Source organism: Scomber japonicus, chromosome 6 (assembly GCF_027409825.1).
Source record: "Scomber japonicus isolate fScoJap1 chromosome 6, fScoJap1.pri, whole genome shotgun sequence".
NCBI classification, from domain to species: Eukaryota; Metazoa; Chordata; class Actinopteri; order Scombriformes; family Scombridae; genus Scomber; species Scomber japonicus.
The window spans coordinates 31,043,870-31,115,958 of NC_070583.1; the positions used below are offsets into that span (position 1 = coordinate 31,043,870).

Below are 72,089 nucleotides of genomic sequence, written 5' to 3' on the forward strand. Positions count from 1 at the left end.
CCCTGTTTGTACGTTGTAACCTGTCACATGGGGCCGTACAGTAGGTTGTTTGTATGGCGCGTCGAGGGTTCATGGTTAATAGCAGCACGGTGGCATGGAGTGATGTATGGTTATGGCCAATTAGATTGGCTGGGGCCAGATTTATGGCCGAGACAGCCATTTCTCTCTCTCTCTCTCTCTCTGCCTGTCTCTGTCTCATGCAAACACACACACACACATACACACACACACACACACACACACACACACACACACACACACACACACACACACACACACACCTCTGCTTTACTGTTATTTTGCAGCCCCCCACATCATGCTGCTTCATCCTCTGAGGCTTTCATTCACTCATTCACTTTCTGCAGCTCAATTTCTTATTCTTATTATTATTATTAGGAAATGAGGGAGGAAGGAAGGAAGGGGAGGAATAAGGAAGGAAGGGAGGAAAGAAGGATGGAAGGGAGGAAAGAAGGAAGGAAGGAAGAAACAAGAAAGGAAAGGAGGGATGGCTTTATTGTATTCACTCATTCACTTTCTGCAGCTCAATTTCTTCTTATTATTAAGGAAGGGAGGGAGGAAGGAAGGTAGGTAGGAGGGAGGGAGGAAAGACGGGAGGAAAGATGGGAGGAAGGACGAAGGACGAAGGAAGGGAGGAAAGAAGGAAGGAAGGGAGAAAGGAGGGATGGCTTTATTGTATTCACTCATTCACTTTCTGCAGCTCAATTTCTTATTATTAAGGAAAGGAGGAAGGAAGGAAGGTAGGAGGGAGGGAGGAAAGACGGGAGGAAGAAGGAAGGGAGGAAGAAGGAAGGAAAGAAAGGGAAGGGAGGAAGAAGGAAGGAAGGGAGAAGGAGGGATGGCTTTATTGTATTCACTCATTCACTTTCTGCTGCTCAATTTCTTCTCTTCCTTATTTTCTCACATTCTCTTTTTTTTACTTGCTACACACAGTCATACATGCAGGAGACATGCTTGACAGACAGATGTTTTATGTGTTACACACTTGCCACGGGCACACACACACACACACACACATACACACACACACACACACACACACACACACACACACACACACACACAGGAGTGCTAAAAGACCTGAAGCTACAACGAGTACCCAACAATAAACATTGTAGACTGAAGGTAAGATAGTGTTACTATGTGTTTGAGTGTGTCAGCTTATCTCCTGGGAGAAGGCACCTGGTTTTGACTCACTGGTGTGTATCACTGGTGTGTATCACTGGTGTGTATCACTGGTGTGTATCACGGGGCTGAACCTTTTCTTATCTTCCTACATTCCACAGTTACACATATTTCACATTTTACTGGCTTTAACCTCACTCTGTGTGTCTGTTCCTGGGTGGTTTTGTCTATATATGGATTTTTTGTCGCTTTATGCATGCATTTACTTTACATTTCTATGATTGTGTGTGTGTGTGTGTGTGTGTGTGTGTGTGTGTGTGTGTGTTCTTCATGGATTATCCAGCCTTTTAGACTCCACTTAAACATGACACTGTAAATCTGTCTGCGAAACATGCTAGTTATTCCCTCCCTCTCCTCTCCTCTCATGTATTTATGCTTCTATTTACTGCAATAGTGTAAAATTTATAGCCTGGTGTTTTACAGTCTACTCTAAATGATCGATACATCTGGCTTAAAGTAAACTACGAGGCTATTGGATCATGACTGTGGAAGAGTTATTATGATAGCGGATAATTTAATAATTTGAGAATATTTACACATTGGCTATATTTAAATAAATGTTATGAAATATTACTCATTCTCTCTATGGACAGCATGAATGGACACCCAATGTTTCCATCAATGCAGTTCAATTCTAAAAAAAAAAAAAAAGATGTCAGATACTCAGAGGATGCTTCATACTTTACTTACATGATATATCTGTTAGTAAAAATGTGATGTCATCCATGTTAGATGTGTGTACTGTGTACTGAGTGAGACTAACATTCCCAGAGGTGCTCTTTCTATCTATTCCTCTTAATTCCATGATAGCACAGAGCTATTGCCCTGTCTGCACTCAGCTGTCGATGGCTGGCTGCCAGCTTGAGGCAGTCCCTCAGCTGCTGAGCTTATCTTCTCTGGAACATTATTTATTCCATTGTAGTGTTGGCTTTATTAAATGCCCACATTATTACTGATGGATGGCAGACTGATTGCTAAGTGCAATCGACCAGATAAGGAAAGAGAAAGAAGCAGAGACTGTGTGAGTGTGTTAAGAGTGTGTTAGAGTGTGTCAGTGCGGCTCATGGGTGTGTGTGTGAGAGAGAGAGAGTTAGAGAGAGTTAGAGAGAGAGAGAGAGAGAGAGAGAGAGAGAGAGAGAGAGGGTGTGTGTTAAGAGAGAGAGAGAGAGAGTTAGAGAGAGAGAGAGAGAGAGAGAGAGAGAGAGAAAGAAATTGTATGCAATGAATTGGGGTCATGCTGCTCCAGAAAGTCAAATGAATTAGTATGCACCTCCAGGAAATTACACTGTGATTGTGTGTGTGTGTGTGTGTGTGTGTGTGTGTGTGTGTGTGTGTGTGTGTGTGTGTGTGTGTGTGTGTGTGTGTGTGTGTGTGTGTGTGTGTGTGTGTGTATGTGCATTTACATGATGCATCATGCCTGTTTTAGTGTCTCTTTGCTGCTTGTCCCTTTGGGGCCATTAATGAACAGACATGCTCTGCCAATCGAGGTCAAGGTTATAGCTGTGTGATTAGCGGCAGACATGAGCATCATCCTGTTCTCTGATGGGAGGCAACAAGCGTGCACCACTGCTGCCAGCTCCATTATCTGCCTGTGGAGCCATATTTGTCCTTGTGTACCCATGTTGAACACATCTGGCACGTTGCCACAAACTTGTCTTATTGGCCATGACTGCTTGATTATGATCAGATGTTGCTTGATTGCCACTTCCGGTTATTCAATTTGGGGGAACAATCACCTGTTTGTCGCCTGCCAGGATGTCACTGCTGCACTGACCTGTAAATGACACTACGTGGGAATAAAAGGGACATTTACCAAAACAGCTATAATTTAGATTTGTTACGCAGAGACCAACCAGTTCCTATGACTGAACGATCCTAGATCAAGGGCCATTTGATTTGAGAGCCTTTTCCCTGAGCTTTTAACCATATTTCATGGACTTCAACAGCAGATCGGATTTGCTCAGTTGTCATGGAGATGATCTGTTCACATGTGAGGCTCTATAGCTGTTATGAGTTCATCCATAGCACTTTTAGGATGTATTATCCATGTTGGTTTCAATTTATGCGTGATCATTTAGTTTTAACTTTAGAAATAGTCACTCAAGGTTCACTTATTAGCTTTTTGGTTCAACTTTTAACCATCACAGAGTTTTAATATGATGGAATAATATTGCCAGGCTCCAAGGTTTTATCAGGTGGTTTGTGGTAATTTGGCTTTATTTAGCCATATATTTTGGAATAAACTAAAATATTAAAGGTTTACAGCCGGATTGTAAAAGTAAAGCAGTGATAAAGATAAATAAGATGTTGTAGGCTAATGTATTTTAGCATATCATAGTTGCTTTGTTCTTTAATGGTGCCAAATTATAATGCAATTCCCCAACAAATATGAAATTAATTAAACTTTCAAAACAAACTGACATGGGAACATAGTCAATATTGTGCCTACTATTAAGGATATCAATTTCCACCAGTTCTTTTTTTTTGGTTGTTTAAAAAAATAAAATAAATAATTAGGATATTTTAACAACCTGGGTCTGGGGAGGAGTTTACATTATATAATTACACACAGTGTTATTTAATGGCTGATTATATTTTAGACTTAATATCTTTAAATTTGACCCTTAGGGCAAGAACATTAGGTTATAATAGCATAGATGAAAATACCTGCCAGAAGGCTTAGAATCTGCATTTTTACCATCAAAGCAGGATTATAAACATATAAATAAAATGAGTAGCCCAACAAAGTTAAAATATTGGGGTAGTTAAATAATGACCTTTTAATATTTCTAGCATGTCTTTAAATCCTGCTTATGGTTCTGGCTGGCTGAGCTTCCTGCGCAGTTGTCCTCTGCATCCAGCGCTGCCTATAGCCTACAGTTTTACGAAAATGTCCTATATAGCCTATAATAAAACATCCCAGCTATTTAACCAATATCACAACTATAAGCACATAACTTCATGTGTAATGTTGAATTTTTTTTATGCTGTCTACTCTCTGATTGGTCGTGGTTGCCCAACTAAAACAGAGCGTCGAGCTGATGCGTCCTGCTGCTCTGCACTGAACATCACCAGCTCTTACTGCTGCTGAGCTCGCGCGCTCTCTCTCTCGCGCTCTCTCTCTCTCTCTGGCTTTCTCTCTCTCTCTCTGGCTTTCTCTCTCTCTCTCTCTCTCTCTCTCTCTCTCTCTCTCTCTCTCTCTCTCTCTCTCTCTCTCTCTCTCTCTCTGCTCCACATCTTGCACGTCCCCACTTTTCCAGCCACCTCCGAGCGACGACCAACACATACACACACATACACATACACACACACACACAAAGAAGAAGAAGACAAGACGACAGAAGACGAGGGCGCTGCAAACGGTGAGGGAGTTACAAGCGGAGCATGGATGAATGATGAGAGGACGGTCAGCTGGCAGACAGACAGCAGAAGCAGCGTCGCAGAGGACAAGGAGGAGGAGGAGGTGGTGGTGGAGAAGGGTCGGAGGAGAGAAGCAGAGAGACAAACATCTGCTGTGACTTTGGGGATCTGGCTCTGCTGGAGACGACACATTCTTCGGATGCCCAAATTCACCGTGTGTGTGTGCGTGAAACAGAGAGAGAGGAATAATTAACATGTGTCGGAATTACAGAGGTGGGCCAGCTTGTTGTCGCGCAGCAGCTAAAAAGGCTTTTTAAAGATTATAAATTACTGTGGCAAGAGGGTCTTCTATTTTTATTTTTTATTTTTTTTTCATTTTTTGGAGGATATTTTTCATCTGAAGCATCCTCTGGCGCGTGTTTGGCTTCCCATGGAGCAGAGAGGATTTGTTTTGGGGGTAAAGGAGGACGTTTTTTAAGAAGGCGATGACCCCCTCTTCCTCCTCATCTCCCCCCCTCATCCTCATCCTCATCCTCCTCCTCTTCCCCCTTACATAAATGTTTGCGTGCCGTTAGTGCTCTCGTTCTCGGTCGACCCCCCCCCCACCACCCCATCACCCCTCCTCCTCTTCCTCTGAATAGGTTGCTGAGTCTCACACGCAGACAGACGCATCTCATATGCACACATAGACACACCTGGACATTATCTTACACACACACACACAACACACAACACACACACTTACACACACTTCATATGCATACACAATTGCACAGACAGACCTCACACACTCCTCCACCAAATCCTCTCACCCCCCACCCCCCACCACTATCTGATGAGTCCCCGGCGTAAAGGTGGACGTGGTACGGAACCGGCTGTAGCATCATCATCATCATCAACATCATCATCATCATCATCTTCCTCAACACAACCACTGCCATCACCACCACCACCACCACCACTACCACCACCATCATCCTCCTCTTCCTCTTCCTCTCCACCACCACCACCACCACCATCACCATCACCATGTCCTCCTCATCGCGCAAGATCTCCTCCGAGTCGTTCAGCAGCTCGGTGGGCTCCGACTGCGGGCTCGAAAGCCCCGGTGGAGACGGAGGGGACGGCGGAGGGTTGGAGCCGGCGGAGGAGAGCCGAGGCTGCCCTTTCTCCTCCTTCTCCTCCTTCTCTTCCACCTCCTCCTCCTCCCACCACCACAGAGCGCTCCTCTGGAACGGCCGCAGCCCCGCCGAGAGGCCGGTGTGTCCCGGGGGCGAGGAGCAGCAGCAGCATGGACCCGGTGTACCGCACAAGAGGGTGACCAGGAGGAGAAGGGTGAACCTGGACTCACTGGGAGAAAGCCTGAAGCGCCTGACCTCACCCACGGTAGGCCTTCAAGCTCATCCATAAATAGTTACTTTAGTGCAGTGTGAGGACGTATGCCATCATAAGCAGCCCTAAACTGAATCCCAGCACCCATAAAAACAAATAAATCAATATTGTTACCCCCACCCACCCCTAAAAAATAATGTAGGCCTATACAAATGTAGAGATGGGATAAACACTTAGGCTACAGGTTCAAATGGTTTTATTTTAACAGCTTTAATGTACTTTGTATAGTTCTGTTATTAATATTGTTTTCCCCTCATGGGTTCATTAACTATCTCAGGCTCCTCTCTGTCTGTGATTGTTTATTCTGAACTATTATTATTATTATTATTATTATTATTATTATACATTATAGTAGACCACTCTACTATGTATTAATATTCATTGTTGGAATTTACATTATCCAGTGAAATGAGTAGGGTTTGAACACTTGCAGGGTATTGCTGAGCCCCCTCGCCCCTGACTATATATCTAACTTAATCTATAGTTTTAGGGGTAAATTGGTGGGTGGGTTATATCTTCTAAAAAAATCTATTACAAATGTACTAGGACTAGTAGCCTAATTTGTTTGTCATTAGATGTGCAATTAGGGCTGGGCTTTATTGACCAAATCAATGAGTGTTAGTCCTTTTTTTTTTTTTCAAAGTCAATATGATGAGGAAACAACCAGAGGCATTTATTCCATGTCACTCAGCTGTCTCCAAAAGTTCAAAAACAACACAGCCTTTAAGGAAAAGACAACATGGAAGCTATTTCCACTACATCACAATTCCCCAAATCCCAAGCAAAGTATTTTCTCACATCATGATACTATGCGTGCTATGCTGTCTATGAAAAAAAAAAAAAAAACAAGCCTCTTTTTATCCTTTAAAATCTGATAGCTTGAATCATCTGGCAGATTATGTAATAAATGAGTTTGCCCTGTCTGTGTATATGTTATGATGTGACGATTGAGCGTGTGTCTGTCTGTCTGTCTGTGTGTCTCTGTCCTATATGTGTGTCTCAGTTGTATTACAGGCTGTAATGTAATAAAGCAGCTATTAGGACAGAGTGCAATTGTGATGGATGGCGTGTGATTAGGGACATTTGCTATTCCTTAGTCATGGGATTGAGGATGTGATTGCATCTCCTGTATTGTGGCATTGTGACTGTTATATAGTGTATAGATAAAGAGGGACAGATGGTGGACACAACTGAAATGCCATACAAGACAGGAGTTTGACTCAATAAATCAAAGGCAGCTACAAACCCAGTCAGGTGGCTAATATTAAGTTGAATGTATGTGGAGCTGCACCAGTGATTGTTGCATTTGGATGGATTCAAATTAGGAAAACCCAGCTGAGAAGATTAAATATAATTAATGTAAATTGACTGACTGAGCAAACTAATGTTTTCCAATCCCGAAGTTATGACCAATGTGACCTTTTCTGGCCAGAGAAGAGATTTCCTGTCATTATCTATAGACACCAACATTCAGTCAAATCTCATAACTACACCCTACTTCTGTGCAATTGATGGCTTCTGGGAAATGTTCAGGTCCCCATCTTCTATACAGCATGTGATGTCTGAACAGTTAAAGCTGTTCTAAGCTAAATTTGACCACTAGGGGACAAACACACACACACACACACACACACACACACACACACACACACACACACACACACACACACACACACACACACACACACACACACACACACACACACACACACACATACACACACATATACACACACACTACCCTGAAAGTTTCCTTATAACCCTTTTATGGTAACAAAAATAAACTAGCATGAGCGTTACTATGGAAACAACTTGTCAATTAATCAGTTAGCTGTCAATATTTATACTCCAAACTACTATTTATACTCATTTTGTTTCATTTTTTTTGGCCTTCTTTACCAGAAAACCTGAATATCTTTGGGTTGTTGACTGATGTGAACAAAATAAGACATTTGAAGATGTCATTTTAGACTCTGGGAAAAACAGTAATCAGCATTTTTCATTAATTCGTAATATGTAGTTTCCTTGCTTACACACAAACGTTTGACATACATTTGATTTAATGTTAACATTTAAAATATTGAACAAGAAAGCTCATTCTTGACCTAGAAAAAAGCAGTTCAAGTTAAAAAAAAATCCTTATTCAAGATTAATTGTCTGAAGTTCCATACTAGACATTATGGACAACTCCAGAAAAAGCTTCAAACTGAACCTTAGAGAAATATGTTTTGGGGATATGTTTGTTTTCCTGACAGATGTCTCAGTTTCTTGACCCTCGCTTATCTCACCTCACCTCAGTTTAACCAAAGGTGAAAAGACAGCCAACATGGTGACAAGTGGATAACAGCTCAGCACACAGGACGTCTATGTATTCCTCAAAGAAAAGTCACAATATGATCCATCTCCACATACTAAGAGCACTGCAGTGTTTTTATCTGACTGCAGGAGAAGTTGTAAGAATAGGTTTCTTGGTGGTCCAGCTCCTGAGAGAAATAGATGTAGGAGAGAAAACAAACAAACACAAACTCTGAAAATAATGAAATTCAACAGCACAGCTAAAAAAAACCTGACATTGGTGTGTTTGAGAGCACTGGTTAAACTGGCCTTGATCTTTAATAGGTTTGTAAAAGAAAACACTTAAAGACAGGTTTGTGTAACACTCAATGGTGCTAATATCCAGCATTTACGTGTGTGTGTGTGTGTGTGTGTGTGTGTGTGTGTGTGTGTGTGTGTCACTCTGTGTGCATTTACATGATTTGATGCAAAAATGTGAACCAGTGGAGCCTTTATTATGTAAATATGTAAGGTTCATTATGTGAGATTATGTGGTCACAGGGACAAAAAAAGATAAACATCATAATAATATAGGTCTTCTTTTCAGTGTGTGAAGTGTGTGAAGTGTGTACAGTATGTGTTAATATCACAGAAGAACTTCCACTGTCTAAATATATTAATAGCAAAGGTGCAAATAAACCGTTTCATTGCTTCCTAAAGGCACATACAGTAGAAATGGCATGATGACTTATTCCTTGTTGCTTATAGTCATAAACACACAGAACATTATAACATCAGCTTTTACTGGTGAGTTTCACTGTCACTGAGCTCGTTGGGTCGCTTCAACTACAGACAGACAAAGTTCGTGACCAGCTCGTGGACAGTTTAGTAGCTGAAGAGACAAAGAGGAGTACATTTCCCTCTGGAGACCAAAAACAGCATCAGTACTGGACTTCATACATACAGTAGAATTATTTTCAATTAGTGATGTAGTATACAGTATTACAGTATTATAGTGATGTAGTATGCAGTAGTATAGTGATGTAGTATGCAGTATTACAGTAGTATAGTGATGTAGTATGCAGTATTGTTGTATTATAGTGATGTAGTATGCAGTAGTATAGTGATGTAGTATGCAGTATTATTGTATTATAGTGATGTAGTATGCAGTATTACAGTAGTATAGTGATGTAGTATGCAGTATTATTGTATTATAGTGATGTAGTATGCAATATTATTGTAGTATAGTGATGTAGTATGCAGTATTGTTGTATTATAGTGATGTAGTATGCAGTATTACAGTAGTATAGTGATGTAGTATGCAGTATTACAATAGTATAGTGATGTAGTATGCAGTATTATTGTATTATAGTGATGTGGTATGCAGTATTGCAGTAGTATAGTGATGTAGTATGCAGTATTACAGTAGTATAGTGGTGTAGTATGCAGTATTACAGTAGTATAGTGATGTAGTATGCAGTATTACAGTATTATAGTGATGTAGTATGCAGTAGTATAGTGATGTAGTATGCAGTATTACAGTAGTACAGTGATGTAGTATGCAGTATGATTGTATTATAGTGATGTAGTATGCAGTATTACAGTAGTATAGTGATGTAGTATGCAGTATTACAGTAGTATAGTGATGTAGTATGCAGTATTATTGTATTATAGTGATGTAGTATGCAGTATTATTGTATTATAGTGATGTAGTATGCAGTATTATTGTATTATAGTGATGTAGTATGCAGTATTACAGTAGTATAGTGATGTAGTATGCAGTATTGCAGTAGTATAGTGATGTAGTATTCGTGACTAGCTTATGGACAGTTTAGTAGCTGAAGACCAAAAACAGCGTCAGTACTGGACTCAGACTGAAATCATACATACAGTAGAATTAGTTTATTAATTGTAGGTTTCATTAAGAGGGCACAAAAATCCAAATTATTGTAAATAAATAACGACAGAGGGAAGGGGCAGGATTGAGTCTAGTTGACCTCAGGTTAGACTCCACATTTTTTTGTTGTGGTTTGTTAAAAGCAAGAATAAATCAGTGGCTGCAGCGTTAAGATTTGGACTATTTTACGTGGGAGTCAAGACATAGCGCCCCGTCCCGTCACGGTGGCGCAGTTTTGAAAGGAGTTTAAAAAAAAAACCAGGCCAACACAATACACATACTGTAACAAATAAGCCCTTAAACACACCCTGGCACATTTGTTCCCTCCCTCACTCACAATACACTGTTTATCATCTTGTTTGTTCTCTCTATCTCTCTCTCTCTCTCCCACACACACACACACACACACACACACACACACAGTGACTGCGTGCAGCGGCAGTGTCTGTTATTGACTGCAATGAACCGTGACAGAGGAGAACAGAGCATGCTCTCTGTGGTTGTCTTCACCCTGATCACACTGACCCAGAAGCAACACACACACACACACACACACACACACACACACACACACACACACACAAATTTACATGTGAGCAAACATTCATTTTTTCTCTCCAGTGTATATACATGGTAGGTGGCCATTAGCTTAGTGACCCATGACGCTGAACAAAAGGGAGAGCTGGCCACAAAATATGAGTGTGTGAGTGTGCATTTGTGTATATTTTGTTAAGTCCTAAATCAGTAGTCACATCTTTTCCTAACAGGAAATTGTTTTAGCAAGAAGTGGGAAGTGGGTCTACATTGCTTTTAGCTGAATACTTAGTTGGTCATTTTGCTTTGAGTGAACAGATAGTTGGTATTTTAATTTGAAATCTCTGTGATTAGTCTTCCTCTTACACGCTCCTTGAATGAGGCAAGGCAAGGCAGTTTTATTTATATAGCGCATTTCATACACAATGGCAACTCAATGTGCTTTACATGAAACAGAAAAACGTGTAATTTGACCCCCCCCCCATAATAAAAACAAAGTACAGAAAAATAGAAAGACAGAAATAAAAGGCTTAAAATCATTAAAAGGACATAGAGTGCAAATGAAAGATTAAAATGTAAAGTGCTTTAAAAGAGCTCAATCATAAGCACAGGAGAAGAGAAGTGAGGCTTGTGTCTAAAAAAAAATCTGAGGAAACAGGGAGACAAATAATCGATCTATACACTTTTTTAGTAATTTCAATACAACCAGAGAAGAAAATACATTCATATCACTATTGGCTGCTATTGTTACAGACTTCAGTAGACTATATTGATGCAATCTGCTCATGGGATGATTGTGAGGAACCAAATAGTTAATCATCAATCTAGGACTGCAACTAACAATCATTTTCATTTGATAATTTCTTTTATAATTTCCCACAACTCAGGGTGATTTGAACTGAGGGCATTGCAGTTATATTATAAACATAGGCCGGTATGATGATGCTCCAAATAGCTCATATAAATGTTTGGCTGGTGCATCTATTTTTCTTAGTGAGGCCAAAATATCCTCCTGAGACATGTCCGATGCAATAGCGGCATAATCACACTACCACCACTCCTTCATATGGCTTTACTGTTGAACTATGCTCAGATACAACCTTTAAAACCTTCTGACACAAAGCAGATTGCTTTTCTTCTTGTTTTCTTTGTACCTGCTCTATTACTAGCCTCGTCCCTGACAGAGAGGCCTGATGTGTCTCATGCTGTGATTTATCTTGCGGGGTCTCATCTGGCTTATGAGTCTCTATTTTCTGTAGTAGTGGTGGCAGCTTCCCAACTGTGCTGGAGAACAAGTACCCACTGCTCTGTGACCGTAGACCGTAGACTGCACCAGCTCATGCTAATGGAAATTTTGGAGGAGGAAGATGAGATAAGAGGAGTAAAAGGAGGAGCTGGTGCATTGGGTGTGTGTGTGTGTGTGTGTGTGAGAGAGAGAGTGTGAGAGAGAGAATCAGTCAAACAGACAGGCAGGAAAAGCTGATTCACATAGTGGAGAAGAGTGTGAGTGAGAAACACAGAGGCAGAGAAAGCAGTGAGCAAAGCAACAAAGCAAGAGGAATGAGTGTGTGTTGGTGAGATTCTGCTCCCGTCCCAATGTAAAGAGACAGAGCAAACAAAAGAGACAGAGCGGTGGGGATAAAGAAGAAGATGGGAACTACAGAAAGACAGGAGAGAAATAATAAAAGGAGAAGAAGGGTGTGTGTGTGTGTGTGTGTGTGTGTGTGTGTGTGTGTGTGTGTGTGTGTGTGTGTCCTAAAAGACAGGAGAGAAATAATAAAAGGAGAAGAAGGGGTGCGTGTGTGTGTGTGTGTGTGTGTGTGTGTGTGTGTGTGTGTGTGTGTGTGTGTCCTAAAAGACAGGAGAGAAATAATAAAAGGAGAAGAAGGGGTGCGTGTGTGTGTGTGTGTGTGTGTGTGTGTGTGTGTGTGTGTGTGTGTCCTAAAAGACATCGCCTAAGCCACTCATTCATTTTAATGGAAGATCTTCTCACTCCAACATTTCCATGATTAAATGATGAAAAATGCAAAAAATATTTATTCAGTTTAAACACATTCAATGCTTCTGTTACTGTGTGTGAGTCTTGATCCCTACTATCCGACTATCCATGCACATTTACGTGTGTGTGACCAAGTGAGATTAATGTGTGATGGGCTATCCAGTTGTGTGTACAGTAAACATGCCAGTGATCGTGACAATGCCGACTAATGATGATGTATGTGTACAGTGTGTTTACACATGCATGTGTGTCTGGCTGATAACAGTTTGAGCCTGTGTGTTTGAATCCTGTGTGTACACATATACGCTATATTGTGCATGCTTGATGGTAAATGAGTAGCTGAATGAAGGACGGAGTAACGGGAGATTGACATGAGGGAAGCCTATGTCTGTTTACACACACACACACACACACCATTCACACAAACATGTAAGTGGGAACAGGGTTATTATAGTTAATGAAAACTAAGACTAAAACTAAAACTAAATAAAAACTACAATGAACAATGTAAAACTAACTCAAACTAAACTGAATTGCAGATAAATTCAGCTTTGTTTTCTCCCTCGATTACTTCCTGTCCTGCAGCAGCCGCTATGCTTCGTGGTTAAAGAATGAAATTAAAAAGGACTTGATGATAAACCATATTTGGTGTCACACATTCTTTCATCCTTTTCAGCTTCTACAAGTCAAGGCTTTCTCTTAATACCTGAAAAACTAAAACTAAATAAAAACTTAACTGAAACTAGTCAATTCCTTCAAAATAAAACTAAACATAATACTAAACTAAAACTAGTCAATTCCTTCAAAATAAAACTAAACTAAAAACTAGTCAATTCCTTCAAAATAAAACCAAACTAAAAACTAGTCAATTCCTTCAAAATAAAATCAAACTAAAAACTAGTCAATTCCTTCAAAATAAAACTAAACTAAAACTAGTCAATTCCTTCAAAATAAAACCTAAACTAAAACTAGTCAATTCCTTCAAAATAAAACCAAAACTAAAAACTAGTCAATTCCTTCAAAATAAAACCAAAACTAAAACTACTAAATCTCTTGTTAAACTCACTAAAACTAAACTGAAATAAAAAAAGCAAACTGAAAAACTAAAGAAAAATAAAAACTAAAGAAAATTTCAAAACTATAATAACCTTGGTGGGGAATCGAGTGGTGAGAGAGAGAAAAAGGGAGTTTTTCTCACAAATAGTCTGTGAAGATATGGATCACTGGTTTTTTAGCTATCAGGTTTTAACAGTTGCTCGTATCAAGAGTCTCTGAACATGTTTTGTATCAGCAGCCAGTGGTTTGAAGTGGCTCTGAGTGCTACAATATTCACAGTTGTTAATTCTGTTGTGAATATGGACGTAAGCCTTCGTCCAACTGGTCAGGTGCAACGAATCAAGAGAATGAAAGTGCTATATTTTTATTTAAAAACACCTGCTGACTGACACATATGTAGATATTTGTTCTCAGTCTGTACGCACAATGTCTCTGTTAGTTCTCACTGCTCTTTCTCTCTTGCTCCCTCTGTTTCTCTTTACACACGCACACATATACACACACACACACACACACAAAATCATTCCTGTATCTGTCCGGAGTGAGCGGAGGCCTCAGCGTGACCCCTCCAGCTGGCACACTGTGTTCTAGTATTGTCACTACAGCCTTGCATTTGAGCCGTATTTCAGATAATCACATCGGACCCTCTCTCAGGCTTAGGATGTCAGATACGCAAAATACACCAGCTACACACACACACACACACACACACACACACACACACACACACACACACACACACACACACACACACACACACGTAATTATCTATCTATCTATCTATCTATCTATCTATCTATCTATCTATCTATCTATCTATCTATCTATCTATCTACCTACTGATAAAGCACACAGATTGAGGTAACTGGATGGTCGAGGGGGAAATGCACTCTGCCATTACTGCAGAGATTTTGCATGGTTGTGTTGATGGGTGGGAAGCTGGTGAGGGATCATGTCCTTGTTGCATCACTAACAGCTCCTCCATAAGCCACAATAGTGGAGAGAAAAATACTATCTATCTATCTATCCATCTATCCATCTATCCATCCATCTATCTATCTATCTATCTATCTATCTATCTATCTATCTATCTATCTATCTATCTATCTATCTATCTATCTATCTATCTATCTATCTATCTATCTATCTATCTATCTATCTATCTATCTATCTATCTATCTATCTATCCATCTATATATCTATCTATCTATCTAAAAATCTGTCTATACATTTTATATACCAGTAATAATTCTCAAGTCTTTTAGAGCATCACCCAAAATGTTCTCCCTCTCATCACTCCCTCCCACTTTTATCTCTATCTCTAACCCTTTAATGACTTTTACTATAGTGCGTGAATGAATATACAGTGTTGAAGCTTTGAAGTGCAATAAATGCAGTCACACATGGATGCATAAATAAATGCATGCACACACTCAAAATGCAAACTTGCTTGTGTAACATTTTTCACCTCTTTTTGCAGACTCAGACTGTTCAGGAGGCTCTACAGCGAACTCTGCAATTCTACAGACAACAAGAGATCAGGTAGGATTGTCTCTCTTGCTTTGTCTGCTTTTTTCTTTCTAATTCCCGTCTCTAGACTCTATCTCTCACTTGCTGTCCACCTGCTGTCTTGTCCTGCCGTCCCCATCACTCATTTTCCACCCTTTGCTTCTATTTCTCTCACTCCTCTGTCCGTCCGCCTGCCATACATAACTGTTAGCCTCTCACTGTCTCTGCTACCCCTCATCCTCCCATTCACAGACCCTTCTTTCTTCTTCCTCTCTTTTTTGACCAAACAGATAATCACACAATCACACCAAGTCCATCAGCTCTCGTCTCCCTCTCACTGTCCCTCTGTCAAAATAATAAGAAATCAGTAGAGAGGATTCAATCTGAGACAATATGTGAAAACATTGTCTATGAACACATACTGTATACAAATATAAACACAGAATTGGAACAACTATGACTTTCTATTTCTCTCTGGTGCCTCCTTTTGTCTTTTTCTTCCTTTTTTCATGCACAGTGTAACCGGTCCCTTGTTTACTTTCAGCTAATGGTTAAAAATGCAGTGAAGCTTGTGACCGGAAAGTCTCATTGTCCAGCTAACAAAATAAATCTAAGTTGGGAAGCGAGAGCGCGTTGCATGCCCCTCCCTTACTTCCATTATTGAGATGACCTTGTGCACTCTGCCCTATCTTTGTATTTTCCAACCGCTTCAGCGGATCTGCTCAGAGACTAACAAATATGAATCTGCTCGGGATAATTGAAGGGTGAGGTCACTCAGATCACAAAAAAATAAAGAAATTGTCACTAAACCCAAGTATTATCTATCCATGCAATTATATATCTGTGAGATTTGTACAGTTTGTACAGCCAGATAAATTGGGTTTCTAGCTACAAACCTTAGGGAGAGTTTATCCTGGTATTAGCTTAGTAGTGCTTTCTAATCTAATCATACTTCTTCTGTATGTGTTTGTTTTGTTGCTTTCACAGGTGCCAAGATGTTGGTAGTGAGGAGAGGCGAAAGGAGAAGAGAGAGGAGAAGTGTCCATTCCTAGAAAATTCTGGTTCAGAGGAGGACGTCCTACAAATCCTGCAGTACATGGCCACCATACTGGGTAAGAATGTGAAGTTTGTGAAGTGTGACGAAGAGGCAAATGGTGCAATATAGATGAGGTCTATTTATTGTGGTTATTTATTTACTGTATAGTGTGTAATTACTTTTTATGTTGTAGCAGTTGGGTTAGCTGTACTGTGTTATTTCGATTACATAGGAGGACACCCATAGGCACTGCATCTCTCTTTGCTCCCATGCATGTCCTCAGCACTAGTATATGTGTGTGTGTGTGTGTGTGGGGACGATAACACACATAAAGCCTTCCCCTAGAGACTCGACCTCTAAAACACACTGTAGACACATTTAATGAAAAAGGAAGATACAGGATCATGACCTAGCCAGCATGCATGCTAATTTACACATGGAAACTCAGACACACACACACACACACACACACACACACACACACACACACACACACACACACACACACACACACACACACACACTGTATGACTCAGTCCCAAGGCTTCTACTGTCTCTGTGGTCCAACACTGACACACACACACACACACACACACACACACACACACATACACAGGCACAGACCATTTCTCGGTGAGTCACTCAGCACATCTTCGTCCTCCTTCTGTACCATCTAATATCTCTTCCTGCTTGTACGTACAGTCCTTTTCCTCCTTCTGGTCCTCCTTCTATGTCCTAGCTCTCTGTTTAGCATTAACTGCACATTACTATTAGTCAACTTATCCTTTTTCCTTTAGTCATCTTCTTATTTCCATTTCTTCTTACCCTCACTCACCTTTTCAACTTACTCCATGTTCTATCTCCTTTCACTTTTTGCCTTCTTCTCTCATTGCCTTCAAATCCTCTTCTTTCCATCCGCTTTTACCTTACCTATTTTTTCTCTGAAACTCTCTCGTTGAATTGTGAGGAAAAAGTCTTAAATCCACATTAACCCATATAAAAAATAAGCAGAGTTTGTGCTATGCTACCCTTTCAATTTTATGTTTGCAACTTATGTGTAATTATCACCAGCAACTGAATTTACTATGGCAGCAGCTCATTTCCCAATTAACACCCATGACTGCCTTCCATATACATTCTGAGAGTAAAGCAGAGCTAGGAGCAGTTTAGTTTACATACATCCCTCTATATTTGATGCCACTTATCTGGGTGCAAGTCATGGCAGCGGCAGGCTAAGTAAAGCTAAGCCGTTGGAAACCCTCTTCTAGCTCTTCCTGGGCATTTCGAGGCTGTTTCCTTGCCAGATGGGACATAAAATCTGGAGGCTTTACTACTACTTCTGGACTTTGCACCCTCTGTGCCACACAGTAGTCCAGTTAAACGCCAGCATCAATGCTAACGCTACACCAGTCTGAGTCTGCATCTCATGGTCCCATCTTACCGCTCTCCCCTGTGTGTTTGTGTGTAATTTGTGTAGCTCTTTGTAGCTACATGGGTGTGGTTTCCCCTTCGTTTACCTGTTCACTTGGGTGGCGGCTGGAGTTTTGGACAAAGGGAAGTTAGTAGAGCTCCGATATTTTCTGTTGACCGTCACCATCGTCATCATCATCACCATCGTCTTTCATCACTTTATTCTCACAGTCAGATCACATCAGGGTTTTTATATGTTTGTGGAACAGCTGCTTGTCAGTCCTTTTTGATTTTTTTCATTCGATTAAACTGCAGTAAAAACGTCATCTGGACTTCTTTATGATTTTGTGGACGTGTCACACAGATAAGAGCCGACTAAGTCTCTCAGCGGCCTTTCAGAAAAGTAGTCGCTACACTCTTATTGATGAGAGCACAGGAGAACTTTCATGGTGGGTAAACTACAATTTTCGTAGTCAAGGCCAACTGTATTTATGGATCAGGTAAAAGACAGAAGGGATAGGTGTCACATTAATGATTTTCCATCACCTGAAGTCCTGATCATTAAAAAGAGACATGCTCCTTTGCCTGACTAACAAAATATGTCCAAGAAAATATGAAAACATTAACAAATAGTCACAATAACGTTTTAAGTCATTTTTAGACCATTAATATTGATAATTAGGTCTGTTATGTGTATCTGTAACTTAAATCACTTGTATTGTTTGCACTTATCGCTCTAGTTTGTTCAGTTATCTGAATCTTTCAATACTGACCACATTTTGTGTATTTTCTTGCACATTTTTTTTTTTTTAGATTTTAGGTTACAGGTTTATTTATATTAGTGTCAGTTTTAATTTAGCTATAATCCTTTAATCCTATGTTATATTATCAGTTATTACACAGTCAGTAGGAATGTGACATGATTATTTTGTCTCATCAATATTCATTATTTTAGCAAGGCTTTGATGTTTGATTGGTTTGAACACTGATTTTCTGTGGTTGATATGCTTAAAGTTATTTTTTGCTGATTTTTTAAGTTTAGGTCAAACTATATCATGGATCAGGGTTAACGTTAGACTCCATGTAAAAGAAGACAGCTGAAACAGGAAGTGATTATCTTATTATCTCAAGGGACTTAATGTTCATGTGCAGAATACAGTAATGGAAATTTAAAAACATTGAACCAAGATGAAAGCTTGCAGAATGCTTAACCCTCCTGTCCTCCTCCCGGTTCAAATTGACCCCGTCTGTTTTGACTGTTGTTCCTTCTTTCCTTCCTTCTTCCCTCTTTCTTTGCTCCCTCCTCCTTCCATCTTTGCTTCCTTTCTTCCTTCCTTCCTCCCTCCTTCCTTTCCTTCTTTCCTTCCTCCCTCCCTCCTTACTCCTTTCTTTCCTTCCTTCCTTCTTTCCTCCTTTCCTTCCTCCCTTCTTTCTCTCTTAAATTCCTTCCTTCCACCTTTCCTTCCTCCCTTCCTTCTCTCCTAAATTCCTTCCTCTTTTCGTCCTTACTCCTTTCTTTCTTTCTTTCTTTCTTTCTTTCCTTCCTTCCTTCCTTCTCTCCTTACTTCCTTCCTCTTTTCCTCCTTCCTCCTGTCCTTCCCTGACTTGAGGACAACAGGAGGGTTAATAACATGCCTCTTCAATCATATTGCTAATACCATCTGTAACATAGTTAATCTATATGTAACCTCAGTAGAGTGTAATGTCCAGTTGCTGACCCTTGTGTCCGCCTGTTTTGTGCCTCCTTTCTTCCAGGAGTACCCTTCTGTGAGCTGCGAGAGCATTTTGGAGAAGAGTTCTTTGGCCTTTGCTTTGAAGAAAACGAACGAGTGCTTCGGGCCGTCGGCGGCAACCTCCAGGACTTTTTCAATGGCTTTGATGCCATTTTGGAACACATTCGCACCTCTACAGGGCGCCGTGCCTCGTCTGAGAGCCCCTCCTTCCAGTGCAAGGATCCTTACGATGAGGAGACAGGGAGAAGAAAATTGGTCAAAGTTGGAGAGCGAGGAGAAGGAGATGAAAGAGGGAAGGTGTTGCTTCTTCATTGTTTCAACCCTGCCCCTGTTGTAGGATTGGTCATGCCAGGTTTGATCAGAGCTGTTGCCAGGCGGATCTTTCACTCACAAGTTGAAGTGGAAGAGGTGCCACCTCTGACTCCATTATTGCCCAATGAAGATACAGAACACACGGACGGTGACTCTGTAACTCCAACTCCGACGGCGTCTCCCTCTGCATCACCCTCCTCATCCCCATCCCCTCCCTCTCTTTTCCCAACCACCGTTCCTACAGTTTGCCTATCCTTCCAAATCCAAGAGACATCCCCTTCCTCCTTCTCTTCTCTCCCAAACTCTGCCTCAGTGTGCTCCAAGAGGCCCCCCCTCTCACTTTCCACCAACCCCAGTGATCTACGCATCGGCCTGGCCACGTTTTGCCGTGCCTTCCCATTTCACCTTGTTCTGGGACCTCGCATGGAGCTATTGCAGCTTGGAGAGGGACTGAGGAGACAGGCTCGCATTGAGCCTCACCGGAGTCTCTCATTCAGGGACTGTTTTGAGATTGTCTCACCGAAGATGGAGCCTTCGTTCCGGGGAATCCTGCTGAGGCTTGCATCTCCATTTACCATTCGTACCAGGCCGGACAACACACAGACTGGCACCAAGGAAAAGGTAAAGATCTCATACCTTACACATGATGCTGTTGCTTAAATCCTACATTTTACCACATGTTATAAAGAACAGTTGTAGACAGCAATCCAGGTCCAAACTTTACAGGGTTATTGGCACTGTTATTTGATTTTTTTACTTAAACCTACAAATTTCCTGTAGAGCAAAACTCTGTAATGAATTTAATCAAGAAACAGCATTGTCTTTGTAGCCAAGGACTGGTAGACAGTAGCTTAAAGTCCGTGTAAAGTAAGAATAAATATGTGTTCTGAGTACCATACCACAGAAAAGTGTGTTGTTAACCACCCTGCCAAATTTGAATGATTAAAAAAATCGCCAAATATATGAAATTAGGCTTCAAAGTTGTGTAAAACTCATAGCCTCCTTCTTTGCTCCCAAATGATGTGGGAGTGCCCGCCGAGTTCGCTGAAACCCCGCCCCCTACCAAGTGTCACCTGTCAATCAAAGTCACCACCTCTACCAGAAACATGGACGCTACTTCTGAGAGTTTTCTGCTGCTAACTCGGTGGCTAGCTCAGCGGCTAACTCAGCGGCTAGCTCGGCGGTTAACTCAGCTAACTGGCTAACTGTAGCCTGTAGTAGTAGTGTGCGCTGAATGTATTTATACCTCTACAGGGCGGGTTTATGCCTATAGTTTTTGCTAACGCGGCGGTGATTTTCAGACCCGTCCACTAAATCCTGAACACAGAAATCAGAAACACAAGAAATGTCTGAATTCACTTTACATGGTCTTTAAGCTTCCACACTGAGCTTCACTGTCACTGAAACGATTAAAACACATGAAACAGTTCTATTGTTGCCGTGGGTGACACATTCCCAGTGATGGAAAGACACTACATTTACTCAAGTACTGCAAATAAGTACAATTTAGAGATACTTAACTTAGTCTATTATGTCCCACTGTATACTTACACTCCATTACATTTATTTGACTTTTCAAAACCAGTGGTATCAAGCCTTTTTGTCCTTTGATGTTTTACAAAAGGTAGTGTGTACACTGTAAACCCAGATTTTGTTTCTAATTAAACATCTGAGTGATCATTACTTATTCTTTTATGTTTTGTAAAAACCTGCTATCATTACTAAACAACATTAGTTGTTTGGACTATTTAGCTGAAAGATTCATTGCACTAATCATGTTTAGTAGAGATAACTTGGTATGTTAACTTTCATAAGAAAAGGGAGGGGCCTAATTCAAAAACCTGCCGGTTCGATCTGGTACGAGTTCACCGGTCGGAAGTTACGAGTGGCCGTTATAGTGACTTTCACCGGTAAAACAGGTCGGAAAAACACGAGTGGGTTGCCTGGAACGCTACAAAGTCAGCTTTTTTTTTCTGTGTAAAGTTACTGTTCGAACCTGTGCATGGTGTAAATAGGCTAACACTGTCCACTCAAAATTGTGTTGGCTAAATGTTAAAGTTAGCTTAGTGTTAACAGTCTGAGGACAGCTCACACACGGCAGGGTTGCTCGACTGTATCATATTACCGTCATTTTACGCGGTAGAAAAGCCGTTCAATCGCTGTCGGGGTGACTTGTTGACGCAGCTTTTTTTTCTGTGTAAGGTTACTTTCCTGTGCATGGTGTAAATAGGCTAACACTAGCTAATGTCCACTCAAAATTGTGTCGGCTAAATGTTAAAGTTAGCTCAGTGTTAACAGTCTTGACATATTTAGTTTTAGCTTGTGTAAAAAGTTAGAGTAACATGTTAAAACAACTCGACTTGTTTAGTTTTAGCTTGTGTAAAAAGTTAGAGTTCCATGTTAATACAACTTGACATATTTAGTTTTAGCTTGTGTAAAAAGTTAGAGTAACATGTTAAAACAACTCGACTTGTTTAGTTTTAGCTTGTGAAAAAACTAAAGTGGTATAGGGCAACGGGTTTCCACGCGATTTGCGAGTAAAGTCAACTAATTCGGGTTAAGAGTGTAGTCTGGGTCATATTTCAGATGTCTATGAGTTGTAAACAGCTCCATCAACTAGTGATTTTTCCCTCTGAACTTCTCACATGTTTTCCAATAATTTCCATCAAAAGTCAAAGATCAGAGAAAAACACCAAAACCTTAAAACAGATTTGTGTGTGAGAAATATGTTTCTTCTCCCATTACTCATCTCATGACCCCTCAGATTTATCTGGTGACCCTTTGGAGGGGCCCCACCCTTAGCTTTGGAACCATTCAACTGAACTAGCTAGCTGTATATAAAGTTACAACAGTAACATGCTGCTTTAACACTGATGCTTCATTATCAATAATCCAGTCATGTCATATATAATAATATATCAGTCAGAGAGACAAAACAGGTACTTTTACTTGAATGCTTTAAGTATATTTTACAGCTTATACTTAAATAGGATTTTTCTTGCAGGGCTTTTTTCTTGTAATGGAGTATTTTTACATTGCTATATTGGTACTTTTAGTTAAGCAAATGATCTGAAACATGTCGCCCACCACTGTATATTCCCTTTTTTCAATGAACAAGGTAGTTTATTCAAAAAATGCCACTATATTTCTGATCACTAGAGTGTCGCTCCATGTCAGGTAAATGTGCTAAACATAATAAAACCCACACAGTTTCATAACTGCAGTTGGTTTGACAATGCATTCACCCTTTGTCATGGTCAAGCACTGCACCTACTGGGAAAAAAAGTAAAAAAACAAAGGGGGGGAGTGGGGGGGCGGTAAAGCATTTCAGCATCTATTTGGCCTTTAGCTCCCAAATCAGAGTTTCCAGTGTTTCATTTGAAATATGTGGAGTTCAACACAGCCGTGGAATAATTTTCCAGATTGTTACAAATGTCAGGGGATAAAAAAAACAGTGTTCCCCCCATGAGGATACATTTCAGGACAGAGTGTAATGTCTGAGTTTAGTATGGATGAATAATTTAATTATTTGTCAGAATGCTCAGTCTTGTTTGGAGAGTAGCCATGTTATTCTCTACTATGAAAGTCATAAGTAAGTGAGTGAGACTCTATCTCCGAACCCTGCATCATCTTTAGCAGGGCTCGGAGGTAGTGTAGCACTGTCTACTATCTCACAGTAAACCCCGTAGGCCTGTAATGTTTTTGCATGGGAGGGGTGGTGAGGTTTGAATTGGAAACAATTAATCAAACTGAGTTGCATGCTGTATCCAGTTCTTTATTGATTGGATGATTGATTGGATGGTCACCACAGGCTGTCAGTGACAACACCAAACATCCTGATGCTGAACAGAACTGACAGAGAGGAGACTGATCAGTTCAGCCGCAGTGCTGTGCTGTGCTCTGTGTGTATTTGTGTACGAGTGGGTGAGTTCGGTGAGTCGGGTGTATCTTAAGGTCATGTTCCACACTCAAATAGATGAATATATTCGGACTGAAAATACTGTTTTTTACAGACACAGGTGCACATGAAAGAGCATGATGCGTATCCTTTGGTTCACCACAAAGGTCTACAATAATTTCTGGTAGATTTGGTTATAAATTTGTACCAACTCATCCTGATCTAAAGGTTCTAAAGCTAAAGGTAGCATTGTATTATTTATTGTTGTGCAAATGTGCAACTCTACCTTCACTTTTATTTTATTTGTTCTTTTTAACTATGGTAGGAAAAATACAATAAGCAAAACAAATTTTCTCTCAATATTGTTTAAAGGTACTAAATTGTTACTTGGGGTACATACAGTACAAAGCTGGACCATGAAAGGATACGTTGATGTACTTGTAAGAGCTCTCAGCGATTAGTTCAACGCAGGTCTCCCTGGTTGTTTTTATTGTTTTGTTGAGGGATTTAGAGATTTGTGTTTGCATTATGATTGTTCTTTAAGGGTCTTCTCGTTCTTGTGATGTGCTTCTTAGTCGTCCTCCATCTAGCTTGGGGCTAACTATGTAAATACACCAGACGAGATGACCAAAGCACAGGGATAGCTCTTGCTTGCATGGATGTGCACAGCAGCAGTATGTGTAAAAGGGTTGGGTGAATTTAAATGAAATATAAAAAAAGACTAAGAAAAATAAAAAGAGAGCTAGAAACACAGATTAACATAGCTAACACTGAGCACTGAGACGTGGCTGCTCGTTACAGAAAGGAGGAAAATATATAACATGTACTAATATAAATGATCAGCTCCACTCAGAAACATGATGACATACTCAGCATATTGTTGTCACACTGAATTTTGCAGGATAACAGAATAACAGGATTTTATTTTAATTAAAAAGACACCTCAGAAAAGGGACACTTTCTCTCTAGGAAGACAAAAGGGCAGCTGCTTGAGGCCCCTTTGAGATCTATCTACGCAAGTGCCTAAATTAGAGGGTGTGGCAGTCCCATAATTATCCGCTCAACGAGTTACATTATGTGTCTCTGAGCTTTGAAACAGCTGTTACAATGGTGCATGACAAAAAATGGATTACCAACTGGAGAAAGCTTCGGCAAACAGGAAATTAATATTGTTTTTTTGGATCATATACTGAGTGGCAAGGCACAAATACACAGCACCATAAATCTGCAGCTAAAGGCAGATGGTGCGGTTAAAAGTCCTGACATGTCATGTTCTTTGTCATAGTGATGTTTGTCTTTGCAAAAAAACCAGTAGAGCCCACACACAGCGAGCATACTCAATCAAACCAGTTAAAAGACATTTCCAAACAAACCTGATACAATAAGTGCTGGATCTGAAGATGGTTTCAAGTAATCTGCTGCAATATGTACGACCCTCTTTTAACCCTCCTGTTGTCCTTGAGTCAAGGAAGGAAGGAAGGAAGGAAGGAAGAAGGAAGGAATGGATGGAAGGAAGGAAGGAAGGAGGGAAGGAAGGAGGGAAGGAAGGAAGGAAGTGAGGGTGGAAGGAAGAAGGAAGGAAAGGAGGGAGGAAGGAAGAAGGAAAGAAAGGAGGTAGGGTGGAAGGAAGAGAGGAAGTAAGAAGGAGGGAGTGAGGAAGGAGGGAAGATCTAAGGAAGGAAGGGGGAAGGAAGGAAGGAGGGAGGAAGGAAGGAAGGAAGGGAGGAGAGGAAAGAAGGAAGGAAGGAAAGGAGGGAGGGTGGAAGGAAGAGAAGAAGGAGGGAGGGAGGAAGGAGGGAAGGGAGGGTGGAAGGAGGGAAGGACAGAAGGAAAGAAGGAAGGGAGGACGACAGGAAGGTTAAATACTGTAGGGAACAGTCAGAGGATTATGAAATGCAAGGAAGGAGCGAGGGAGGAAGGAAGGGAGGAGAGGAAAGAAGGAAGGAAGGTAGAAGGGAGGGAGGAAAGAAGGAAGGAGGAAGGGGAGAAGGAAGGAAGGAAGGAAGGAAAGGAGGGAGGAAGGAAGGAAGGGAGGAAAGGAAAGGAAAGAAGGAAGGACAGAAGGAATGAAGGAAGGGAGGAAAGAAGGAACAGTTAAAACAAACGGGGTCAATTTGACCCGGGAGGACAACAGGAAGGTTAAATACTGTAGGGAACATTTAACAGTCAGATGATTATGAAGTGCATTACATCATTATTAACATATGGTATTTAAGCATATGCTGTAACAGACCACTAAGGTATGAATGTATTTGATTATAATATAATTAGTCACAGTAGTCAGTATGTCACAACTTAGGAATGTAGCTATGAGACATTTTCTGTTCTGATTTAGTGCATTAATCTACCATGACTATGAAACATAACTAGATAAGTTCACAGCTCCTCCGTAGATGCATGCAGATTCAAACAATAACACACAAAGCTGACATTTTGACATGCCTTCAAGGGTCACAGCAGGATTTCTCTCTTCACAGTCAGACCTTGAGTACCACTACAGTACCTGTCCGTTTGAGCTTTCATCTTCTCTCCGTCAAGTCTCTCTCACAAATGCACTCATTCTCTCTGCCCCCCCCCCCCCCCTTTAAACAATTTCTCTCTTTTGCCTGACATATCTTTCCTGTTTCCTCTCTCATATCTCCCGAGCTTTTTCATTTTCTCTCCCTCATGTATTCAGACAGTGAATTAATTTAAAATGTTTATAGCTGTCAAAATGGAGAAGAAACAACAGATGTTCGGCAAATGATTTCATTTTCTTATGTCGTTCCTTCTCTCAGTTTACCCCTTCGCTATTAAGTCTTTTACCCTGCCTTTTCTCATTTCAACATGTGAGCTTGGGTGGAAGTCGGATCATGAACGCAATACATGATTAGTAGTCTCAAAATTTCAGTTTATGTCAATTTTACTTATTTTTTTATTATGTCTGTGCTTTTGGGGTTTTCAGGGATCAGTGCAATAAAATAGAAACGTCAGTGTAATTCTCACATATGTCATATAAATATTAGGGCTGTCAAACGATTATTTTTTTAAATTAAGATTAATCGCAGAATTTCCATAGTTAATCGTGATTAATCGCGTTTTGAATTGCATGTTTAAAATCCTGTTATTTTACATTTCAAGGGAGTTTTAAGCCCATAATGAAAAGCATTTCTTACCAGAGTGTCTTAACTGGGAATCGATCACGGCTCTGCTGCGACTCCCACACTCCAAAATGGTACTTTGGTGGAGCTGAGGCTCGCTTGGCTGCACCTGGGTGTTTAGCGTGGAGGTGCTAACTCAAACTCGATGCACTCCGTTTGACACAGGTTGCATTTTACTTTTGACTTGTCAACTGAACCGTCATGAAGTTTTTTTAAAGTTAAACAAGCCGTTCAAAAGTCCAGTAGCTCTCTTACTTTCCATCAGCGCGGTAGGTTTACTGCAGGAGGCCACTTCAAAGCATAGCGCTACAGCTAGAGGAGCCGTCTACAGGTGAGTAGAAGGGACAAAAAGGTTTGCAAAATTAAAATGCGATAAAAAAAATTACGCGTTATGGATTGCATTAATCTACGCATTAATCGCGTGATTAACGCGTTAACGCTGACAGCCCTAATAAATATATGTTTTTGATTTTGGGAAGCAGCCTTACAGAACAATAATCTGTCTTCTTTACCTTTCCCATCCAAAGACCACCAACACATTCACTCTGGTCTCACTGAGTTACTGTGCTTGTCTCTTCACCACTGATCAGACCTGGCATGACTGAAGTTTTAGTAAGACACTACCTTCAAGCCCAAAGCATCAATCACTAGCTAGACACTTGAAACATTTGCAGTATGCCTTGTGGAGCAGGGTGGGCGGCCATTGTTTTTTCTTTATTTTTGCCCATATGAATCTTGTGTCACCTGGGCAGAGACGCAGAAAAAAAAGAGAGAAAGAGAAGAAGGATGGGTTGACATTTTCACTAGAAAGGGCAGTGAGAGAAGGCGACAGGCCAAGTTAAAGAGTCCACACTCCCCCTGTGTGTGTATTTGAGTGGCCTGTAGTGGCTTTTCAGTTTGACTTCTTTCCTCTCTTCACCCGAGGACATTGGCTGTGCAAGAGACATCCAAAGACCAACTGAAAAGGTCAAATCTCATCTCTCTCTGTCTCTGCTTGGTGTGTGCACTGTGGTCGGCACACGGGGGTGGGGCTGGAGGGGGGCGGGGGGTGGTGGGTACGCGCAGGGTGCTCTGTCAAAAGCTCTTTTCTAACCAGTGTATCATCTCAAGCATCATCCCATCATATAGTTTCCTATATATCCTTTATACAAATCTGCCTTCCTACCTTGAAGCAGGAGTTCCTTCCCTTCCTTCCTTCCTCCCTTCCCCCCTTCTTTCCCCCCTTCCTTCTCTCCTTCCTTCCTTCCTTGACCTGAGGACAACAGGAGGGTTAATCATGACATGTTTAAGTGAACAGTTGCTTATGAAATATGATGCAAAGTTGAGGAATGGACACCCACTTGGTCTGAGTTTGTTTTATAGGTTGTCAAACATGTTATATAAGGCCACATCCTTACTTTCTGACAAATATGCAACACTGTTTGATTTGGGCATTCACATGGACATTTGTCTTTTTTGCCTAACCTTTTCCTCTGACATTTGTACTCCATTCAATAGGCTTGTTAAAAGAGGAAGATTGAGGACAAGGAACATTGGAATAAGGGTTTAACCCTTTATAGGTCTGCTCAGCTGTTTGGTAGAGGTCACTTTGTGTCATGATATCTGGTCAAAAACTAAATCTATTGAACCCATTTAACTTTTTGAGCAATCTTTACCACTTTTATGAGGTATGTAATGCACAGACAGACCATCAGATTGTTCTATGGTTGCTATAGATACAGGTTGTTCTATAGTCGCTATAGATACAGGTTGTTCTATGGTTGCTATAGATACAGGTTGTTCTATGGTTGTTATAGATACAGGTTGTTCTATGGTTGCTATAGATACAGGTTGTTCTATGGTTGTTATAGATACAGGTTGTTCTATGGTTGCTATAGATACAAGTTGTGCTAGTTTATAAACGAAGAACAACACATCACTGCTGACATAAGAGATCCTGATGGAGACATTATTGAAGTTGAGTTTTATTTTTTCATCTTGTCCCCTAACAGAAAGAGTCTCTAACAAGTTTATACATATTTTTTGAACAAATGAGGTTTGAAAGAGGTTTGTAAAATATAAAATTTAGCGTCAATGAGAAAGAAAATCCATATTTTATGTTGTCATGGCCTCAAAAGTAGGAAAAGCAAAAAAAAAAAGATTAAAAAAAGCACTTTCTTGGTGTGGCCTACAAAGGATAAAGCTGAAGGACTTGCTTAGATAGATAGATAGATAGATAGATACAGTAGATAGATAGATAGATAGATAGATAGATAGATGGATAGATGGATAGAAAGAAAAAATAGTAAAAGTAAAATTGCACATTTGCACAACAATAAATGATATATATATATATATATATATATATATATAATAAGTACACATATTGCACATTCCCACAAATTTCTGTACGAGGTAAAAGTAAGCTGATTACACCAATCCTTAAGGGTCGATCAGTCATCTCCACAATGGGTCACACTTATTAATTGATGCAACAAATGCAACTGTATTGCTTTTTGTGAGGGCTGTTGACCGAGGTTTGCTTGTGTCCACGCGTGTGCACCTGCATGTCTGACAACAAAGAGAATTTTGACATTAGCACCACCTTTGATCTGTTTCTAGATAAATCTCTGACGTGGTGGTTCGTTTGTTCAGTGGAGAGCGCTTTGAAAATCACCAATGCCCCCTCTGTCTCGGTCTCGGGTCTACTATTGATAGATTTACTGAGAAGAGAGAATGATAAAAACAAAATGAACATGAGATATATATTTTCAGTTTAATTATTGAATCAAAGACACACTTACCACTTCAGTTGGATTAATAAGTGATCATAAAAATAAAAGAAAGAAATGAGAACTTTCCATTTGAATCCTGCATAATTAAACATCGGGCCTCGAGACAATGAAAACAAGCCATTTAGCTAACACTGGAACATTTACAGTGATGCTGATCAGTGTGTTCCTTTTCTGACAAACTGAGTCCTAGATGTCCTAAAATGGCCACCATACTAATAGCTGCCACTTTGTGAGGGTAATAATGTCCTAATTAAATAAATGTATCGACCTCTTTATCACCCGACACCACACACAAGCGTCTGCAGTAGTTGGAGGAACAGTAGTTGGAATAATTGGAAGAATCATTGGCTCATTGATCAATGTAAACAAGTCTTCCAGCTTGGGATGAGACGATTATGGAGATAACAGCTCACTTTTTCATATAGTCTCATACAGAGCTGGAGAGAGAGGAGTTCAAACCCTGCTTATAGTCTGTCTTTTAACCCTTGTGTCGTCCTCCCGGGTCAAATTGACCCCATCTCTCTTTTGACTGTTCCTTCTTTCCTTCCTTCCTCTTCCTTTAATTTTTCCTTTGTTCTTCCCATCCTTCCCTCTTTTCCCCTTTCCCCCCTCCCTCCTCCTTCCATCCTTCTTTCCTCACTTCCTTCCATCCATCCTTCCTTGCTTCCTTCCTTCCTCCCTCCCTCCCTTCTTATTCCTTCCTTTCTGTCCTTCCTTCCTTCCTTCCTTCCTTTCCCTCCTCTTTTACTTCCTCCCTCCCTTCTTACTCCTTCCCTTCCTTCCTTCCTTCCTTCCTTCCTTCCCTCCTTCCTTCCTTCCTCTTTTCCTCCCTCCCTCCCTCCCTCCTTACTCCCTTCCTTCCTTCCTTCCTTCCTTCTCTCCTTACTTCCTTCCTCTTTTCCTCCCTCCTTCCTCCCACCCGCCCTCCCTCCTTCCTTCTTTCCTTCCTTCTTTCCTTCCTTCCTTGACCTGAGGACAACAGGAGGGTTAACACAGCCCCTCTGAGTCTAATACAGGAAAGGTGTGGAGGGAGGAGGTTTCCAAAGCTGTTCAACCATGAGACAAGCACTTCTGATGGAGCATGCTGGCACCTTAAGTGTAAGCAAAGCAATGAGTGTTTCCAGTAAACTTCTCTGGAAAGCTCTCCAACAGCGTCATGGAAAGCGTATAGCTCATAGGGTGAGCATGTGGTGACTGAACACGGCCTGCATGAGCACTGGTGAGATGATGCAATATGATGCACAACGACCAGTTTGAGTTGCACTGCCTGTGACAGTGATGTAGTGATGTAGGCTACACATGATGCTATACTGTGTGGTGGTAACAGTTAACCCTCCTGTTGTCCTCAGGTTAAGGAAGGACAGGAGGAGGAGAGAAGGAAGGGAGGAAGGAAAGGAGGAAGGAAGGAAGGAAGGAATGAAAGGAGTAAGGATGAAAAGAGGGAGGAATTTAGGAGAGAAGGAAGGGAGGAAGGAAAGGAGGAAGGAAGGAAGGAAGGAAGGAAGGAAGGAAGGAAGGAAGGAAGGAAGGAAGGAAAGGAGTAAGGATGAAAAGAGGGAGGAATTTAGAAGAGAAGGAAGGGAAGAAGGAAGGAAAGAAGGAAGGAAAGAAGGAAGGAAAGGAAGGAAGGAAGGAAGGATTTCTTTCTTCCTCTCTTCCATCCTTCCTTCCTTCCTTCCTTCCTTCCTACCTCCTTCTCTCTTTCGTTCCTTCCTCTCTCTTTCCTCCCTTCCTCCACCCCTCCTTCTTTCCTTCCTTCCTCCCTTATTCTTTTCTTGTCTCCCTCCCTCCCTCCTTCCTTGTTTCCTCCCTCCCTCCTTTCATTCCTTCTTCCTCCCTTCCTTCCTTGACTCGAGGACAACAGGAGGGTTAAATAAGAATCATTAAACCAAATGACATAATTTCTCCTTGGAGGAAGGATGCAGTTACATTCTCCAGAGCTGTCTGATACATTTTCTCATTTATGTGGACAGAATCTTTTCCATTAAGTGAGTTTTCAAAAGCCTCATCTGTTTGTTGTCTAGATAAAGATGTATATTTGGTGGAGGCTGGTTGTGATCCTGTATTTTGACTTAAGTGTTTTATTTAATTGCAACTCAAACAGTCCTATAAACTGTTTACCTCCCCATGTTCATTTAAATAAAGATTATCAGTGGTGTTTTTCCCCGAGCAATGTGACACTTGCTTATTTCACAATGGCTCACAGTGAGTATAAATTCATCTACCTCACAGGTGTGACTTTAAAAGCTTCTGCTGACTCTTTCATCGGAAACAGCAAGTTACCGGGACAGTCTATGCAAATGTGTTTTTTTGTTCATGTAGTGTTTATCTTTCCTACATGCTGTGAGTGTGTGTTACTGTGAAAGTGGGATGTAAGAGTACTGCACAATATAGCTAGGGTCTGACAAGATAAGAGCATTGCAGCAGTGTGCGTGTGTGTGTGTGTGTGTGTGTGTGTGTGTGTGTGTGTGTGTGTGTGTGTGTGTGTGTGTGTGTGTGTGTGTGTGTGTGTGTGTGTGTGTGTGTGTGTGTGTGTGTGTGTGTGTGTGTGAGGGGAGAGAGAGGGATGAGAAGAGAGGCTGACTCATTGACTCTTTGCTGCTCAGTGCTTGTTCATGCAAATGAGTCTGTTGACATGCCTGAGTCTGCTCACAAAAGACTATCCATTAGCTGTCCGTTCCACCTCCTGTTATCCCTCACTTCATCCCTCTCACTCGTTCCTTTTTTCCATTTTTCAAGTCCAGTGCGACTCATTTTCCCTGTGTCTGTCCCCCTCTTCCTCTTCCTCTTCCTCTTCCTTTTCCTTTCTCCTTCCTTTCATCCTTTCCATTTCCATTTCTGGCCATTTCAGCTGCCCGATCACCCCCCCTCCTCCTTTTCTCCTACCTGCACCTCCCTGTTGCCTATGGCGATAGCAACCTGAATCGGTACAGTTTGATAATCTGTATGTGTTAAATGTGCACATGCAGTGTTTACTACAGTACACAGGCCTTACAAGGTACAACAACATTTACTTTGACTCGTACTCACACATTAACACAAAATACACAAATATGCCCACACTCAGGTACTGCCACTATCAGTTGAGAGTCAATTCTCAGCGGACAGCAGTCAATAATAAACTGGTTTGGTGAGAGTATAAATTTGTTACAGTATAATCGATTAAAAAATGAAAAGGTTTGGCCTTGAATTGCTGACAAATCAAAGAAATGTGGTTCCCTGCTGATCTGTCAAGGTTTGGAGGAGCCTGCTAATGTTGTCAGTCATTGTAGCTTCATGCTAACAGCTTTAGCATCCCATTGTAGGTGGAGATGATTTATAACTGTAGAGTCCTTATAGATACAGTATTTGTGTGGACATATTTTATTTGGTTTGGTTTTTATTTAATTCATTTATTTATTCATTTGATCTAAAACACTTGATGTTAGGTAAAAAAGAAGCCAAATAGCAATTTTGTCTCAGTAATACTTTGTAAAAAATAAAGTATATCAGTTGGGAAGCATAATCCTGCTTCAGAGTAGGTTGCTAGTCAAGATCAGCATGAATAACATGTCAACTTTCTTTTCACTGCACAAGCTTCTTTCCTCTGTCCTTCTTTCCTTCCTTCCTCCCTTATTCTTTTCCTTTCTCCCTCCCTCCTTCCTTGTTTCCTCTCTCCCTCCTTTCCTTCCGTCTTTCTTCCTCCCTCCCTCCCGTCCTTCCTTCTTTCCTTCCTTCTTTCTTCTTCCCTCCTTCCCTCCTTCTTTCTTCCTCCCTCCCTCCCTCCCTCCTTTCCTTCCTTCTTCCTCCCTCCTTCTCTCTTTCGTTCCTTCCTCTCTCTTTCCTCCCTTCCTCCCTCCCCCTCCTTCTTTCCTCTGTCCTTCTTTCCTTCCTTCCTCCCTTATTCTTTTCCTTTCTCCCTCCCTCCTTCCTTGTTTCCTCCCTCGCTCCTTTCCTCCCTCCTTTCTTCCTCCCTCCCTCCCTCCTTTCCTTCTTTCTTTCTTCCTCCCTTCCTCCCTCCTTTCCTTCCTTCTTCCTCCCTTCCTTCCTTGACTCGAGGACAACAGGAGGGTTAAATAAGAATCATTAAACCAGATGATCTAAAACACTTGATGTTAGTTAAAACCGTCCTACCCTTATTTTTTTTCCTTTCTCCTTCCCTCCTTCCTTGTTTCCTCCCTCCCTCTCTCCTTGCCTTCCATCTTCCTTCCTTCCCTCCTTCCTTCCTTCCTCCCTTCCTTCCTCCCTCCTTTCCTCCTTCCTTCCTCCTTTCCTCCTTCCTTCCTCCTTTCCTTCCTTCTTTTCACTGCACTAGCTCTCCACACAAGCTTCTTTCATGCCCTTATTAAAAAACATTCTGTCAAACACTTATCTGTGAAGCTTTCTCAGTGTTGCTTGTGGATAATTCTCTTGGATGAAATGTATTTTCTCATGGTGACAGTGTGGTGACCTTGAACAAAGTCTCAGTGTACCTATTTACTGTAACAAGACGCTTACAAAAAAAAAAAAAGACTCATTGTTACACACTCGACTAGAACACAACATGCTTACGCTTTGTTGTCTTTTTATCTGCTTTTGTAAAAAATACATTTTACATCTCTAAGTTCAGTCGAGGTCTATTGTTGTATTGTTGAGGAAATTCATTTCATTTCATTCAAGGTAATTATGCACCTGTAATGTTTATCATAGTTTTATCCTTTTCTTTCTTTTTTTCTTGTTCATCCTCCCACCCTCACTTTCTCTGTCTCCCATCCCTCTAACCCAGAGGTGTCAAACTCATTTTCATTCAAGGGCCACATTCAGCCCAATTTGATTTTATGTGGGCCAGATCATTAAAAAGAAGGAGGGAAAGAAGGAAGAAAGGAAGGAAATAAGAAGGGAAGGAAGGAAAGGAAGGCAAAAGGAAGGAGGGAAGAAAGGTAGGAAAGACAGATGGAAGGACAGAAGGAAGAAAGGGAGGAAAGAAGAAAGGGAAGAAGGACAGATGGAAGGAAAGAAGGAAGGACGAAACGGAGGAAGGACAGATGGAAGGAAAGAAGGAAGGACGAAACGGAGGAAGGACAGATGGAAGGAAAGAAGGAAGGACAGATAGAAGGAAGGACAGAAGGAAGAAAGAGAGGAAGGACAGATGGAAGGAAAGAAGGAAGGAAGAAAGGGAGGAAGGACAGATGGAAGGAAAGAAGGAAGGAAGGAAGAAAAGGAGGAAGGACAGATGGGAGGAAGGACAGAAGGAAGAAAGGGAGGAAGGACAGATGGAAGGAAGGACAGAAGGAAGAAAGGGAGGAAGGTCAGATGGAAGGAAGGAAAAGAACACAGGAAGGAAAGTGGGCCGGACGGCACCCCTCGGCGGGCCGGTTCTGGCCCACGGGCCGCATGTTTGACACCCCTGCTCTAACCCTCCCCCCTTCTTTCTTTTACTAACCACTATCTTCTGTTTCACCCCTTTGCTTCGCTCCTCCGTTCACTCTTCTCTTTCTGTGCTGCGATAACAGAAACGCAGGCAGAAGGAGAGGAGAGCGCCGAGTTAAACAGAGACGCACAACTAGGCCAACACAACTGCCTCTAGGGGCGTGTGTGTGTGTGTGTGTGTGTGTCCATGTATGTGCGTTTCTGTCTGTGTGTGCATCAGTATGTGTGTGTGTGTGTGTGTGTGTGTGTGTGTGTGTGCGTGTGCGTGTGAAAGACAGAGAATGAGAGTGACAGAGAAAAACAGAGGCGGACACTAAGAGTAAGGAGGTTAGGGTTACAGACAGTGGTATAATTATACATACACATATATGTGATTTGCAGAAAGATAACAACTATAGTTAGATGTGGACATTTTAACCTGCGTTGTGTAACAGTAGCACAAAAACAACCATTGTATAACAGTAAGAGGAGAAACAAAGACACGTGAACATTAACAGCAGTCACCTTGCAGTTGTTTGCTTTGAGGGCTCGATGAAGGTGCTGGGCGCTGGCAGTGAGGTAACATCTCACATTTAAGGCGTTACATGGTGCACTGACTAACCCTGGCCTAACGTAAACCTGAGGCTGACATTATGAGACAGACTGTGGTTCCAGCAGGACCTTGCCAGGTACAGGGTGAGAGAGGCAAGTACAATAATCGGCATCGTTGGTCATAGTGCTCGAAACAAACCACCTGGAAGGTCTAACTCAGGGGGGTCAAACTCACTTTCATCCAAGGGCCACATACAGCCCAATTTGATCTCATGTGGGCCAGATCATTAAAAAGATGGAAGGAAGGAAGGAAGGAAGAAGGGAAGGAAAAGAAGACAGGAAGGAAAGATGGAAGGAACAAAGGAAAAAAGAAAGAATGAAAGGGAGGAAAGACAGAAGGAAGGACAGATGGAAGGAAGGAAAAGAAGACAGGAAGGAAAGATGGAAGGAATGAAGGAAGGAAAGAATGAAAGAAAGAAAGAAAGAAAGGGAAGAAGGACAGATGGAAGGAAGGGAGGGAGGAAGGAAGGAAGGAAGGAAGGAAAGTGGGCCGGATTGCACCCCTCGGTGGGCCGGTTCTGGCCCACGGGCCACAGGTTTGATACCCCTGGTCTAACTGCTTTCTCAGTCAACAAAATGTGGAAAAAACCACCTGGTAACATTTTGCTGAGTTCTTAAAAAAACACGTTTCTGCACTTGGCTTTCATCATCGTGATTTACAGTAAACACCTTCATATTATACTCCACATAATGACTGGATCCTGACACACACAATACCATTATTAAAATAAATGTATCATTTAAAACCATTAGTAAATGTTTCAAACTGTTAATAAAATGAAGAATAAAACACCTTTATTGTAAAAGCTTTCCAATACTAAAGACTTTCACATGTTAGCTTCTGAGATGGTAAATCCAGAGAGCCTCTTTCTGCTTCCTGAGAAAGTTAATGTCACCCCCTCTCGGTCCTGTATTTATCTAAACAATAACTATAAATGAAAAGCCCAACAATGAATGTTTGGATTTCTGGCTACTGGTTGTTTCTGATGGAATTCCTGTATTCAGTGATTCTGTCTTTTTTTCTTATTCAATAAAAAGTCAAATTTATTTTTCCATCAGATTCACATTGAATGTTAAAACTATGAGGGACATCCTCTTGATGCAGAGCAGAACCCATTTTACACAATCCACATGTCAATTTTACTTCCTTCCTTCCTTCCTTCCTTCCTCCCTCCTTTCCTTCCTTCTTTCCTCCCTCCCTCCTTCTCTTTTTCTTTCCTCTGTCCTTCTTTCCTATACCTTCCTTCTCTCTTTCCTTTCCTCCCTCCTTCCTTCCCTCCTTCCTTCCTCCCTCCTTTCCTTCCTTCTTCCTTATTTACTTTCCTCCCTTCCTTCCTTCCTCCCTCCTTCCTTCCTTCCTTCCTTCCTTCCTCCCTTCCTTCCTTCCTTCCTCCCTCCTTTCCTTCCTTCCTCCCTCCTTTCCTTCCTTCTTTCCTTGCCTTTCCTTTCCTTTCCTCCCTTCCTCCCTCCTTTCCTTCTTCCTTCCTTCCTCCCTTCCTTCCTTCCTTGACTCGAAGACAACAGGAGGGCTAAAGAAACAATAGAGACAGATGAGGCAGAATAGTACATTTGTACAAGCAGTATAAGAGTACGTTATTCATTTTGTATCTGGCTTTCCTGATTTTACAGTCTCCATGGAGATGGCTGTTAGTATGTCAGGCATGTAGGCCCTCTCCGCCTCAGCCAGACACAACCTCAGGAAACAGCAGCTCACGTTCTACCAGTGCTGACATATGTCTATAAATGTCTATGTGTGTGTTTATGCAGTTGAGAGTGTACAGCTGCATGTTTGAGTGGGTGTGCACACATTAATGTTTCCTAAACTCCCATATGACACCATGACTATTTCTGTATTTATGTGGCAGCATATGCAGATGTTAGGCATACAGAAGGTGAATGTGCATTTACTGTACAAAAACCCACGTCTGCTAAATTACTGCATTATAATGTGTGTTTTTGATTTGTGTGTATAAAAGTGCATGTTTCAGGGGGAGGGGTGTGTTTTGAACTCTGACCATGTCATCTGTAGGTTGCATATGTGCATATATGTTTGCATGTTTGTGCATGTTTGTGTTTCTGAGGAAGGAAACAGTATGTGTGTCTCCCTGTTGGATGTGTTTCTGTGTAGAGAAATACTCTGTGTGTGGATGTATGTGTGTGTGTGTGGATGTAGACTGTATGTATTATGCAGACCTAGGAGGGCCTTGTGCTATAAATAAAACAGGGCTGCAGTGTGCTCACTGGCGGAATAATCTATCTGACACTATGGAGAAAGAGCGAGAGACAGGGAGCGGAGGAGACAGAAAGAAGAAGAGCATAGAGAGAGTGGGGGGAGACTGAAAGACAGCCAGGAATCAAAGACAGGTGAAGATGAAGAGATTGGATGGAGGAAGTAAAGAATAGGAATAAACAAGCATGGGCTGAAATAAGAAGAGAGAGAAATGTTGCAGAGGGAGAAGGAGACAGCGGCTAATCCGTAGGGCCTCCAGCAGAGGTTGTTAGCACTGTGAAACAGCTCAGAGTCATATTCAAAAGGGCAGTAAAGTCTTTTCCTCAACATCTTCTTGGGTAATCTACAACCCATGTCCATTTCAACCTATCTCTTCTATATCTGCAAGGAATACGATGTGGTCTGCTTTGTTAATGCTCAACATAATACATAATACATAATACATATTGAGGATGTCCAGCAGGCCCTGAACAATATTTAATATAAGCTAGTAAAAAAATAATGCAGATACAGTCAGCTATAATACTCTACATATTTATGCATCATCAACCATCTAAGTGTCTGTATTTGATTGACGATGATGATGTCGGTTCAAAGACACTCGTATGGACTCTGGCTGATGTTAGAGAGTCAAATCTATGATATTAAGATGATGACAGGTCACAGGATTGTCTTTCAGATAACCAGGCCACCAGTTTACTCTGCTTTTAAAGGCTTTTTCTATACAGGTCAGCATGCATTATACATCAAGGCTAGCTTTGACTAAACGAAAACCACAGTTTCAACTTAATCCCAGTAATCTGCAGTTGTATGTGCAATATTGTGTTTGCATAGACACAGTATGTACATAGTTAGTGTTTATGTGTGGAGGCATGTAAACATAGAACATTTACACTTGTATTCATGCAGTAAGTTGATTATTTGTATGCATCCATAGTTGTTTTTGTATTATATGAATCAATATGTAGTGATGGGACAATTTTATTATTTTGAACTGACAAATATATAAGATGACAGACCACAGCTGCTTCAGTGCAAAATGTTAATGTTGAACTATTGCTCCTAAATCTCAAAGGAGTCTATCTCAATGTGAATTATTGGGGTTTTATAGCAGTTTGTTCATGAAAGATCTAATATGGGTAGCATCAGTACATGGGATATCATACTGTACATTTCTTTGTCTGTGTATTATGTTTTTCATCAAACAAAATAAATATAAATGTGTTCATAAATATCCCATAAAAAATATACAACATGAAATATTTTGTGTAATAACTTTATGTCTATTTCTATATTCTGTCTCCATCATCAAATGTGCAAACCCAAAACCATTTGTGTCCACTTCAGCACTTCTCTATATAGCAATGTTGCATTTATTATTATTATTATGATTATTGTCATTGTTGTTACACATACAGCAGTGTGATGCCAAGCAATAAAGATGTAAAGCCAAAAAAGAAAAGCCATCTGTCATCCCCTGAGTATTGTTAACAGCAATTGATTATGTACCTAATATTATTGCTGTTGGTAATGCATTTTCACCAGCAAACAACCCAATGTGTAATAACTTGAGATGTTTCCAGAGAGCTAGTTGTGTAGTGGAGTAGTAATTAGATATTTTGAAAAAAAACATCAAGGTTTCATCAGGTTTTCTCTCATTCAGAATCAATGAGCAAATGTTTCAATCTTGATTCACTATTTTACTTTACATTGATTTTCACATAAAGGGAAATCACATATCAGACGGTCACCAGAGTAGAAGCACTACAGCAGGGGTGTCAAACATGCGGCCCGTGGGCCAGAACCGGCCCGCCTAGAGGTCCAATCCATCCCAGTTTCCTTCTTCCTCTTTTCCTTCCTTCCTTTCTCCCTTCCTTGAGTTCTTTTCCTTCCTTCTTTCCTTCCATCTGTCTTCCCTTCCTTCCTTCTTATCTTCTCTTCTCTTCCTTCCATCTGTCCTTGCTCCCTTCCTTCCTTCCTTCCATCTGTCTTCCCTTCCTTCTTGTCTTCTCTTCTCTTCCTTCCATCTGTCCTTGCTCCCTTTCTTCCTTCCTTCCTTTCATCTGTCTTCCATTCATTCCTTCCTTCCTACCTTCCTACCTTCCTACCTTCCTTTCCTTCCTTCTTGTCTTGTCTTCTCTTCCTTCCATCTGTCCTTGCTCCCTTTCTTCCTTCCTTCCAGCTTTCCTTCCTTCCTTCCTTCCTTCCTTCTTGTCTTCTCTTCTCTTCCTTCCTTCTTGTCTTCTCTTCTCTTCCTTCCATCTGTCCTTGCTCCCTTCCTTGCTCCCTTCCTTCCTTCCTTCCTTCCTTCTTGTCTTCTCTTCTCTTCCTTCCATCTGTCCTTGCTCCCTTCCTTGCTCCCTTCCTTCCTTCCTTCCTTCCTACCTTCCTTCCTTCCTACCTTCCTTTCCTTCCTTCTTGTCTTCTCTTCTCTTCCTTCCATCTGTCCTTGCTCCCTTTCTTCCTTCCTTCCAGCTTTCCTTCCTGTATTCTCTTTCTTCTCCTCCTTCTTTTCCTTTCTTCCTCCCTTCCTCCCTTCCTTCCTTCCTTTTAATGATCCGGCCCACATGAGATCAAATTGTTCTGTATGTGACCCTTGAATGAAAATGAGTTTGACACCTCTGCACTACAGGGTTTATCTGCATTCATGTCCTAATTCACCTCTTCACTCAAATTGAATTTCTCTTTCTTCCAGGTCATGGAGTTAAAGGGTCAGATGATCCATGTGCCTGAGTCCTGCTCTCTGATGTTTTTGGGCTCACCACGTGTTGATAAGTTGGAGGAGCTGATGGGCCGAGGCCTTCACCTGTCAGATATCCCCATCCATGATGCTACGCGGGACGTTATCCTGGTGGGGGAGCAGGCCAAGGCTCAGGACGGCCTCAAGAAGAGAATGGACAAACTAAAGGTAATATATTTATGTTTCACCTTTGTGTTGTCCTCACGGGTCAAATTGTCCTTCCTTCCTTCATTCCTCCCTCCCTCCTTTCCTTTCCTTCCTTCTTCCTCCCTTCCTTCATTCCTTTCCTTTTTCCTCCCTTCCTTCCTTCCTTCCTTCCTTCCTTCCTCCTCCCTTCCTTCCTTGTTCCTCCTCCCTTCCTTCCTTCTTCCCCCCTTCCTTCTTTCCTTCCTTCTTCCCTGTCCTTCTTTCCCTCCTTCCTTCCTTCCTCCTTTCCTTCCTTCTTCTTTCCTTCCTTCCTTCTTCCCTCCCTCTTTTCCTTCCATCTTCCTCCCTTCCTTCATTCCTTTTCTTCTTCCTCCCTCTTTTTCTTCTGTCTTCCTCCCTTCTTCCTCCCTCCCTCCCTTCCTTCCTTCCTTCCTTCTTTCCTTCTTCCTTCCTTCCTTTTTCCTCCCTTCCTTCCTTCCTTCCTTCCTTTTTCCTCCCTTCCTTCCTTGACCCGAGGACAACAGGAGGGATAATGCAAGCAGAGTATTGAAATAGCAACATTTATCAGCAGTGTTCAGTAACTGTATGTTTTGCAGTTGATTTCCTATCATTTATGACACATCTCACTGTTACATCAGCTGCACTGACAAGTTCAATCTCACTGTTGCCTCTTTTAAATCCACACTAGCTCAAAGAACGTTGCTCCTGGGACTCGCTCTTATAATTTGCTTTCAAAGTGGCCACGAGCAAGTCACAGAGTCTTGACCCAGTCCTATGCATCTGCTCACTGCATCGTTCTCTAACTGCTACTAATCCCCCAGGCCACTGTTATAAATAGCTGCGTTTTAGTCGACTTTTCTGCTTCAACAATGGTATAGCAGTGGATCAGACAGACTTGGCGTAGAGAAGCCCGCCCACTGACAAAAATAAACATATGCAGATACACACACAATCCAAAATAAATGAAATTAATACAGCAGCAGTTTTAATTTGGTGCAGTACTCCCACATCACACAGCATCGGTACATCATCAGTCTTCATCAAAGCAAAGCACGCAGAACAACATTACTTAACCCTACTGTTGTCCTCAAGTCAAGGAACAAAGGAAGGGAGGGAGGAAGGAAAGGAGGAAAAGAAAGGAAAGGAAGGGATGAAGGAAAGAAGGAAGGAAGGAAAGATGGAGGAAAGGAAATAAGGAAGGAAGGAAGATAGGAGGGAAGGTAGGAGGGAGGGAGGGAGGAAAGAAGGAAGGAGGGAGGGAGGGAGGGAGGGAGGAAGGAAGGAAGGAAGGATGGAGGAAAGGAAAGAAGGAAGGAAGGTAGGAAGAATGGAGGAAAGGAAGGAAGGAAGGAAGGTAGAAGGGAGGGAGGGAGAAAGGAAAAGAGGAAGGGAGGAAGGAAGGAAAAAAGAGCAGAGGAAAGAAGGAATGGAGGAAGGAAGGGGGGAGGAAAGAAAGAGAGAAGGAGGGAGGGAGGAAGGAAAGGAAGGAGGGAAGGAAAGAAGGAGGGAGAGAGGAAAGAAGGACAGAAGGAAGGGAGGAAAGAGAGAGGAAGGAAAGAAAAAGAGAAGGACAGAAGGAAGGAAGGAAAGAAAGAAGGAACAGTCAAAACAGACGGGGTCAACTTGGCCCTGGAAGACGACACAAAGTTAATCTCTCTTCTTTTCTTCTTTTCCTCTTTTTTTCTCTCTGTCCTCTTCCTCTCTCAGGCCACATTAGAGCGGACTCACCAGGCGCTGGAAGAGGAAAAGAGGAGAACTGTCGATCTCCTTTATTCCATATTTCCGGGTGATGTGGCCCAAAAACTGTGGCAGGGTCAGCCGGTGCCCGCTCGTAAATTTGATGACGTCACCATGCTGTTCTCAGACATCGTGGGCTTCACGGCTGTGTGCGCTCAGTGTACACCCATGCAGGTCATCTCCATGCTGAATGAGTTGTACACGCGCTTCGACTACCAGTGTGGGATCCTGGATGTTTACAAGGTCAGTAGACAAAGAGAGGGGTTATTTTCCCCCATGTGCAGAATGAGGTCAACATATGAAGATGTTTGTCAGGAAGTGTTTTTTTTTTTTTTTTTTTTACTTTATTTCTCATCAAATAGTATGAACAATTGAAAAAGTAATAAAAAAACCAAAGTGACAGACATTCCAAGACAAAGGCACACATCGAAATTAACATTATCAAAACTAACTAAAACTAACCTCTGATCTGGATGATGTCATTTCAGATGATGTCAGATTTCTTCCCTCCTTTCCTTCCTTCTTCCTTCTTTCCTTTCCTCCTTTCCTTCCTTCTTTCCTCCTTTCCTTCCTTTCCTTCCTTATTCCTTCCTCTCTTCCTTCTTTCCTCCCTCCCTCTTTCTCTCTTTCTTTCCTCTGTCCTTCCTTCCTTCTTTCCTTTCCTTCCTTCTTCCTTCTTTCCTTTCCTCTCTTCCTTTCTTCCTTCCTTCCTTCCTTCCTTAATAGGTAAACCTATAGACCCCGGATGTTGATAACATGCCACGGAGGGGAATAGCACTAACGTATCATAACTAAATATTGGTGAAATGAACTAGTTTGGCGGCAGGTAATGTGTTATATAGAGGCTGCGCTTCGGTGCCCCGTGTACTCCCATTATACGGATATACGTGGCGCAACACTGGAGCTAATTTGGTCTGATAGAGTCCAAATGACACCAAAGTTGTCTGGGTGAGGAAATGATCGTATTTTATGCTAGAAATAAGGTCCAGGTTGTAAAAAAGGGTAATTATCCTTTAAATAAATAATATATAGTAGATAAATAATATAAGAAATATAGAAATGACAAAATAAATAAGTGAATAAATTCAATAAATAAATAGGTCTAATAAAATTAATTAATTATAAAAAGGAAATTAAAATAAATAGATAAAAATAAAAAAATACATAGGGCAAGTTAAAATGGCAGACAAGTTCACTGAAGGTAATCTGAATAAAATTCAAAATTCAATAACTGTTGGATTCAACATATGACAGAGACTCAAAATATATGTTTAATTCAATTTTCAGGAAGTGTTAGTTTCCCAGGAAGTTAAAAATCTTCCATTTCTAGGAAATCTTTAGGGTGTGCCACTGTGTGCATACAGGATATAGAGTGTGTGTGTGTGTGTGTGTGTGTGTGTGTGTGTGTGTGTGTGTGTGTGTGTGTGTGTGTGTGTGTGTGTGTGCATGTGTTGTGGAAAAAGTAACTGATTAATGGCTTGTCTGTGGGAGCTTAACAAAGATGTGTCAATATTGTCCATCTGACAGAGGGGCTTTGGGCCGAGGCACAGTCATCGCTGGTGTCTGCTGTCTTTCCATCCTGTCTTTCCGTCATCATCTGTCTTTTTTTCTTCATCTTTACTCATTTGTCTTCTCTCTTTCATCATCATCTTTCCTTTATTGCATCTCATAACCGTAGTCAACCTGGGACAACAGCATCTATTTGCCACTTCCTCATTAAAACATCCTTTTTCCTGTTTGTGTAAGAAATGTCACTCATCAGATGTTTGGGAAGGAGAAAGAAGAGAGGAAAGGAAAGGAGAGAGAGTGTGTGTGTGTGTTAGGAGAGGAAGAGTGAGCGCGTGTGTGTAAAAAGAAACAGGAGGAGATGGTGAGGAGATTGAGGCACCCATATGTCGCATCGTCATGGTTACTGTCTAAATGACTTAGCTGGTGGAAGGCCTAAATGAGAGCAGTTTGTCTCTTCGTTTTCCTTTTTTTCTTTTTTTTTTACTCTTCTTCTCACTTCTTTTTTACTTCTTGTGATCTGTCTCTTTTTTTCTTCACAACGGCTGTGTCAACTATCATAACCCCAACAGAAAACAGAAGCCCCCCTCACTCCCTCCACTGGAAATATGGCAACGTGTATCCATGGAGGTGGCACTCCTGTTTGCTTTATTCACATGTGCTCATTTTAAATTTGGCTTTGGGGATTAATACTGAAACCATATCTGGCAGACTGGGATGAGAAATGAGCCAGAATGACAGTTAATCTGTGTATGCAGATGTTGTCAAGGGTTACTATCTTAATGTTAATGAATTGCATTGTGTTTACCAGTTGGCAGGTGTAAATTATCTTTAACCTTTGGGTCGCCCTCCCGGGTCAAATTGACCCCGTCTGTTTTGACAGTTCTTCCTTCCTTCCTTCCTTCTTTTCTTCCTTCCTTCCTTCCTTCCTTCCTTCCTTCCTTCCTTCCTTCCTTTGTTCCTTCCGTCTGTCCTTCCTTCCTCCTTCCTTCACTCTTTCTCTCTCTTTCCTCCTTCCTTCTGTCCTTCCTTCCTCCATCCCTCCCTCTTTCCTCCCTCCTTCCTTCCTCCCTCCCTCCTTCTCTCTTTCTTTTCTCCCCCTACCTCCCTCCCTTCCTTCTTTCCTCTGTCCTGCTTTCCTTCCTTCCTCCCTTCCTCTTTTCCTTTCTCCCTTCTTCCCTCCCTCCCTCCCTCGCTCCCTCCCCCTACCTTCCTTCCTTCCTTCCTTCCTTCCTTCCTTCCTTCCTCCTTTCCTTCCTTCTTCCTCCCTTCCCTCCTTCCTCTCCTTCCTTCCTTCTTCCTTCCTCCCTCCTTCCTTCTGCCCTCCTTTCCTTCCTACTTCCATCCTTCCTTCCTTCCTCCCTCCTTTCCTTCCTTCCAACCTTCCTTCCTTGACTCGAGGACAACAGGAGGGTTAAGCTAACTGTGGTGCACTAGATTAAACATTTTTGTTAATATTGTTCAATATAGATCTTAAATAAAATACATAATCTTCCTTTTCTTCTCTTTGATAAAGATTGTAACTGTAAAATTGTTGCTAAATAAGATTCGGGCCTTTATGATTATGAGACCTTTTTAAGTGACAATACAAAGTTGAAGTTTGGCATGTTGGTGGCTTTCAGTGAACTTCAGGATGGTAAGTACTGTTGACGACGTATAAGTAATGATGTCATCCACATTGTGGTGATGGATTCAAGCTGGTGTCAAGGATTTGTGGGAATGCTTGTACGTTTTATTCGAGCAAAAGCAGTGTCAAGTACAGTAAGTGGCTTTATTGTGAATGATGAAGGCCAAAAGAGAGGAACAGGCAGGTACTTTCTACAATTAAGGAGTGATTTTAAGTCCTACTATTTAGTGGAGAGGGTGAGTTGTTGAATGCCTCTGTGATTTAATGCACTTATAAATTTCCTCTCTGTATTTCCATTTCGTGCACAGATCGAGACAATAGGTGATGCTTACTGTGTGGCGGGAGGACTTCACAAGAAGGTTGATAGTCACGCAAAGCCAATTGCACACATGGCTCTGAAGATGATGGAACTTTCTGAAGAAGTGCTGACACCCGATGGAAGACCTATCAAGGTGAGTTTTAATTCATTCTCCACCACGCAAGTGTCCTGAAGTAAGGCTGATTGGGGGGGAGGTAGTGGGGCGGCTGTGGCTCAGGAGGTAGAGTGGTCGTCCTCCAACTGAAAGATTGGCGATTCGATTCCTCCTCCAGACACCTAACCCCAAATTGCTCCCATTGCAGTGCGAATGAGATAGAATGGTTAAATTACATGGTAGCCCCTGCTGTCAGTGTATGAATGTGTGTGAATGGGTTGTGATGTAAAGTGCTTTGAATAGGCGTAAAGACTAGAAAGGTGCTATATAAGTACAGTCCATTTAGTTCTGTGTTATATGTTTTATATACATAGCTATATAGAGCTCCTTGCCTACTATGTTATTTCCTCTTCATTTCCTTCAATAAGACCTTTTTTTTCTTTGGATAAGGGAGTGTGGAGCTGATTGTGAGCCAGCAACACAAACTTGCCCTTTTTCATGTTCCTGATCTTTGTTGATGCTAACTGAGAAGCTCCTCATTTTTGTTATGGTGAGGAATCCTTGCTAGGAAGACCCTCTGACTCCTATTTGTCCCGACTGCAATCTCACACTCAATTACTTTGTCCATCATCTGCACCACCTCCGTCTCGGTGGCATTTTTTGAGAGTCTGGTCACGACCTGTTTGCAGGTTCCTAAGCAGCGTGATTGGTGCTCCTACTTTCATTTTCATTTCATGGTCAGGTGCTCCAGAGAGTGTCAATGAGTTTAGGAAGTTGACAGGCAGTGCATCCTTGTGATTGTCCTCCAGAACTGAGTCAGCTGAAAAGTAGGCTCTCTCTCCTCTCTCCAGGGAACACAGCCAAACATATGGCATTGATGGCTCTGATATCCTTGTTCAGAAGAGAAGAGAAGAGAGTACAGTGCAGTTTGACAAGGTTGTCTTTGTCATCACATTCATTCTGGAGGACAGGGAAGATCTCAGAAATCAGTCTTTAGATCCTTCCCCACGTACCGATGAGGAGTCTAGACAGCATGCATGGAAGGGTTATGCTTTACATGCATAATCACATTGTGAACTATGAGGGAGTTGCTAATGGAAACACAAAAATCACACAAACTGCTCTCCTATTATAGCTGTAATATCAGCCCTAAAAAGCCTGATCCTTATTTCTGTAACAAAAATGCAGACATGAAAAAAAGAGGAAGGAAAGGAAGGAAGGAAGGTAGGAGGGAGGACAGACGGAAAGAAGGAAAGGAAGGTAGGAGGGTGGACAGACGGAAAGAAGGATGGAGGGAGAAAGGAAAAAGGCAGGAAAGGAAGGTAGGAGGGAAGGAAAGAAGGAGGGAGGGAGGACAGACGGGAAGAAAGGAAAGGAAAGGAAAGGAAAGGAGGAAGGAAGGAAGGAAGGAAGAAGGAAGGGCGGAAGGAAACACTGAAACACTGGCGTAATGCTCCTTTTGGCTCCTTTCGGCTTCCCTTATACTGTAGATGTTTATTCCAGTCCTTCCCTTTTGTATGAAGGCACTGCTGTAACACATTTAGATTATGTGGATGTTTGACTTGTTCACAGTATATATTTAGTTTTTTTCATCCATTTATGCTTTTTCCTCTTCTGTTACCACCACTACTTTACTTCCCCTGTTTATTCTGTTCTATTTTAATTTTTCTATCTACTGAATGTCATTTTATCTACCTTTCATTTCTTTAAAATATTTTATACACACTCTCCTCCTGAATGTGCCATGCGGGTCGTGTTTCTTAATGTGCAGTAGGAGATGGCTATATGTGCCTGTGTGTGCCGCGTGGGCGGACTTATGTGATGTTTGGTTCTATTTATGTACTTTATGTATCTTGAGTGTATGTGTGTGTTTGTGTGCGTTGGCTAACTGTTAGTCTCTCTCTTCATCTCTCCCTTCCTCTTTCTGCTTCATTAGTGTTCAATGTTCTTAACCCTCCTGTTGTCCTCGAGTCAAGGAAGGAAGGGAGGAAGGAAGGAAAAGAGGAAGGAAGGAAAGAAGGACGGAAGAAAGAAGGAAGGGAGGGAGAAAAGAAGGGTGGACAGAAGGAAGGAAGAAAGGGGGTGGAGGAAGGAAAGAAGGAAGGGAGGAAAGAGGGAGGAAGGAAAGAAAGAAAGAAAGAAAGAAAGAAGGAGGGAGGAAGGACAGATGGAAGGAAGGAAGGAAGGGAGGAAAGAAAGAAGCAAAGAAAGAGAGAAGGAGGAAGGAAGGAAGGAAGGAAGGAAGGAAGGAAGGAAGGAAGGAAGGAACAGTCAAAACAGACTGGGTCAATTTGACAACACAAAGGTATCAACGTGAAGGTTTAAGGCGTTAACTCCATGTCCGTACTTTATAAATTCATCCCCATTACCATTTACCATCAGTTTCTATCTGCTGATGTCTCATTTTTCTAGAAAGACTCACTCTGTATTCAGTGTTTTGTCAGAGTGATTGTTATTTGAGGTACTTATATGTGCTCTCCCTCATGCCTCTCAGCGCATGGAGAGTGGTTTTCTCTCCTACTCTGCTCTCTGTTGCACTGTTGTAAGTGTGTAACCAGCTGTTTTATTTGAGGGAGAGAGATATATAGCTTATAATGAAGCAAATGACACTCAGTAATAGTAAATGGTAGAGTTTATTAATTATTCGATATGCTACTACTTCTAAAGTTGTGTAATAATGGCCGGGGTACCCTCTGCAGTTCACTGTAATGAAGGCTACGGCCATTGGTTGTGTGTTTATGGTAGTTAATAATTTGTCACTATGCAATTTAACCCTTGTGTCGTCCTCCCGGGTCAAATTGACCCTGTCTGTTTTGACTGTTCCTTCTTTTCTTCCCTCCTTCCTTCCTTCCTTCCTTCCTTCTTTCCTTTTCCTTTATTTCCTTCCTCCCTTCCTTCTGTCCTTCCCTCCTTCCTTCCTTTATTTCCTTCCTCCTTTCCTTCTGTCCTTCCCTCCTTCCTTTCCTTCATTTCCTTCCTCCCTTCCCTCATTCCTCCCTTCCTTCCTTTCCTCCCTCCCTCCTTCTCTCTTTCCTTCCTTCTCTCCCTCCCTCCCTCCTTCCTTCCTTCCTCCTATCCTTCCTTCTTCCTCCCTTCCTTCCTCCTTTCCTTCCTTCTTCCTCCCTCCTTTCCTTCCTTATTCCTCCCTCCCTTCTTTCCTCCTTCCCATCCTTCTTTCCCCCTTCCTAACTTCCTCCCTTGACTCGAGGACAACAGGAGGGTTAAGTTAATGCAGTCTCGCTGAAATTACAAGAGTTTTAAGTCATGTAGCAATAAATGAACTTCAATCGCCCCCCCCCCCCCTTACACACAGTAAGTTGCATTTTAACTTCTATTTTTGTCTGCTGACCTTTCTATGGTTTCTCACATACCCCTTTTCCACCGAGCTGGAGCCAGTGCTGGTTCGGAGCTAGTGCTAGAGCCAGTGATCAGTTGGTGCTAATCCAAGCAGCTCTTACGAACCTGTTGCACTTCCATGATTCACCAGTGAGAGGCAGCAACAAGGCGCAAGGCATCTAGCCTGCTGGAAACTAAGAAGAAGAAGCAGCAGCAGCAGAAGAAGAAGACGACAGCTCTGGCAAAAAAAAAGATGAAAATAGTACTTTTAATCAACAAATTAAAAGTACTATTGGCGTGGCATTTACAACCCTCTGTAAATGCCACGCTAGTCTGCTAATAAACGTTAGCCCCACTAGCCGGCTAATAAACGTTAACCCCCGCTAGCCAGCTAATAAACGTTAGCCCCACTAGCTGGCTAATGTTAGCCCCGCCCCCAGTCCGCTGACGTAATCGGCTCTTGCTTTAGACCTTGCTCTGGCACCCATTCTGAGGCTCGGGGCTGGAGCTTTGGCGGTGGAAAAGCAAAGAACCGGTGCTTAGTCTGGCTCCAGCTCCAGCTCAGTGGAAAAGGGGTAACAGATCATCAGTGAAGGAGGACCTACAAATGTAGCATGAGCAAGAAGTTGATACAAATGCTTGTTTAGGATAGATTTTTTAATCCTAACTAAATTAAGTCACATTACAGGATAAGACTGGTGATATTTTATATATTTATCACCCCAACAGTCACTAACATTGTCTGTATTACAAAAAGACTGATGTAGCTTTTTCCTCTGTTGTCCAAAAAATCAATTAAAACACATCAGTCAGCTACACTGTTGAGCCCAGCAACATGTTCCTTTATTAACATGAACATAGTGAACAAAGCCACTGTACTTTAATATCGAGTCAATCCCGCACACACACTGTCCTACTCCTGTAAATATTTACTAGAGCAGCAAATGTGTATTAATCCGTGGCTGAAAATAGTCTCCAGTCCCATCCCTCTATTTACTATTGATTAAATAATGTTTGCTAAAATGGGAAAGTGCTCAGCTAGGGAAATACTTTTGCCTTTTTCTTTAACTTAAAAACTCAGTAGTGACAAAAGGGGCTGAAAGCATGATGGGAAGTTAGAAAGTACTGAGAGACGGACTAACTATTTTTTAGTTTTTCTTTGGATAATACGAAAAAAATTTGAATAATGGCAGCTTTATGCTTTTTATTGCTTGCTTGAAGATGACACAGATAAAAACTCAACGTGTATGTATGAGGAGGAAGCAAAGACATAGCTGCCGATTAACAGACAGGACACTGTTCTGTGTACTGCTGTGCTCCTAACATTGTCCATTTATCTCAAAATAGAAAGGCCTTGCCAAGCATTTTTGGCCTGTTCTCTTGCTCTTCCACTTTCTCTCTCTCTCTCTCTCTCTCTTTCTCTCTCTCTCTCTCTCTCTCTCTCTCTCTCTCTCTCACTCTCTTTCCTCTTCCCCTCCTCTCTTTCCCTCTCTCTCTCTCTCTCTCTCTCTCTCTCTCTCTCTCTCCCTCTTTAACTCTCTTTCCTCTCCCTCTCCTCTCTTTCCCTCTCTCTTTCTCTCTCTCTCTCTCTCTCTAACCCTCTTTCCTCTTCCTTTCCTCTCTTTCCCTCTCTCTCTCTCTCTCTCTCTCTCTCTCTCTCTCTCTCTCTCTCTCTCTTTCTCTAACCCTCTTTCCTCTTCCTTTCCTCTCTTTCCCTCTCTCTGCTCTCTCCCCCTCTCCCTCTTTCTCCCCCCCAACTCTCTTTCCTCTTCCCCTCCTCTCTTTCCCTCTCTCTTTCTCTCTCTCTCTCTCTCTCTCTCTCTCTAACCCTCTTTCCTCTTCCTTTCCTCTCTTTCCCTCTCTCTGTCTCTCTCTCTCTCTCCCCCTCTCCCTCTTTCTCCCCCCCAACTCTCTTTCCTCTTCCCCTCCTCTCTTTCCCTCTCTCTCTCTCGCTCCCTCTTTCTCTCTTTCTCTCTCTCCCCCCTCCTCTCTTTCCCTCTGTCTCTATCTCTCTCCACTGCGCTTTTCTCTATCTTACGCCTTTCATTTTCCTCTTAAGTTGCCTTTTCTCTCTGTTCTTATTCTTCCCCTTTTTTTTTTTTTTTTTTTTGCTCTTCTGTGTGTGTGTGTTTTTTTTTTTTTTGCTCCCTCGTTTATGCTGTCCTCTTTCTTATCTCTGTTCCCCTCATGTTGGTATAAAAAGGGAGTTATTGAGATATTCAACACTTCAGTTTGATAAATGCTGTTCAGTAAGTGCACTCAACTCCAGCCAATGTTGCACTGTTATGCAAACTAGTACGAGAGCTGTGAGGGAGAAAAAAGGGTTAGTGAGAACGAGATGGTGAGAGCAATGCAGAGACATAGAGAGGAATATAAAACAGGGGAAGACATATAGCAACAATGGCATATCGTAAACCTAACAACATTTAATCTACTCTATAATGATGCTTTATGTTTACCTGTAGCATTTCATAGTGTGTGTGTGTGTGTGTGTGTGTGTGTGTGTGTGTGTGTGTGTGTGTGTGTGTGTGTGTGTGTGTGTGTGTGGGTGTATGAGTAGGTGAGTGGGTGTGGATACCAGGAAGGGCTTATCTCATCATTGCTCATATAAATTATACCTAAACTCCCACAGTTTTCTAACCATAAACATTGTACTGTAGGAGTAATCATATCTACTCTAAGTGCTCACTTCTTATATTCACATGAGAGTGTTACTATCAAAACAACTGACTCGAGTGAATTTAGTTGTTCCTCTGTGTTTATGTAGGCTTATTTCTAACAGAACATACATCAACATCAACGGTATCTGAGAATTTTGGATTCAGAAATAATCAGGAAGTTGTCTTGGCAACCAAAAAGTTGTCGCCACGGGATTAAATACACTTTATTAACACTGATAAGAGCAACACAGGTACAATTAGTGTAAATACATGAAAACATGTCACTATCACAAAACCTTTTCTCTTTCATATCTAAAACCAATTTTAAAATCGCCATATTCTTTGCATGATGATATGAAAGTATCACAGAATCTGGTTTTGCAGCCAGGAGGTTGCTCAATAAATAACAAACTATAATTACATCATTGATAGTGGATTAACCCTAACCCTGTTGTCCTTGAGTCAAGGAAGGAAGGAAGGAAGGAATGGAAGGAAGGAAGAAGGAAGGAAGGATGGAATGGAGGAAGATGGAATGACAGAGGGGAGGAAGGAAGGAAAGAAATGAGGGAGGACGGAAGGAAAGAAGGAAGGGAGGAAGGAAAGGAAGGAAGGGAGGAAAAAGGAAGGAAGATGGAAGGAAAGGAGGACGGAAAGAGGGAAGGAAGGAAGGAAGAAGGAAGGAAAGAAGGAAGTATGGATGGAAGGGAGGAAGATGGAAGGAAAGGATGAAGGAAAGAGGGAAGGATGGAAGGGAGGAAGAAGGACGGAAGGAAGTAAGGATGGAAGGGAGGATGATGGATGGAAAGAAGGAAGTATGGATGGAAGGGAGGAAGATGGAAGGAAAGGATGAAGGAAAGAGGGAAGGATGGAAGGGAGGAAGAAGGACGGAAGGAAGTAAGGATGGAAGGGAGGATGATGGATGGAAAGAAGGAAGGATGGATGGAAGGGAGGAAGAAGGACGGAAGGAAGTAAGGATGGAAGGGAGGATGATGGAAGGAAAGGAGGAAGGAAAGAAGGAAGGAAAGGAGGGACGAATGAAGGAAAGAAGGAAGGGAGGAAGGAAAGGAAGGGAGGAAGGAAGGAAGGAAGGAAGGAAAGAAGGAAGGAACAGTTAAAACAGACAGGGTCAATTTGACCCGGGAGGACGACACAAGGGTTAAATGTGTAATTGCCACAAAGCAATAATTTCCCTTTTTGTTATTATTTAAAAAGTACCATTGTTTATATGAATCTTAAGCTTTATTTACAACAGCTCTAGTTGAATATGAAACAACATTGACTCCATAACACGTCTTTCCTCTCTCTCCGTCTCCATTTCTGTATCCCTTCTGTTAGCTTGGCCAGAGGGTAGCTTGTGATTGGTTGCGTGTGCTGCTGCGCCATTTGCTCATTGGTTCACTGAGGGCCATGTGCTGTGGATGCTGACTCATATTGAAACAGAGGGCAGGAGTGCATGAGTGTTTCTGTGTCTATGATTTGAGACTAAGAAATAAAGAGGAGAGAGTGGGCGCTGGATGGAGATTTGTTTGCGTGTGTGTGTGTGTGTGTGTGTGTGTGTGTGTGTGTGTCTGTGTGTGTGTGTGTGTGTGTGTGTGTGTGTGTGTGTGTGTGTGTACGTGAACGCTTGTCTGTTATAGAGACAGACAGAAAAGTGTATGGCCATCTGTGAGCAGTTTAGCTGAAAAATAGGTCACTCCAGTGCACATGCCAACCCTTTTTTCCCCTCTTGCTTTCTGTCTCTCTTGTTTTCTTTATCTCTCCTCCTGTGCTTTCAAGGTTTTGCCATCTAATTATAGGGTTATCTCTCTCTCTCTCTCTCTCTCTCTCTCTCTCTCTCTCTCTCTATTGTCTTTCTTTATGTCTTTCTGTCTGTCTGTCTGTGGTCTCTTTACCTCACTACCCCCATCGCCTGTTGTTGCCATGACTACCTTGCAGTGTGCTGGCATGCACACAGTGGCGTTGGTTACCAAAGTGATGAGATGCTCAGAGTAGATCATTAGAAATCTACTGGGTTCCACCGGCTTATGTGTGTGTGTGTGTGTGTGTGTGTACTGTATGTGCCCCCCCCCCCCCCCCCCCCCCCAGGAGGATGAAATCAATAATTTTGTGGAGAAGCCATGAAGTGAAATGGTCAAACTGGGAATGACGCCTGGTTAGCTTTTCACATTGCCTCCAGCCATTTATAGATTCATACTTTAACCAGATTATATTATGAGCACCATGTTGCTGCCCTATATCTGTCATCTATCAGGAAGAGGAGATGGCAGCAATTATTTTTTCTTAATTCATTTCCCTCTCTCTCTCTCTCTCTCTCTCTCTCTCTCTCTCTCTCTCTCTCTCTCTCTCTCTCTCTCTGCTATTTTAAGATTTTCATCCATCTATAAGTCAGCTGCTAAAGAAACTCAGATTAGATAATAACAGCTAATATGGCAGCGTGATTTTTACAGTACAATTCCCATTCAGCGGGATGAATGTTGCACACAGCACTTCTTGTTCAAAACGAGACAGGCTTTGATTCACAGGATGGGCAGCACATGAATGAATGGCATCAGTTCAGTCTTTATGATGTTGTAGTGCAGCAGCAGCAGCAGCAGCTCAGGATGTGACGAGTTACACAAGCACAAATGTAAAAAGTGTCCTGTTAAGCTTTTTTTTTTTTTTTTTTTTAACAAAGCAGTTATTTAAGTCTAAGCCACGTGTTTAATGCATTTCCCTCCTCATAAAACATTTGTACATTTGGATTGAATATTTTAAATCATGCTTTGGTTACGTATGTGTTTCCTGGCTTGCAGTCTTTTTTATTCCCTTCCTTTGTTTCTTTGTGTATAACCTGATAATGTGAAACTCGCCCATGACATATTCAAATTACTTCTTTTATCCAACCACCAGCTGAAAATTCAGAAATCTTCAGTTTTGTATCATATATGACAGAGAAATGCATAAAATCCTCACATTCGAGATGCTAGAATCACATTTTCTTCTTGATAAGTGACTTTGATTATTGATTAATTATCAACAAGGTTGTTCACCCTCCTGTTGTCCTTGAGTCAAGGAAGGAAGGGAGGAAGAAGGAAGGAAAGGAGGAAGGGAGGAAGGAAAGAAGGTATTTAGGGGGAGGAAAGAAAGAGAGAAGGAGGCAGGGAGGAAAGAAGGAAGGAAGGAAAGGAAGGAAGGAAAGTAGGAGGGAGGAAGGAAAAGAAGGAAGGAAGGACGGAGGAAAGGAGGGAGGGAGGAAGGAAAGAAGGTAGGTAGGGGGGAGGAAAGAAAGTGAGAAGGAGGAAGGGAGGGGGGAAGAAAAGGAAGGAAGGAGGGAGGGAGGAAAGAAGGGTGGGAGGGGGAGGGAGGAAGGAAGGACAGAAGGAAGGAAGAAAGGGGGATGGAGGAAGGAAAGAAGGAAGGGAGTAAAGAAAGAAAGAAAGAAAGAGAGAAGTAGGGAGGGAGGAAGAAAGGACAGATGGAAGGAAGGAAGGGAGGAAAGAAGGAACAGTCAAAACAGACGGGGTCAATTTGACCCGGGAGGACGACACAAAGATCAGACTTTAGTGACAAGCTCCACATTAATTGTGTAAAGGAATAAAAAGGAAGTGAAGAGTATCGTAGCCACAGACTTCAGAGAAGACACAGTAACAATATCAGGTGCAGAACTTCCATTTTTAGGCCAAGTGTGGGCATGTGAATTATTAAGGAATATGTGACACACTATTTGAACTGATTTCTCTCTCTCTCTGCCTCTGCTCCTTTTTTTTCTCGACAATCCCTCCACCTTCTTCCTTCTTGTCTCCTTCAGCTAAGAATAGGCATCCACACAGGCTCGGTGCTGGCAGGTGTGGTCGGGGTTAAAATGCCACGTTATTGCCTGTTTGGGAACAACGTGACACTTGCCAGCAAGTTCGAATCAGGGAGCCATCCAAGATGTATCAACGTTAGTCCTACAACTTACCAGTAAGTAACACATACTGTCCACATACAGTATATATACATGAACACCCAAAGCATGAAATGTCATTCTAATTATCTCTTCTCTTCTCTTCTCCTCTCAACAGGTTGCTGAAAGACGACCGCTCTTTTTCGTTTGTCCCTCGTTCACGACTGGAGCTCCCAGAGAATTTTCCCAAAGAGATCCCGGGAACGTGTTACTTCCTGGAGGCGGGGACATCTCACAGCCATGCATCACTGACCAGCTCTCGCTCTGCTCCCCCAGCCTCTATGAGGAAAGTCTCCTACAGCATCGGGACCATGTTTCTAAGAGAAACAAGTCTGTAGGTCCCATAACACAGACAAGGAGACATGAATATTCATGATGTGAAAGGCTGGATTTGAACCTGCAGAGCACGCAGGACATCAATCACACGGATCTATGGATATGCAAATGCATTATGTGAAAACTTGGGAGTCAGACCTGTGGGATGGCCTGTATGAAGGAAACATAAAAAAGGCTTCTTATGAAAGGTGAAAAAGAACAACATGCCCTCCTGAGCAATGGGAGATATGGTTCAAAAGACTCGACGAACGGCAACTGTGCTAGTCCCACATGGACCCTTCCCCCAAGGAGGTTCAGCGATGGGGTTAATTAGTGGAGAAACCTTAATATAAAACTTTTTTCTAGCTGGATTCCTCAGCTCCAGACCTGGTATCTAGCTCTCTTCATCAGTCCTCTGTGTCAGACTGATTACCTAACTTGCTTGGACAAAACCTGTAGGGGCTCATTTAAATAACCAGTGTTGCACTCATTTGCAATGGAATTTGCGCAAATTGAACAAATCCATCCATCCATCCATTAACATGATGGGTGCTGAGGAATGACACTGTATGAATTACTGTTGGTAGATGGCAACATTGCCGTTTCCACCCCCTTCCAACTGTCCTTCAATCATGTCTTGCTTTACTAAACATACCCCTAACATCTGCTGCTCCTTACATCAACACTTCAACGTAGGACCAGAGGAGAGGCAGATGAGAGGCGTTAACAAGGAGGTACAGTAGGTTTGAAAAAGGGTTCATTAAAGGACAGATGCCAAAAATGCTAGAAATGAGCTGATCTTAGAGCCCTTTTTCTGCTTTTAACCCACAGCAAACTATAATCGACAAAAAAATCCAGCCATTTTCATTGCAGGTAATATGTTTAGGACTGAAAATTATTCTCAGCTCAGTGCCTTTTTACTGCTCAAATCAGGACAAAATACAGGTTTCATTTCAAATATTTGACAAATGAAGGGAGCACCTCATTCATCTTATTTCATATGCAATGTTTCCACTTGATACTTTTTGTGACATTTCTGTATCGTACACTGCTGAGTGAACAATTCAAAAAGAGGGGGAATGACAAAGTGCCAAAGGTTATGAGCCACATTAAAAACCTGTGAGGTTGAAAGACGCAGTGGGCAACTAATCCCACCGAGCTCCTGATTAGCCCTGATTAGTGGTGCATTTCATTGTGAGACTGAGTCATGATTGGTTGGCGGGAAAAGAAATAAAAATAAAAAACGCACTTCAGAAAGTTCAAATATTTGAAATTATTTTCATCTATTTTGTCCAGATCAACCAATAATACACACACAATATAGTGCATACTAACATGTACACATAGTCACAGTATGCACACTTGACACAGTTCACATTTACATACGTAATCTTTTTTAATTGCATTGTTTTTGTACCACACACTAATATATATATTAGCCCCATGTAAATGTAACAGGATTCAAAATTTAAGTCTACTTGTTTGCTGGTAGACTCAAGTATGCTTTGCTCAGTGGAAATCTCAGGCCTTCCAAATATTTCAGTGTAGCTCAATAAACCCAAATGTGGGGGAAGTATTTGTCAGAATCTTCATAAACTGTCATCATAAAGTCCAGGAAGTGAATAGTTGGCTTTGTTTTGTTGGATAGTCATCTAGGAACTTATTTATTGTCGCTAATAGCCTGGGGGATCCTGCCGTTATTCATTATGGTTGTTTACATCTCATATATACAACAGCAGTGAACTCCAAATATATCAGATTTCTATCAGATAGCTGAACCGTGACCCACAAATAAAATAAAACACTCTGTCAGCAGGTTGAGTTTCCGTGAAGTATTTCTGTTTTTCTTTAACATCACATCCTAATCCTTTGACTGATTATTGACAACTCATAACTTCTGAAATAATATGATTCATTATTAATAATTTGCAGACATGTGCTTGCTTTACTTGCTATGAAAAAGGTTTAAAGTTTTTCCAATTGGCTTATGATACTGACTACTGCTGTTCAGAGGTGCAATATGTTTAAATTCACTGTTAATCACAAAAATCACACAAACTAAAATCACCATAGGTTACATGAGAGACTGTTGCCAAATTATATATATATTGGTATATATATATATATTTAACCTCTAGAAAGCTCTGAGGGACATAAGATGTGCCAATAAATATTTTAGGTTTAAATGTGTTGTTGGGACTTATTCCTACCGCTTCAATACCAGCGTTGGCTAATTCTGCATAAAGGTATACTATGCAGAATTCAACCCCCCCCCCCCCCCTCCAAAAACAACTGGCCGAGCTACACACATGCAGAGCAGAGGTCTTCCTACAGTTGTGTGGAGATGTGGGCGACTTTATTATTATTTTTTTTAAGTATATTTTTTGGGGCTTTTTGCCTTTAATGTGCAGGTTGGTATAGAGAAACAGGAAACTGGAGGCAGAGAGGGGGCAATGGCACGCAGTATAAGACCTGCAGTGAGGACTGTAGCCTCAACACAGGGGGTGGGTGCTCTACCCACTGAGGTAAACACTGCTACGGACGACTTTATTTTTGCTTTAGACGTAGCTGTCATTAAATTATCACAAAATAACTTTTTTATTTATTCACGGCTTTTCTTTTTGCCATCGCTGCTTGCTCTCTTCATTCACTCTCTCGCTCTCTCTCTCTCTCTCTCTCTCTCTCGCTCTCTCTCTCTGGTTGAGCTGTGGCAGAGAGGGAAACTTTCAATACTGTGTTTAAAAACCCCAAACCGACAAATCCTGCATAATATACCTTTAACATTTGAAGTAAAAGTTTGACTCACGCTGACTGTTTCGACTATGACACATTTTGTCACATGAATTGGATTCAACAGAATAGAGAAAGTGTCACTCAGTCACTTAGGACACACAATCAAGCTATTATCTAGCCAAAAGCTTCACCCACTGAGACGCATCAATCCCTCTAACTGAGATTGACACCAGCATAACAAAATGATGTGCCATATTAGAGGAACGGTGGAGAGGAAGAGGAGGAAATAGAAACAGGAAGAAGAAAATGAAGAGGAAGAATGATCTCATTATTGCCATAATAAATGCCAACAGCTGTCATCAAAGTTTATGTTCTGTATAGGTTCTGATTAATTTTACCGATGAAAATAGAAAATTGAATTGTTATTTAATAATAACAAAGAAATTGCAAATATATTTTTTGAAAATATTTCTTTACATATGCCCCATAATATAAACCATATTTATATCTTAAATAATCTATTTTCAAAGTATGTATGCAGAACAGAACAAATAAACAGACCAGTATAACATCAAAATCAGTCAAACACATGACATCATAGTTTTTGTCTAAAAATTGCCAGAAGAAAAATATGTGTATTATTTTCAAACTAGGTTATTGCTTAGTGGGCCAACTGTGTAATCTTAAACCTAGAGATCTTAGATACAAAATATAAAGTGACCTAAATACTGTAGTGTCAAATCATGATTTAAGTCAAAAGGGGATTTTTTTTCATAGGGGGTGGGAGGGGGGGCTGCTTCATCTCTTATACCCCTTTTCCACCGAGCTGGAGCTGGTGCTGGTTCGAACCCAGAGCCTGACTAAGCACCGGTTCTTTGCTTTCCCACCACCAAAGCTCCAGCCCCGAGCCTCAGTACGGGAGCCAGAGCAAGCACCAACTCTTTGCTGGTCTAAAGCAAGAACCGATTACGTCAGCGGACTGGGCTGACGTAATCGGTAACGTTTATTAGCCGGCTAGCAGGGCTAACGTTTATAAGCTGACTAGCGGGGTTAGCATATATTAGCCGGTTAGCGGGGCTAACGTTTATTAGCAGACTAGCGGCGTTAACGTTCATTAGCTGACTAGCGTGGCATTTACAGAGGGTTAAAGATTTGTTGATTGAAAGTACTATTTTTATCTTTTTTTTTTTGCCAGAGCTGTCTTCTTCTTCTTCTTCGTTTCTGGCAGGCTAGCTGCCTTGCGTCTTGTTGCTGCCTCTCACTGGTGAATCATGGAAGTGCGCGCTGGCTACGTTATACAGTGACATAATCGCATGGCTCCTTGCCGGTGGAAAAGCAACAGGTTCATAAGAGGTGCTTGGATTAGCACCAATTGAGCACTGGCTCTAGCACTAGGTCCGAACCAGCACTGGCTCCAGCTCGGTTGAAAAGGGGTATTAGATAGACACATTTGTAACTTGGACAAAAATATGTTAGGACAGTTTGACTGTTGCAAAAAAAGCCAAAACATCTCATTAGACTAAAATATATATATCATTATTTCTTTTTGATATTTTAGAGAACAAGAATCTGCAACATCCACGACGCTTGTATTCATTACTGGTTCACATGATCATCACTTTGACATTTCCTTTATGTTAACAAGCCTGCCTTGTATATGAAGAGTAATTTCTGGTTCAGTACAAATTGTTAAATACACCAGAGAATGGTTCAGCAAGCTTTGTGACAGCCCGAGGAATGTTTCCCATGTCTTTAAGGCCTGAGAAAATTGACATTGGTTCGCCTCAATTTTTTTGCCTGAAGTGTCCTCAGCTCTATTTTAGTTTAATCAAACATCTCATGTGGACAAATGACACCATAAGCACCAGAGGGTTAAAGCAGAAACACAAGCATGTAGCAGTTTTATGCATCTGTAATAATAGCTCATGGTATGGAAAGATGGAAAGCAGCTTTATAGAGGATGTTGAGTCAGTGTAGGAAAATAGTCTTGGTTTCTCTTGTTGGGGTTTGAAACAACAGGAAACTGACAATGGAAAATTACATCAACCTTCGTGTCGTCCTCCCGGGTCAAATTGACCCTGTCTGTTTTGACTGTTCCTTCTTTCCTCCCTTCCTTCCTTCATTCCTTCCTCTCTCCTTTCCTTCCTTCCTTCCCTCCTTTCCTCCCTTCCTTCTTCCCTCCTTTTCTTCCTTCCTTCTTCCCTCCTTCCTTTCCTTCCTTCCTTCCCTCCTTCCTTCCTCCCTCCTTTTCTTCCTTCCTTCCTTCCCTCCTTCCTCCCCCCTTTCCTTCCTTCCTTCATTCTTCCTCCCTTCCTTCCTTGACTCGAGGTCTGTAACAATAGCTCATGGTATAGAAAGCAGCTTTATTGAGGATGTTGAGTCAGCGTAGGAAAAAAGTCTTGGTTTCTTTTGTTGGGGTTTGGCACAACAGGAAACTGAAAATGGAAAATTACATTAAACTAAATTAACAGCAGCATGTCTTATTGTTCCACAGAATACACTATTATCAGTTTTCATAAGGACTATTTGGTTGAAAGTACTTCCAATTATTGAATCCCAACAAATTCACATAATTTGACCATAATATTAGATGAGCAAACAATGTTATACCCAAAAAAAATAAACAAAAATCAGTGCATGGAAAATTCTGAGTATTGTAGAAAGCAGTACTAGCTTAAGGCTTAAAGTAGGTGGACCACTGTAAAGTGTATTTGACAGTTGTGTTGTGGAGCCTCGGGTTAGGTTCTTCCAAGGTTGGTTTTCTCTCTGACTGCCATCCTGGTGATACACTATAACTCATCATAGAAACACATTAATATGTACTTGATGAATCTTTTGTAGCATAAATGTTGTGCCGGTGTCATACGCACTCAATTCAGCATCTAGGCTAAATAAAGGACACTGCACCAGCATTACGCCCACACAACTTGTGTCCAACGCCTGTGTTTCCAAGTCTGTAAATTCTTGGCATGATATTAGACGTTTGGTCAAACCCTTTACAAGTCTTGCTTGTTATGATGCGGAGCGGAGCGGAGGTGTCGCAGGTACTTGTTCTCTACAGTATTGTTATCAGTCATGGATCATTACACTTCAGTGCATACACACAGTGGGGTGAGTCACTTATACACAGTAACACACATCACAGTAACAGTGGCAATACGACTGAGCTGTACTGTTAGAAGCTGTGTCAAATGATGAATATGAGCAAAATGTTGAGCATGAAGGAAAGTCATGAGGGTGTGAGAGTCTCCAGTGTCCAAAGAGAGAAATACATTAAATTAAAAAAAAAGTCCAGGAAACTCGGTACACACACTAGGGCTGCTCGATTAGGGGGAAAAAAATCATAATCACGATTTTTTGGGTCAAAATTGAAATCACGATTATTAAAACGATTTTTTTTTAAAAACTTTAGAAACATGCTGCATTTATTGAACATTTCTTGTCCGTTCGGTTTAATTAATTTTCTCTCCCAGCAGCAGCCTTTTATCTGCCGCTTAACGCAACACACAGCAGAAAATGTGCAGAGATATTACTGCTGAGCTGGTTACCATGACGATAGTTCACACAACACTTCCTGGTTTTTAATAAGTAGTCAGTAAACTCAGCATCGTCTGACGCAGGCTGGAAACTCTGCACTTTTATTTACAGTTAAAACATTTTACCGTGTGTTTCAGTCTCCGTCAAACTCACGGAGCTGCAGCGGCTTCCGGTGGCTTCCGGTCTAAGCTTTTCAAAATAAAACTTTTGTGCGCTCTCTCATTATTATTAAAAATCGTTTCCCCCTCGATTTTATTAGTTTTGAGATTGTTTGGCCCCTAAATCGTAATCAAGATCAAATTTCGATTAATTGAGCAGCCTTAACACACGCATCCATCCAAGTATGATACATATTGATTTTGCCTATGTACAAACAAGACAACTTGTTAATAAAGACCTGCTGTACACATCTGTACAATTTAGATATATTAAATATATTCTTAACTGAAAAATGGAAATCATAATAAAATTATATAACAGACTTTTTGGTATAATTCACAAAATAATTGGACATTTTCCACATTTTCCACTGCTTTGATGTATTTTTTCTACTTCAGTCAGTTACTTTCTATCAGTGTATGTGTGCCATCTAAAGCTGCTTTTCCCAGGACGTCAGTGTCCTAAAAAAAACCTTCTCACCCCTAGAGTAATGTTCTTTTTTTTTTGCAGTAATGAAGAAGAAAATGGTCGATCTTTCCATTAATGCCATTGTATTTTTGTTTAATTCATCACGTTTTGCCTGGTTTTTCTTTTTAACGTTGGTTTTATGAAACATTTTCTTTCATTGAATAAGCATGATGCTGTCATTTTAGTGAAAAATAAAGTTACTTAACACGTTTTTTTTTTTTTGCAAGACATTGTCACACACTGTCTTGTTGTTTAACCTTTGTGTCGTCCTCCCGGGTCAAATTGACCCCCGTCTGTTTTGACTTTTTCTTCCTTCCTTCCTTCCTTCCTTCCTTCCTCCTTCTCCCTTTCATTCCTTTCTCTCTTTCCTTCCTTCCTTCTGTCCTCCCTCCCTCCTTCTTTCCTTCCCTCCTTCCTTCCTTTCATTCCTCCCTTCCTTCTTTCCTCTGTTCTTGTTTCCTTCCTTCCTCTCTTCCTCTTTTCCTTTCTCCATCCCACCCTCCTTCCTTGTTTCCTCTCTCCCTCCTACCTACCTTCCTTCCTTCTTTCCTTCCTTCTTCCTCCCTTCCTTCTTTCCATCCATCCGTCCTTCCTCCCTTCCTTCCTTGACTCGAGGACAACAGGAGGGTTAAAAAGATCAACTTCATCCCCACTGACTTACAGTACAATGGCTCTATGCTGATGGGAAACTGTTCCTTATATGTTTAACAGTAGCCTGGTTTTAACAGCAGAAGCAAACATGGTTGACGCACATGTCCAGGGTCCCCAAACAAATCCTACTCTATTAATCTCTCGTCTATAAAGCTTCACCTTCATGAGAATAGTAGCTTCCATAACATTTTGTTCACCAGCTGAATTTAAAACTAATAAATACATTTGTGACATATATATCAGCTCCTCACTTCACCTGGGTCATTCTCAGACCTCACTTCTTTTGGGAACCTTTCGATTTGTTTCACTCATTTTCTGACAAAAGAGTTTCGTTAACAGTCTTCTAGTATTTTGTACTTTGATGTCATGTAAAACAGACAGAGCTTGACCCTGGACATGAACCCTGTTTGACGCTGCAGTTGGGATCAGGTGTAGGCTATAATTGGTGGAGGCTTGATGACAGCGTTTGGTTTCTGATTGACATTAAGGGCACATCTTCTGTCTTATATGATGTAAATAAAAAACACCAAGTATCTTTAATAAGGAAGAAAGTGTGCGGCTGTTACTGTGTGTATGCATTCCTTCAGGCATTCACGTCTTTCATGATACATTTGATTAAATAAACAAAACATTTATAAAGACCTTCATATTCATATATTTCCCCTGCAGTATGTTCATGCATTATGCCATAGCATTTAAAACAAGACCCATAATTCACATATATACTGTAATTTCCCATGTGTGTGTCTGTAGGGTAGATGAAATAGACTCTGAAACACCACAGAGACCCTTTCAATTCATCCTGATTCCTTTAACCCTCCTGATGTCCTCGAGTCAAGGAAGGAAAGGGAGGAAGAAGGAAGGAAGGGTGGGAGGAAGGAGGGAAGGAAGTATGGATGGAAGGGAGGAAGAAGGAAGGAAAGGAGGGAGGAAAGGAGCGAGGAAGGAAAGGAGGGAGGAAAGGAAGGATGGAAGGATGGAAAGGAGCAAGGAAGGGAGGAAGGATGGATGGAAGGGAGGAAGAAGGAAGGAAAGGAGGGAGGGAAGGAAGGAAGGAAAGAGGGAAGGAAGGAAGGAAGGAAGGAAGGAAGGAAAGAAAGAGGGAAGGATGGAAAGGAGGAAGGAAGGGAGGAAGAAGGAAGGAAAGGAGGGAGGAAAGGAGCAAGGGAGGAAGGAGGGAAGGAAGGGAGGAAGAAGGAAGGAAAGGAGTGAGGAAGGAAAGGAGGGAGGGAGGAAAGAAGAGAGGACGGAGGAAAGGAACAGACAGGGTCAATTTGGAGGACGACACAAAGATTAAATAATTCTAAATATGGATTCAACACGGTGCCAAGGATGCTTTCAAACTGTGTTGGAAATTTCCGCCCTGCATGCGGTATGAAAAATGAAATTGGTTGCCATGTCAAAATGGTATTGACAGGGTTGTTTTTTAAAATTTGCCTGTCTCCAGTTATTTCTGTTATCCATGTGTAATTCTTTGTAGGAAACGTTTTTAGACTTGATTTTAAAGTCTTGGTTTTAACTGCCAAATGTCGGATTAACTGCATTAAAAACTTGCCGTTGCCATTGTTTCAACACTCAGTAGATAGACAAGGAATCGATTTTCTTTCCCCTCAAAGCCGTGATCTCTTCATTCTTTATGTGAAGTGGTTCATTAATATACATTTTGATGGAGAGTGAGATGAAAGTTATAATTTTATAGGATGTAACTACAGAGCATAACTCTCAATTTCAGTGATATTGGTCATTTTCTCTCTCATGTTTTCCCACAGCATCTCAGTTAGCTTATTTTTTCCTTCTCCTCATTCCTCCAACCCTTCAGCCCTTCCTCCCTTTATCTTTTAACCCCCTCACACTACCTCTATATATGCAAAATACGTCCCCATTACACTAATTGGCTGTATGAGGTTTGAATATTTCACATGGACCATCTTCACTGCACATGAGTATGAGCTGTGGCACACATGCTAACATGCTAATGGAAATCGCACACACACAAACACTATAGGTATGAATGAGTGAACAAAGGTCATGTTATTTACACGCTGTGCCTGTCATATTAGCCAAATGAAGCAGGGCTGAATTATGGGGGTGTTGACGGTGTTAACAGTTCGACATGGAGTTAGGGGGGTAGTGTGGGGTTATAGAGGGTGTGTGTGTGTGTGTGTGTGTGTGTGTGTGTGTGTGTGTGTGTCAGGCCACTCTGCATCAGAATGAATTATGCAGTCATTATTCATGGATGCATCTGTTGAGGAGATGCTCTCTGATCTCTATGTGTGATGTGTATTTCAGGGTGTGTGTGTGTGTAGACTATACTGAAGAACGTACAGGGTGTGGTTGAGTTTTTCTTTTACTTTGACGTTTTACTGAGAGAATTTCTGTTGTGAGAATAATAATTGCACAATATCTACCAAGTATCTCTTTTTGACTGATATTTTACATGTTTTCTTGAGGTTAATTGTATTTACCTGCTGTGATATTTGTCTAACGCCCAACTTATTGCAACACATTTTTCATAATCAGCATAATCAATATTTTTTGAACAACAACAACAATTGATCAAACTACTATGTTATCGGAAAAAACAGCTAATGTTTGCATTTCAGCATCTTTAATTTTATTTTGGTTCACTCTCATTGCTCTCATCAACTACATTTTCAGCCACAGCAGGCAGCTGTTTTCAGCAAAAATCTCTTAATGGCAGACAAAGTTAGTGGAGCATTTAAGAGCTAAAGAGCCTGATATTTCACACGGGAGTTGGTGGGTGAATGTTTCTCTGTGTCTGCTGGGTGTTAAAATAGGCAAATGTTTGCTAACATGCTCCCCAAATGAACTATATAAAAGGCTAATATGCCAATTTTGTGTTTACAGTTTGTTGCACTGCCCCCAGGAGGCCGGAAAAATTAGTTATTGTAGATTGAACTACCTGGACAGTACTGGAAGTCAAATCAAATTGTTTCATGTGGATTAGCCTATATAGAAATGTTTGTTTAAAGCAAAAAAGCTTTTTTTTTTTTTTTTAATATTCTCCTTAACCCTCCTGTTGTCCTCGAGTCAAGGAAGGAAGGGAGGGAGAAGGAAGGAAGGGAGGGAGGAAGGAAGGAAGGAAGAATGGAAGGGAGGAAGAAGGAAGGAAGGAAGGAAGGAAGGAAGGAATTAAGGAAGGAAGGGAGGAAAGGAGGGAGGAAGGAAGGGATGAAGAAGGAAGGAAGGGAGGAAGATAGGGGGGAGGAAAGAAAGAGAGAAGGAGGGAGGGAGGAAGGAAAGGAAGGAAAGAAGGAGGGAGGGAGGAAGGAAGGACAGAAAGAAGGAAGAAAGAGAGATGCCTTGTTTACATGCAGGTGGGAAGCCAGTTACAGTTTCCCTAACCCTAACCCTTTACCCTTAACATAACATTTCACTTTTATCTAAGTTTATCTTATATTTGTTTAGTATGATCTAATTTATACTTAACTAATTTAACCATTATTTACTTTCAAGTTAAAATGATTCAATAATAAATTCATTTTTATTAGTTATTTCATGTGTGGACTCCCTTTTTGCCACTAACTGGCCCGGTTTGTGACACTATATTATGGTCTTTCTATAGTTCCAGTTGTGTCATTTTTTTTATTTGGTGCATTTTAAAACATATATTTAGTGTGCAGGATTAGTCTGTGTATAATATGTATAATAACCTTACAAATCCCAGTATTACCTAAAAGAAAAGGTTTGATGGTTCACATTAGAACAAAACATGGTGGAAAAATAAATAAAATATAAAACAGCATCAGGGAGAGATGTAGCACAAAAACATTATAACAAGAGGTAAAACACCAACAGCTTGATCTCATTAGTTAAATATGTGGGCTGTAAACATGTAGATGAAGATATATGAGGGAAGGATTGACCTTGTGGTTCTTGTTAGGTGATAAACTGACAGGGCGTTTCCACACAGGCCTGGCACAGTACGTTAGAGGGGTGTCGCCATGCCAGCCCTTATAATAACAAGTGTGTATCTCTATCTGTGTGTATTTCATAGCTGTAGTTCAAACACGGGGCGTGGTCCTCAATAATGAATCACTGCCACCCCCTCACTTGTTTTATTATTTCATCCGTTCTCTCTTCTTTCTCTTTCTTCTCTTCCATCTCTCTCTCCAGCTCCCTCGGCTCTCTCACATCTCTCTCTCCTCCCAGCCAAGTCCTTTTCTCACCAGCCTGCCTGTAAATGTCTCTGTTGTCGCTTTCTTTCTCCTGTTTTATGCCCCTTTAGCTAAATGCTAGAAAGACATTCAGATAATATCTTCTTTACTGATTAATATTTTCTTTTTTTTAACCCTAACCCCTGTAAATTATTATTTAAAGGGGATTTATAATGCACATTTTAAGGTCTATATATATATAGACTAGAATATCTGTGCATAATTAATACAGTAAAAAATCTTATACTATCTTATACTGGTCCTTTATGGAGTCTCAGTTCAGCCTCTGTCTTTAATGGGCTGTTTTAGCTCATGTCTCTTTAAGACCTGCTGATGAGTCCGCTCTTTTCTGACTGTTTAACTCCCGGCTATGCTGTGCTGACTTCAGATGGCTCAAAAATCTACATTAACAAGCAGTAGAAATAGTAATTTTACTTCTTATATTTTTCTCATTCTTTACTGTAATGGAAATGTCTCAGATACATATCTGTTTGAGCCTGAATCAGATCCAAAATGTGCATGTGGTCAATGATTAGAATAACCTCAATAATAATCCGAGCAACAATAGAACAGATGGCGATTGTTGGGCACTCATGAATAATCTGATGTCATCATGAGGAGGAAGTAGAGAAGCGGAGGTGAAACCTGGGATTTTGACTTGCAGAGAGTGTTTTTATATACGTTCAACTCAAGTTTTGGACATTTGGACATTTGAACATGTTGTAACGTAGACACCTTTAATGTTCAACTATGCAGTCTTCACTATGGATTTGCTTGGTGCAGGGTTTATTTGTAGACTTGCATACATCACCTTCTAATAAGTAAAAAAAAAAAATCTCATTTGCAAGAAACTTAACATATAGGAGTAACTCTCACCTCTAACTGGGCTCTGAGTGAAAAAAAAGATGACATAAAAAAAGCTGAAACCTCAGACGAGTTTAGCCCAAACAAACGATAATCCACATATCCTGCCTTGCTCTGATATTTTCCATCAGGGTCACCAGAGTGGAAAAGAGATGAGCAGGATTGGGGATTAGTGTTGATCCATGCAAATTAAAAGATCATAGAGGCAACCTCGCAAGGCTGTGTGAGTAGGATGCCCTTTGCAGAAATCTGCATGTGTGTGTGTATGTTTACAAGTGTCTGAGTGCAAGTGCTTGTGTCTACCCCTGTTACACTTCCACCTTTCATGAACATGTGTCTTTTTTCAGTGGTCTGCATTGGAGATTTAGCCTCCATTAATCCTAGTAGTTTGAGTAAAGTGATGCATATTCTGCAGACTGGAACGACATGCATGTGTACAGTACTTTTCCTTGATGTCTCTGTGGGCTCCCCTTGGTAAAGTCACGGTTAATCTTGGAGATCAGTGCATAATATCTCTAGGAAAGTGTTTTTTACCTACAAGGATTACTAGAAACCCACCATAATCACCAATGTTGCAGCAAACACTGCACTGCTCTAGAGAGGCTGGATATTACATTACAATCTGGCCTACCAGATTGAGATCACAGACACATTTTGTCAGAGATTTGCATTTGTTTTCCTTAAAGCTCAACACCACACATGTCGACCACACATGTGTTTTCTGAGAGTTCATGACTTACTTCGCTTCTCTGCAGAAGAATGAAAACAACAGAAGAACGTCTTTATCGCTGTCTGTGATTAACAACTGGACATAATTCACAATTATTGGACTGACATGTGGTGGGAGAGGTCATTATGAGACTTTTTATTGCTAACTTGGTGATTAATGGAAACTGAACTCCCATATGTTAATTCATCTGCATGTGTGTATATGCTCATAATTGACCTGCGTAGTAGGGAAAGTGTTATAAACATAAACTGTTGGAGCTAATCCGACTTGCAGGCTAATGATAGCAGTTCAGAAGTGTTAATTATACAGATTCTTATCAGACACTTTAATATGATAACGTCCTGTGTAAATGACAGACAAGCAGCAACCCCCCCCCCCCCCCCTCTCCTCTGCAGTTTGTATTATTTCGCTGTGCAGATATGATGCAATAAATTAGGCAAAATAAGTAAGAAGGCTTGCATACTAGTGGACTATGCACTATGCGTGTAGAGATTTTAATACTCACAGGAACAAAAAAAAAAAGATAATATACACAACTGTGTTCCCTTGAGCAAGGCACTAACCTGTAAGTTACTCTTAATATGAAAATCAAGTTTAAAATATGAATTTCTGTTTCGGTCAGTTTGTCTGACATTTCAAACAATGCAGCTATAATCCTGCTGAAAGAGAAAATACACAATGTCCTCAATTAACACTTCAGAGACTAATTGTATCTAGTTTGTGTGTGTGTGTGTGTGTGTGTGTGTGTGTGTGTGTGTGTGTGTGTGTGTCAGGCTTTGAAGTCAGAGTCTGAGCTGTTCATATCAACTATCAGGAAACAGATAAACAGCCGATGAAACAAACAGTATGTAACTCTGTGTGTGTGTGTGTGTGTGCATGTGTATGTGTGTGTGAGAGAGAGAGAGGGAGAGAGAGGGCAAGTGTGATTTAAGGATACGTTCTGAGTTCCCTCCCACTTCCTGGAACATCCTGTAACTTCATTACCATGCTCTCATTAGATACTCATTTAGACCAATCACATTGCTTTGTAATCGAATCATTCCGCATAAATTATGAGAGAAATCCATTATTACTGCAAACATCCAGCTAATTAGACCTGGGACGCACCATCTGTTCTCTGTGTGTGTGCTCGTCTTTGTACTTTTACATATGTGGGAACCGTTTGGGGGTTTTCATGCAGTCATAGTGAGGACACGTTAAACAATCCTGACAAACTTTAGACTTATAGGATCAGTTAACCGGGGATGACTTTTGGGTCAGTGGCTAAGGTTATTGTCATGGTTACGTAAGTAGTGGGGTAGGGTTAGAATAAGTCTCCAGGAAATAAATGTGTGTGTGTGTGTGTGTGTGTGTGTGTGTGTGTGTGTGTGTGTGTGTGTGTGTGTGTGTGTGTGTGTGTGTGTGTGTGTTAGTATAATTCATGTTGTGGAGATGTTATGTAAATCTGTTTTGTCAAATTGTGGGAACTCTCCTCCCTTTTGGGGACAAAAAAATCAAGTCCTTGTAAAGTAAATCATTAAACTTTAAATAATAACAATAATAATAATAATAACTTTATTTATATAGCACCTTTCACAAAGTGCATTGACAGACAAAGCAAGCGAAAGCATTACAATAAAATAAAAAAAACACACACACACAACATAGAGAGAGGTAATGAGTCTGGCATTGACAGGATGAGAGTAGAGGACAATGGAATACAGTTGGAGATAATGAGAATATAAAAATATATTAAATAAATAAGACAAAGTAAAAATAAGATTAAATAAAAGACAGTAGCAATAAAAGACAGTAGCAATAAAAGACAGTAGCAATAAAAGACAGTAGCAATAAGCAAAATGAACAAACAAGCAGATGACATCACATAAAAGCCAGTCTGTAGAAATGAGTTTTGAGTAGTGATTTAACCTTTGTGTCGTCCTCGAGTCAAGGGAGGAAGTTAGGAAGGGAGGAAGAAGGACGGAAAGGAGGAAGGAAGGGAGGAAGAAGAAAGAAAAGGAAGGAGGAAGAAGGAAGGAAAGGAGGAAGGAAGGGAGGAATAAGGAAGGAAAGGAGGAAGGAAGGAAGGAAGGAAGGAGGGAGGGAAGGAAGAAAAGAGAGAAGGAGGGAGGGAGGAAAGGAAGGAAGGGAGGAATGATGGAAGGAAAGAAGGACATAAGGAAAGGAAAGAAGGAAGGAGGGAAGAAAGGAAGGAAGGAAGGAAGGAAGGAACAGTCAAAACAGACGGGGTCAATTTGACCCGGGAGGACGACACAAAGGTTAAAAGAAGGTACTGAATGTGCAAGCCTCATTTCCTCTTAGCGTTACATTAAGGGTTCGGGTTAGTCAAGTAGTGGCCATGGTTAGGGCCAGGAAATGAATCTCTGTCAATGTAATGTCCTACAAAGGGATGAAAACAAGAATGTGTGTGTGTGAGACGAACTCCTGTAAAGTCAGAGCTGTTGACGAAACGGTCACCTTGCTCCAATAACTCACAAGCACACAGCAGTCAGGTTAATTTACTAGGAGTCACTTTAACTCGGGTCTGATCACGTACTCAGAACGTGTATGTGTGTGTGTGTGTGTGTGTGTGTGTGTGTATGTGTGTGTGTGTGTGTGTTCTCGTTTCTCCACAGTCTATATTTGTC

The 72,089-nt window shown here is 41.3% G+C and overlaps 1 protein-coding gene across 1 annotated transcript; it reads left to right on the forward strand.

Moving 5' to 3' along the window:
- The first annotated feature begins 5,592 nt into the window (after positions 1–5,592).
- Positions 5,593–56,165, forward strand: gucy1a2 (guanylate cyclase 1, soluble, alpha 2). Its single transcript, XM_053320892.1, has 9 exons — positions 5,593–5,949; positions 15,196–15,257; positions 16,212–16,336; positions 19,426–20,336; positions 40,432–40,644; positions 42,331–42,603; positions 45,802–45,945; positions 55,690–55,844; positions 55,946–56,165. Exons 1-9 carry the CDS (start codon positions 5,593–5,595, stop codon positions 56,163–56,165), a joined length of 2,460 nt encoding a protein of 819 aa, XP_053176867.1.
- The last annotated feature ends 15,924 nt before the right edge of the window (positions 56,166–72,089 follow it).

Coding starts and splice junctions, on each gene's coding strand:
- gucy1a2 (XM_053320892.1), top strand. CDS start 5,593: ATGTCCTCCTCATCGCGCAAGATCTCCTCCGAGTCGTTCAGCAGCTCG. Junction 15,258..16,211: donor TACAGACAACAAGAGATCAG/GTAGGATTGTCT, acceptor TTGCTTTCACAG/GTGCCAAGATGTTGGTAGTG. Junction 20,337..40,431: donor AGACTGGCACCAAGGAAAAG/GTAAAGATCTCA, acceptor TCTTTCTTCCAG/GTCATGGAGTTAAAGGGTCA.